The sequence below is a fragment of the Heterodontus francisci genome, unplaced genomic scaffold (genome assembly GCF_036365525.1).
Source record: "Heterodontus francisci isolate sHetFra1 unplaced genomic scaffold, sHetFra1.hap1 HAP1_SCAFFOLD_52, whole genome shotgun sequence".
NCBI classification, from domain to species: domain Eukaryota; kingdom Metazoa; phylum Chordata; class Chondrichthyes; order Heterodontiformes; family Heterodontidae; genus Heterodontus; species Heterodontus francisci.
The window spans coordinates 5,694,191-5,766,279 of NW_027141175.1; positions in this window are offsets into that span (position 1 = coordinate 5,694,191).

Below are 72,089 nucleotides of genomic sequence, written 5' to 3' on the forward strand. Positions count from 1 at the left end.
GCCGATTAACGTAGCCCATCAAACACTCCGGGAGCAGGTTCAGCACAGAATGTTCGTTCAACATTCTCTCTCTGTCTTCCTCTCTCTGTGTCTCCCTCCTGCTATCTCTGTCATGAGGAGAGAGAGGCAGAGAGAGAAAGGGTTTTATATGCAGGTAAAATGGGGGCTGCAGAGAGGGACAAGGTTGGAGAGAGAGTGGATTGGCATGGATTGAAAAGGAGAATGCAAGATATATTAATTTGATGTAATCCTTCACTGCTGTGTGCACAGACATTTTAGAGATGGGTATGGAGAGAGAAACATCAAGAGAGAGGGAGAAATGTCAGTGAAGCTGGGGACCAAGCGGCCACTTTTGATGATGCAGACGGGATATCCTCCATTTTAAACATTCAGTGAACTATTCCACTTTGGGAGCCATTACACCTTCATGATATTGGTTGTACACATTTTGAAATCTATGTTCCCGCTTATGGACCTCTGTGCTAAGGGAAATACGTCCTTCCTATCCATTTTATCTCAGCCGCTTATAATTTTACACACCTCAACTTAATCTTCCCTCAGCCTCCTCTGTTCCAGAGAAAACAGCCCCAGCCAGTCCAATCATTCCTTTGGATTTCTTTGCAATTTTGAAACTCTCTTCTTCAAACGGAAGTTCATGGTGGCTTAATTGTTAATTTTTAAATCTGGGATTGACTGATTTTTGCTAACCGATGGTCTTACAAATAACGGTTGCAGGCAGGCATATGACGTTACTTTGATCAGAAATGAGCCCCGATCTCATCGAATGCCGGAACAGGGTTGAGGGGTTAAATTGTCTCCCCCTCTCCCTATACCCCATGTTAAACAGCCTTCTTTTACTCTCAGTCACCCTGTTGGTCTATGTCTCTCTCTCTCTCTCTCTTTCTCTCTCTCTGTTTCGGACAGGGTAGAGTGCGATTCACTCTGTTTCCACCCCATGATGTTCCTGCCCTGGCAGTTGTGTCTACTTATGCTGCGTTTCACCCAGTCTCAGTTTGTACTGCACGTGACCATTTGTCTGTTTATAATACAATAGACCTTGTCTTTACTCTGTATCAAACCCCATGCTGCTCTTGCCCTGGGAGTGTTTGATGGGACAGTGCAGAGCGAAATTTACTCTGTGTCTAACCCAACACTGATTGGCTTGGGACTGTTTCAGGGGACAGTGTAGATGGAGCTTTACTCTGTGTCACTGGAATTTAGAAGATTACGTGGTGAATTGATCTATTTTTTCAGAATATTGAGGGAAACTGATAGGGTCGATGGAAAGAAATTATTCCCTTGGCTGTGGAATCCAGAACTTGTGGGCGGAGTCTAAAAATCTAAACATAGTCTAAAACCACTCAGTAGTTTAATGAAGAAACACTTCGACACACCAGGTGTGGTAATCAGTTTGGGACACACTTCCACTAATAGCATTGATGCTGAGCCACTTGTTAATGTTATATCTGAGTCTGATAGATTTTTGCTCACAAAAGGTATAAAGTGATATTGGGCAACGATGGGTATATTGATTTAGATCACTGATCAGCATTATTTCTCTGAATGACGGAACAGGATTAGAATTAGAATTAGAACATTACAGCGCAGTACAGGCCTTTCGGCCCTCGATGTTGCGCCGACCTGTGAAACCATCTGACCTACACTATTCCATTTTCATCCATATATCTATCCAATGACCACTTAAATGCCCTTAAAGTTGGCGAGTCTACTACTGTTGCAGGCAGGGCGTTCCACGCCCCTACTACTCTCTGAGTAAAGAAACTACCTCTCACATCTGTCCTATATCTATCACCCCTCAACTTAAAGCTATGTCCCCTTGTGTTTGCCATCACCATCTGAGGAAAAAGACTCTCACTATCCACCCTATCCAACCCTCTGATTATCTGATATGTCTCTATTAAGTCACCTCTCCTCCTCCTTCTCTCCAACGAAAACAACCTCAAGTCCCTCAGCCTTTCCTCGTAAGACCTTCCCTCCATACCAGGCAACATCTTAGTAAATCTCCTCTGCACCCTTTCCATAGCTTCCATATCCTTCCTATAATGCGGTGACCAGAACTGCACGCAATACTCCAGGTGCGGTCTCACCAGAGTTCTGTACAGCTGCAACATGACCTCGTGGCTCCGAAACTCGATCCCCCTACTAATAAAAGCTAACACACCATATGCCTTCTTAACAGACCTATTAACCTGGGTAGCAACCTTCAGGGATTTATGCACCTGGACACCAAGATCTCTCTGTTCATCTACACTACCAAGAATATTCCCATTAGCCCAGTACTCTGCATTCCTGTTACTCCTTCCAAAGTGAATCACCTCGCACTTTTCCGCATTAAACTCCATTTGACATCTCTCAGCCCAGCTCTACAGCCTATCTATGTCCCTCTGTACCCTACAACATCCTTTGGCACTATCCACAATCCCACCGACCTTCGTGTCATCCGCAAATGTACTAACCCACCCTTCTACACCCTCTTCCAGGTCATTTATAAAAATGACAAACAGCAGTAGCCCCAAAACAGATCCTTGCGGTACACCACTAGTAAATAAACTCCAGGATGAACATTTGCCATCAACCACCACCCTCTGTCTTCTTTCAGCTAGCCAATTTCTGATCCAAAGCTCTAAATCACCTTCAACCCCATACTTCCGTATTTTCTGCACTAGCCTACCATTGAGGGGCACAATTGCCTCCTCTTTCTCTGTGCTGCGACAAATATCCTGCTATCACTCTCTGCATCTGCGTCATCTTCTCGGTCTGTGTCTCCCGATTTGTCTCTCTTTCTGTCTGTCTGTCTCTCTCTCCCTCCTCTCTCAGAACATCTGTGGATATCCAGAAACATCAGTCAGCCACTTTAGATTTGTTCTCGTTGGCTATTTTATGTTGCCACAGCACTGGGACACTTATTTCAGAGACTGACTCCTCACTAATGTACTGTTAGTGCTTTAAACGTGACACTGTATTAAATTCATATCCGGTATCTGGGCAGCGTTGACAAGTCCAGAATTTACTGCCTAATTTCCCTTCGACAGTGTTGATGAGCTGCTCCCCTCATCGACCCTGCTAGTTACTCCCACAAAAAATATCGTCAAGCTAGTCTGACACGATCTTCACTTAACAAATCCATGCAGTCTGTGCTTGATTAATCTGATCCTTTCTAAATAACGTTTACCACTGTTTATCAGGGATTTTTTTTTACAATAATTTGCCTTCCACTGAAAGGCTGAAAGTCCTGTAATTACTCAGTCTATCCCTTTCTCCCTTTTTAATCAATGACACAACATTAGCAGTCCTCCAGTCCTCTGGCACCATTCCTGTCACCAGAGAGAATTGGAAAATGATGGTCAGCGCCTCGATTATTTCCTTCCTGGCTCCTCTGTGCAATCTGAGCCTGGCGAAATATCAGCTTTGAAAGATGCAAACCCCTTAACATTTCCTCTCACTCTGTTTTTCCCATGCAATATTTCAAACCCCTCCTCCTTGTGACAATGTCTGACTCGTTCCCACTTCTGTAAAGGCAGATGCAATGTATTCATTATGAACCATGCCCATATCTTCCACCTCCACAGGGACGAAGAAGAAAGAGAGGCAATCTAAACTAACGGATTTAATTGTTACAGGGGGTGCAGAAACATAGAGATCTGGGGATGTTTCTGTGCACCAATCACTGAAGGAGGCAGGACAGGTTGAGATGGCGGTTAAAATGCATTATTGGTCCTGGGACTTATAAAAAGAGACATAGAGTGCAAAAGCAAGAAAGATATGATGGACCTTTGTAAAACACTGGTTTCACCTCAACTGGAGTATTGTGTCCAATTCTGAATTCCACACTTTAGAAAGGATGTCGAGGCATTAGAGAGGATACAGAAAAGATTCACGAGAAATATTCCAGGGATCGGGGAGCTTCAGTTACGTGGACAGATTGGAGAAAATGGGGTTGTTCTCCATAGAGAAGAGAAACTTGTGAGGAGGTTTAGTAGAGGTGTTCAAAATCATGAGGATCCAGACAGAGTAGATGGACAGAAACTGTTCCCATTGGCAAGGGTTCGAGAACCAGAGGACACTGATGTCAGGTGGTTGGTGAAAGAACTAAAGGCAATGTGAGGCAAAGTGTTTTTTTCTTGCAGGGAGTGGTTGTGACCTGGATTGCACTGTCTGAGAGTGTGGTGGAAGCAGATTCAAACATAGCTTTCAAAAGGAGATTGGATAATAACTTGAAGGGAAAATATTTGCAGGCCTTCACAAAAAGGCAAATACAAGTTTGTCATTTTTTTCAGGTAAACTACAGTCAAAACCCATGGCAGTAATTAACAAACTAACACTGATATCATCCATATTAGAGACTGGGTGGCGACGCACACAACTCTTTCTCTTGCAGCTTTTGGTCGTCTAGTTTTTGTTTGATCTCTCTCTCTCTTGTCTCTGGTTGTTTTTAGAAAATGTCCTGTCATATAATGTCAAAGACAGGACTTCTTTTATCCTGGCAGCATTCCGGTTAACCCTCCTCTCTCCCAATTAGTGATTCGTATTGTATTAAAGAATGCCTTTCTTAACCAACCAAGGATCATTCTGTGATGGTTGCTATTCTGTGTCATTTGCAAGAGTAGTATCCATTTGACAAAGTTGACTGCTGTATCTCAATGCTTTCACATTTCGAGGCTCCTTATCTCAGTACCAGACAAATATAAGCAGAATAAAAGCAAAATACTGCGGATGCTGGAAATCTGAAACAAAAACAAGAAATGCTGGATTCACTCAGCAGGTCTGGCAGCATCTGTGGAAAGAGAAGCAGAGTTAACGTTTCGGGTCAGTGACCCTTCTTCGGAACTGACAAATATTAGAAAAGTCACAGATTATAAACAAGTGAGGTGGGGGTTGGGCAAGAGATAACAAAGGAGAAGGTGCAGATTGGACCAGGCCACATAGCTGACCAAAAGGTCACGGAGCAAAGGCAAACAATATGTTAATGGTGTTTTGAAAGACAAAGCATTAGTACAGATTAGGTGTGAATATACTGAATATAGAACATCAGCAAGTGCAAACCTGAAGAAAAACAACCACAAAAAAACAGTGGGTAAGCAAACTGAACAAACTAAGATGAAATGAAATAAATGCAAAAAATGTAAAAAGGAATGCAAAAAAAAGGAAGAAAAAATAACTAAAAATGACTAAAAATGAAAGTAAAGTGGGGGGGCTGTCATGCTCTGAAATTATTGAACTCAATGTTCAGTCCGGCAGGCTGTAGTGTGCCTAATCGGTAGATGAGATGCTGTTCCTCGAGCTTGCGTTGATGTTCACTGGAACACTGCAGCAATCCCAGGACAGAGATGTGAGCATGAGAGCAGGGGGGAGTGTTGAAATGGCAAGCAACCGGAAGCTCAGGGTCCTGCTTGCGGACTGAGCGGAGATGTTCCACAAAGCGGTCACCCAGTCTGCGCTTGGTCTCCCCAATGTAGAGGAGACCACACTGTGAGCAGCGAATACAGTATACTACATTGAAAGAAGTACAAGTAAATCGCTGCTTCACCTGAAAGGAGTGTTTGGGGCCTGGGATAGTGAGGAGAGAGGAGGTAAATGGGCAAGTATATAAGCAGAAGCTGTTTTCACTGTCTGCTCTCAAAGCCTTAGCCTTTTGCTGTAAGTAAACATTTTACAACTTGACATAATCTCCCAGAATCCCTCGACCTTTCCATCTTGTCGAAACTGTGCCCTATTCCTGCATTTTCCCACTTTACCACACTGCAAAGTATGTTTCTAATAAAACGAAATATTAGTTTCAATTGTGAGTTATAATAACTAGATATTAACAATGAGTACCCTGGCTAGTAGCTTTTAGCAAGCTAATAATCTTACATGGATTAGTGATTGGCCTGAGGCAGAGACAGAGGCAAGAGTTATTATGGAGGTGGAAGGAGGCGTCATTTCTGATGGAAACAACATCAGGTCGGAAGCTCAGGTCAGCGATGACAGTGATCACATTTTAAACAACATTACCCTGATGTAACAGCTAGGAATGGCGATGGAATCAATGACACGAGTGTGGAGTTTGTGGTGGAACCAAAGATGGAGGCTTCGCTCTGCCCATGTTTATTTGGAGAAAATCGCAGATCATGGGAAACAGACTGTTGGAGTCCGATAGCACTGAGGCAGTGAAGGGTCACGAGATATTGATGGAGATCTGGAGCTGGGTATTGTCAGCACACATGTGGCAGCGAACCCCATATCTGTACATAGTGTCGCCAGCTGGCACTATATAGATGACGAAGAGGAGGAAAGAATAATGGCAAATTCTGGGACTCGAGGTAATAGTGTTGGTTTGGGAACAGAGGACATTGCTGGCGATACTCTGTTTACAACCAGATCAGTCATATTGGAACCAGACGGGACCAGTCACGATGAAAGATAGCAATTCCAGAGATCTGGGGAGATCACACATGTTTGCTGCAGGTTTGGATGAGTGGCTGGAGATGAGTCGTGGTGAGGACATGGAAGGATTTTACCCGAATGGTAAGAATTATGAATTTAACTACTTAACGGAGTGGGAGTCAAAGCAGGTCAGTTAGGCTGAAGGTGTTGGACGAGATGTGAGTTGGACATGGAAGCAGGGATTTGGATCAGTTGATGGTGAGGGAAGGTGGAATTTGGGTGTCAGGTCAGCAGTGAATTGGAGCACAGGAGTCAGGAGTTGGCACAGTTGCAATTTCACGGGAATCATGAACCACTGCAGAACAAACAGGTAAATATCTGCAGTCAAACAGTGGATTGAAGATTTTTTTTATGTTCTTTCAAAATCATCTTGAAAAGAATAAGTTCATTAGAGATAGTCAGCACGGTTTTGTGACGGGTAGGTCGTGCCTCACAAACCTTATTGAGTTTTTCGAGAAGGTGACCAAACAGGTGGATGAGGGTAAAGCAGTGGATGTGGTGTATATGGATTTCAGTAAGGCGTTTGATAAGGTTCCCCACGGTAGGCTATTGCAGAAAATACGGAAGTATGGGGTTGAAGGTGATTTAGAGCTTTGGATCAGAAATTGGCTAGCTGAAAGAAGACAGAGGGTGGTGGTTGATGGCAAATGTTCATCCTGGAGTTTAGTTACTAGTGGTGTACCGGAAGGATCTGTTTTGGGGCCACTGCTGTTTGTCATTTTTATAAATGACATGGAAGAGGGTGTGGAAGGGTGGGTTAGTAAATTTGCGGATGACACGAAGGTCGGTGGAGTTGTGGATAGTGCCGAAGGATGTTGTAGGGTACAGAGGGACATAGATAGGCTGCAGAGCTGGGCTGAGAGTTGGCAAATGGAGTTTAATGCGGAAAAGTGCGAGGTGATTCACTTTGGAAGGAGTAACAGGAATGCAGAGTACTGGGCTAATGGGAAGATTCTTGGTAGTGTAGATGAACAGAGAGATCTTGGTGTCCAGGTGCATAAATCCCTGAAGGTTGCTAACCAGGTTAATAGGGCTGTTAAGAAGGCATATGGTGTGTTAGCTTTTATTAGTAGGGGGATCGAGTTTCGGAGCCAAGAGGTCATGCAGCAGCTGTACAAAATTCTGGTGAGACTGCACCTGGAGTATTGCGTGCAGTTCTGGTCACCGCATTACAGGAAGGATGTGGAAGCTATGGAAAGGGTGCAGAGGAGATTTACTAGGATGTTGCCTGGTATGGAGGGAAGGTCTTACGAGGAAAGGCTGAGGGACTTGAGGTTGTTTTCGTTGGAGAGAAGGAGGAGGAGAGGTGACTTAATAGAGACATATAAGATAATCAGAGGGTTAGATAGGGTGGATAGTGAGAGTCTTTTTCCTCGGATTGTGCTGGCAAACACGAGGGGACATAGCTTCAAGTTGAGGGGTGATAGATATAGGACAGATGTGAGAGGTAGTTTCTTTACTCAGAGAGTAGTAAGGGCGTGGAACGCCCTGCCTGCAGCAGTAGTAGATTCGCCAACTTTAAGGGCATTTAAGTGGTCATTGGATAGATATATGGATGAAAATGGAATAGTGTAGGTCAGATGGTTTCACAGGTCGGCGCAACATCGAGGGCCGAAAGGCCTGTACTGCGCTGTAATGTTCTAATATTCATGTGATGTGAGCACCGCTGGCAAGATCAGCACTTGTTGCCGTTCATATCCTGCTGGGCCGTTTCAGAAGGCAGTTCGGTATCAGCCACATTGTTGTGGGTCTGTAGCCACATGTAGACCGGATCAGGTAAGAATGGCATATTGCCTTCCCTGAAATGAATTAGAGAACCAAATGGGTTCGTTCAACAATCAATGGTAGTTTCATGCAACCATTAAAGAGACCAGCTTTCAATTGCAGACTTTTGTTCATTGAATGTATTTAAATTCCAGCAGCTGCCGTAGTAGATTTGAACTGCCGTCACCAGACCATTGGGTTAGACGTCTGGATTACTAGCCCAGTGATATTATCACAACTCCACCGGCTCCACAATGACGTGTACATTATCTGCCCCCTAATATCACCAGCAGTAATGCTAGGCTGTAGCCCTGCGTGTGGTCCCGAATTAGAGACTCAAAGTTCACATTTTAATTGGGAAAAGGCAGGAACAGACTAAAACTGGATTGATTTTGTCCCTGGATTCAGTGCACACTGAGGACAGATCAGGTACATTTACATTATAAATGCCAGGAGCGTACAAGGTCATTATGGAAAATTTAAATGATGCCACTCATAATTGTCGCATCCGACCAGTACGAGTAGAGATTTCCGGATTATTCCCGAGAGAGGTCTTTCTGAGAAAATGTCATTTGCATTGTAATGATTGTGTTTTCGCCACCATATTATTTACAACAAAGTAAACGCTGCGAATGTAATGTGTTTGTGCAGGTGAGCGTAAATAATACCAATGATCATGGTATAACTGTGTCAGGGGATACCTATTCCCTGTATAAATCAGGGCGCATTGGAATGGATCAGCTCAGAATGCCTGTTGGAGCTCTGGGTTCTAGGATAACAGAAATCTGCTTCCTGCAGAAATGGGATATCCATTAATGCATCAGATACGGCACATTTATTATTCCGTACTTGGAACAACTGGAGTTCCTGGTCAGCCTCTTTTCCAGATTTTAATGGTGTAGATTGAGGTTAACTGTGCTTCTGCTCTCCGTATTATTTCTCAGTGTGTGTTTTACACAGCTGGCTATCCATTACCAACAATTGACGGATGGAATCTCCAAATTGTCGACTCTTTCAGTCTGATGGCAGCTACATTATGTCTTGAATGGTTTTGGTTCAAATTGCAATGACATTGTTACTGGATTATTCTGTGTTTTGAATGCACTTGAATGAGATGTCTCAGTTAGGATCAACATTCAGACCATCAGACCAATCAGAACCTTTGCAAGCAGTCAGAGGAAAGGGGAATCAAAGACAAGAGCAAAAGACAAGTCAGGGAATAAGAAACGTGATAGAAAGAGAAATCAATGGCTAGCATCAAACGAGGAACCAGTGAAAAATAGAAGAAAGGGGCCAAATAATGTTACAAAACAAGCCTTAAGGCTTTGTGAGTTAACGCGCGGAGCATCTGCAATAAAGTGCATGAATTAATCATGCAAATAGATATAAATGGGTATGATATAGTCGGGATTACGGAGACATGGATGCAAGGTGACCAGGGATGGGAAATAAGCATCCAGGGGTATTCAGTCTTTAGGAAGGGCAGATAAAAAGCAAAAGGCAGTGGAGTTGCATTGCTGGTTGAAGAGAACATTAATGCAACATTGAGGAAAGATATTAGCTCTGACGATGTGGAACATGTATGGGCAAAAAACGTTAGTGGGGGTTGTTTATAGACCCCAAAACTGTAGTGGTGATGTTGGAAATGACATTAAACAGGAAATTGGGACGCATGCGATAAGGGAACATCTGTAATCATGGGTGCTTTAATCTGCATATAGATTGGGCAATACCGAAGAGGAGGAGTTCCTTAAATGTATACGGGGTGGCTTTCTGCACCAATATGCTGTGGAACCAACTAGAGAACAGGCCATCCTAGACTGGGTATTGTGTAATGAGAGAGGAATAATTGACAGTCTAGTTGTGTGAGACCCCTTGGGGACGAGCGACCATAATGTGATAGAATTCTTCATCAAGATGGACAGTGATGTAGCTGATTCTGAAACTAAGGTGCTGAAACTTAATAAAGGAAACTGCGAAAGTATGAAGGGCGAGTTTGTTATGATGGATTGGGAAACGTTACTTAAAGGGATGAAGGTGGAAAGACAGTGGCAAACATTCAAAGAGTGCATGGATGAACTACAACAATTGTTTATCTCTGTCTGATGCAAAAGTCAAACGGGAAAGGTAGCCAAACCATGGCTTACAAGGGCAATCAGAGATGGTATTAGAACCAATGAAGAGGCATATGAATTCGCCAGAAAAAAGACAAACCTGCGGATTGGGAGCAGTGTGGAATTCAGCAAAGGAGGATCAAGGGACTGATTAAGAAGGGAAAAACAGAGTACGAGAGCAAGCTTGCGGGGAACATAAAAACTGACTGTAAAATTCGATATAGGTCTGTGAAGAGAAAAAAATTAGTGGGGACAAATGTAAGTCCCTTACAGTCTGAAACAGAGGAATTTATTATGTGGAACAAAGAAATGGCTGACCAACTAAATGCATACTTCTGTTCTGTCTTCACAGAGGAGGACACAAATATCATACCAGAAATGTTGGGGGACACAGGCTTTAGTGAGAGAGAGGAGCTGAAGGAAATCAGTATGAGTAGATAAATGGTGTTGGGGAAATTGATGGGACTGAAGGCAGATAAATCCCCAGCGCCTGATGGTCTACATCCCAGAGTACTTACGGAAGTGGCCCTAGAAATGGTGGAAGCATTGGTGGTCATCTGCCAAGATTTTATAGACTCTGGAACAGTTCCTACAGTTCGGAGGGTAGCTAATGTAACCCCACTGTTTAAAAAGGGAGGTAGGGAGAAAGCAGGGAATGAAAGACCAGTCAGCTTGACGTCCGTAGTGGGGAAAATGCTGGAGTCCATTATCAAATATTTTGTCGCAGAGCACTTGGAGAACAGTGGTACAATCGGACAGAGTCAGCATGTATTTATGAAAGGGAAATTATGCTTTCAAATCAGCTACAATTCTTCGAGGATGTAACCAGTAGAGTTGATGAGGGGGAGCCAGTGGATGTGGTTTATTTGTCCTTTCAGAATGCTTTCCACGCAGTCCCACGTAAGAGATTAACATGTAAAATTAAGGCGCATGAGATTGGGGGTAGTGTATTGTGATGGATAGAAAATCAGTTGGCAAACAGGAAACAAAGATAGGGATAAATGTCTTTCGTTTCCGAATGGCAGGGACTGACTAGTGGGGTACTGTAGGGATCGGTGCTCGGACCACAGCTTTTTACAATATGTATTCATGATTTAGATGAGGAAACGAAATGTAAAATCTCCAAATTTGCAGATGACACAAAACTGGGTGGGAGGGTAAGTTGTGAGGAGGATGCAGAGCGGCGTCAGGGTGATTGGGACAAGTTCAGTGAGTTGGCAAATGCATGGCAGATGCATTATAATGCGGATAAATGGGAGTTCATCCACTTTGGCCGCAAAAACAGGAAGGCAGATTGTTATCTGAATGGCTTTAAACTGATAGAGGGGAATATGCAACAAGAGCTAGGTGTTCTCGTACACCAGTCACTGAATGTAAGCATGCAGGTCCAACAGGCAGTAAAAAAGGTAAATGTTATGTTGGCCTTCATAGCGAGAGGATTCGACTACGCGAGCATGGATGGGTTGCTGCAATTATACAGCGCCTTGGTGAGGTCACACCTGGAATATTATGTGCAGTGCTGGTCTCCTTGCCTGAAGAAGGATGTTCTTGCTATTGAGGGAGTGCAGCGAAGGTTTTCCAGACTGATTCCTGGGATGGTGAGACTGACATATGAGGAGAGACTGAGTCGGTTAGGATTACATTGGCTGGAGTTCAGAACAGTGAGGGGGGGGGGGTTCTCATATAAACGTATAAAATTCTAACAGGGCTTGACAAGGTAGATGCAGGAAGCGTGTTCCCGATGGCGGGGGAGTCCAGAACCAGGGATCATAGTCTAAGGATTCGGAGTAAACCTTTCAGGACTGAGATAAGGAGAAATTTCTTCACCGAGAGAGTGGTGAACCTATGGAATTCGTTACCACAGAAAGCAGTTAAGGCCGAAACATTGCATGTTTTCAAGAAGGAATTAGATATAGCTCTTGGCTTTAAAGGGATCAGTGGATATGGGGCGAACGTGGGAACAGGTTACAGAGTTAGATGATCATGCATTATCATAATGAACGGCGGAGCAGGCTCGAAGGGCTGAATGGCCTATTCCTACTCCTATTTTCTATGACTCTATGTTTCATCAGGAGCTTGTAAATGTTTCATGATGTTGAGCAAACCGGTCCTGGATTTTTCTTAATGGATTTTCTTCGTTGATTATTAATGAGACATCTCATGGTCTTAGTGTTCCAAGGAATAGCACAACGTTCTCGCTCCCCCATAGCAAGGTTCAATTTAACTAGCAGTTCTATGTATTTATTGGTTATCACTGTTATAAAATATTTTTATTCCATTCGCTGAGTGTCTGATGCTGTTTCAGATGTCTGGCTACTAAACTGTGTTTGCTGCTGACTCTTTCACATCTCCTTCTCTGCTTCACTGTTTAGCCTTCACTGTCACTTTATTACATTGTAAAATATAAAACATTGATATGATGTTTTATTGGTTTATTTTCTATCAGTTGGAATCAAGAGTCTCCCATTTATCTGTCGGTTATCAGATGCACGCTGATGTTGGTGTTTATTAATTAAACAATTTCACATTCTCGCGGTGTACTTTGTAATTCCAGGAGAAGGATTTTCAATGATTGTGAAGCTTGTCTGAAAGAAGCTTTTCATCCTGTTTATTCCATGCATTGTAGATGGGATGAAGAGTGCAGCTGAAGAGCTGGAGACTTGAGTGTTCTGTAGGCACATTAAAATATGCACAGAGGTTTCACTATTGAACGAACTGCGAATAGAATCATTGAATACGGGCCTGGCGAACAGAACACATGCTTAGAATGTTAGGAATAAAACGTATGTGAAAAGTAGCATTAAGTAACTGTTTGCAGGGTGTGAGTCATCCAGAGAGATAGGGTGGGCGATTGACAGCAGGAAGGGGAAAAGGAGCAGGGGGAACGAAACCGAGGGAAAGAGATATAAAGAAGTAAAGAGAAAGATAACGAAGCAGCAGTGTGAATAAGTCACTATCATAAAGTGCTGGAATATCCAGAACAATTAGTGAGAGAAACTGTGAGCTGAATGTGTCTGTTGTCAGATTGCGTGAATTTTACTGTTGGATTTGATCCTCTGTGTTCATTTCTGTCAGGTCTTCCTTTTTATAGGAAGTTCCTATTCCTTACTGATTGACTGAATACACATAATAGAATCAGTTCTTCACTGATGGTAATTTATTATTTAAAATCTGAACTTTAAAATCTGTTACTGCTGAAATCAATGAAAAGCGAGGCTGATATCAGAAATCTCTTTCAATTCATAGCTAATTTCCTGCACAAACTAAATGTATTGACTATATTGTATAACCAATGAACTGTTGGCCAACACCAATAACCACAGGGATAATTGTTTTAATGTATTAACTGAGTTCAGTTACTGGGATCCATAGACTAGATTTCCTCTCACACTCTGCTGCAGTCGCTCCTTGTGAATCTCAGCCTCTCCTCTCACTGTATTGAATCTTCTGTCTCCTCATCCATTGCTTCAGTTTATCCACTTTCCCAAACCATCTGCTCCAGTCTCCCTCCCAGATGCAACAGGTCCTTTTCCCTGTCTCACCTCCAAATCTTATTCACTGGCTCCGCTGTCAGCTGCCTCGTCCAACCTAATAGGATCATAGGAACATTGGAGCAGGAGGAGGCCGTTTAGCCCTTCGAGCCTGCTCTGCCATTCTAGATCATGGCTGATACGAGCACTCAAAGCCAGCGCTGCAGTTTTGAGCCTTTTCCCATTAGGCAACAGTCTTAGTCGTTTCTCTGAAGCCAGAGCAACAAACCAGCTGCACTTCCCGCTGTCCACAAACCCTCCCGACAGTCTGGAGACAAATTCCGATTTACCCCATTGGATTCTAACTCTGTAAAACATTCTTCTCATTTACCTACCAACCCTGCATCCGCACTCAGTACTTTCATTTGGTCCAGTGCGAAGTTTATTCACTTTCTGCATCAATTTCCCAATACATTAATAATTGTGCTTCACACATTTCACTGTGGCAAAGCCTTTCCCAGGTCAATGAATCAGTTTTAACTGCTCGATGCAGCAACAAAGCTGTAAATTTCAGCCCAGGTTCTGTCAAACCGCTGCATTGTCTCCAGGTCTGATCAGTAAGTTCTCTGCTTCCTTTTATCTCTCTTCCAGTTAACATGGTGGCGATTTTGATCCTGTCCCGAGAAGGAAGCGGGCTCTCCAAATGTTTCACACTCGACCTGGGAATGGCAGTGGTTGATCTCCTGGTCGTTATAACTGGTCCAATATTGTACTGGATTGTTGGAATGTATTTCCCAGATTCATTCCTGAGATTTATTCCTGTGTATTGTCTCATTGTCGTTGTAGGTTCTGCATCCACAGTTCTTTCTGTCTGGCTCACAGTCACTTTCACCTTTGATCGATTTGTGGCCATTTGTTGTGAGAAGGTGAAAACAAAATATTGCAGTGAGAAAGCGGCGGCTGTGGTTCTAGGAACAGTGAGTGTGCTGGGCTGTTCACAATCTGTCCCCTGGTACATTACACTGGAACAACAGTACATTATTGATAATGTTCCCATGGGTTGTGGCCATAAATCAAGCTTCTTTACTTCCCCCATAAGGGGAGATTTGAATGGTTTGACTGCAATTTATCCCCTTGTTTCCCGGTTTTTCTGATTTTACTGCTCAATTTTCTGACTGTCAGACGTATTTTAGTCGCCAGTAAAGTCTGCAGGGGATTCCAGGGCCACAACAATGGAGAGAATCACAAGGACCCAGAGATGGAGAATCGGAGAAAATCAATCATTTTACTCTTCAGTATATCTGGCAGTTTTATACTGTTCTGGGTGATTCGGGTTGTGCATAACATTTATGCACGAATTGCACATATTCTGTATTACTCGTTCTACTCTGACCTCTCTTTACCCCAGAACAAGCATCAATAATGTTGTAGCTTCTCCGTTCCTGCATCACACGTGTATTTACGGAGTGACCCAGACTAAATTCAGACAGGAGCTGAAGAAGGCGGTGAAATACCCTCACAATCCCATTGCTAAATTAGTGAAATCATAGAAACTATGAACTATGAACATAGAAACACTGGGACTAAATCCCATTACATATTCCATTCTATGCATTCCACACAGAACAGAAAGTACATTTTACATTCACAGCACAGAGCCCTGAAATTATTTTAAATCTGATTCTGAGATTATATTTTATGGATAATCTTATTTACTGAGGCTCTGCAGAAGATACATTATGTGTTTCTCAAAAAAGGCATCAATGACACGGTCAGCTGGATTCAACTAAACCCACCCTGGACCCACAGCAAAATGGACAAAGCTGCATATCACAGTGATTGTGCAATTGTGACAGGGGCAGCAACTGCAGTGAGACAGGGACACCAGCACATGGTGATGGTGAGGGGAGGGGGGGGGGGGGTGGCAATAACTGCAGTGAGACAGAGACATCAGCACATTGAGATGGTGAGAAGAGACAGTAGCTGCAGTGAAACAGGGACACCAGCAGATGGAAATGGTGAGAGGGGACAGTCACTGCAGTGAAACAGGGACACCAGCAGATGGAGATAGCGAGAGGGGAGACAGTAACTGCAGTGAAACAGGGACACCAGCACATGGAAATGGTGAGAGGGGACAGTAACTAGAGTGAAACAGGGACACCAGCAAATGGAGTTGGCGAGAGGGGACAGTAACTGCAGTGAGGCAGGGATACCAGCAGATGGAGAAGGTGAGACGGGGCATTAACAGCAGTGCGACAGGGATGCCAACAGATGGAGATGGTGAGAAGGGGGCAGGAACAAGTGCAGTGAGAGAAATATACCAGCAGCTGGAGATGGTGAGACAGAATAGTAACTGCAGTGAGACAGGGACACCAGAAGATGGAGATGTTGAGAGGGGGACTGTAAAAGCAGCGAAGCAGGGACACCAGCAGATGGAGATGGTAAGCGGGTGACAGTAACGACAGTGAGCCAGTGACACAAGCATTTGGAGACGGTGAGATGGGCCAGTATCTGCAGTGAGACAGGGACACCAGCAGATGGAGATGGTGAGACAGAATAGTAACTGCAGTGAGACAGGGGCATCAGCAGATGGAGATGGTGAGAGGGGGCAGCAACTGCAGTGAGACAGGGACACCAGCAGATGGATATGGTGAGAGGGGGCAGCAACTGCAGTGAGACAGGGACACCAGTAGATGGATATGGTGAGAGTTATGACATCGCTCACTTCTCTTTTTCTGCTGCTATCTTCTTTACGATCAGTGAGAGGAATTGAAGTATTGATCCAATTGTATTTTGATAGCGAATATTAAATCTGTTTCCACCAACCTGTCCGACAGTCAATTCCAGAGCAGAGCAACTTACTGTGGATTATTTCCCCTGATTCTCTCCTTGTATCGCTATCCCATTATTATTCATTTTAATTCTTTTCATTGCTTCCTGACCCCCGCGCATCACCACTCACCCGCTCCCCCCACCCCCACCACCACCACCACCATCAAACTCTGCTATTGGAAACAGTCTCTCCTCATTTATCCAAACTGAGTGTAAGAGTTTGAATGTTATTATTGCTCTACAAGTGTGTGTGTGTGTGTGTGTGTGTGTGTGTATGTGTGTGTGTGTGTGTGTGTGCGCGCACGTGTGTGTATGTGTGTGTGTGTGTGTGTGCGTGTGTGTGTGTGTTTGTGCGTGTGTGTGTGTCTGTGTGATTCCAGCCTGAATGACCATCTTTCTCTGTCCTACATTCACCTTTTAACCTAACTCCCACCCTATTGCCACCCTTGCCCATGGTTCTGCTCCCCTCACTTCCACCATGGACGAGCTGATGGCGGCAAAGGTTGAGAGTCCAACGATGGAGCAAAGCCTGTGTGGGATGGTGAGTATTAAATCTGTAATGTCCCTCACTTCCTTTCTACCTCCCTCATCTCAATCTCTCTCTCCCTCTCTCTCTTTGTGTGTCTCTTTTTCCCACTGTGTGTGTAACTCTCTCACTGTCTCAGTCTCTCTCTTTCTCCCTCTCAGGCTTTCCTTTCTCTTTTTTTCTTTGGCCCTCTCTCTCCCACTTTTTCTCTCTCTCTCCCTCTTTGTGCATCTCTCTCTTTCGCTTCAATTCCCTCTCTCTCACTTTTAGGCTTTGTTTCTGTGCCCAGGTGAATAGGAGCTGTCTACAGTGTGTGTGTGTGTGTGTGTGTGAGCGCGATTCCAGCCTGAATGACCATCTTTCACTCTGTCCTACATTCACCTTTTAACCTAATTCCCACCCTAATGCCACTCTGACCAATGTTCTTGCTCCCCCCACTTCCACCATGGACGAGCTGATGGCGGGAAAGGTGGAGAGTCCAACGATGGAGCAAACGCTGCGCGGGATGGTAAGTATTAAATCTGTAATGTCCCTCACTTCCTTTCTCCCTCCCTCATCTCAATCTCTCTCTCCCTCTCTCTCTTTGTGTGTCTCTTTTCTCCCACTGTGTGTGCACCTCTCTCACTGTCTCAGTCTCTCTCTTTCTCCCTCTCAGGCTTTCCTTTCTTTCTTTTTTCTTTGGCTCTCTCTGTCCCACTTTTTCTCACTCTCTCTCCCTCTTTGTGCATCTCTCTCTTTCGCTTCATTTCCCTCTCTCTCACTTTTAGGCTTCCCCTTCTCTCTCTTTCTTTGACTGTCTCTTTCTTTCTCTTGCTTTCGATCTTTCTGTCTCTTTCTCTCTCACTGTCAGTCTCTCTCTCTCTCTCTCTCTCCCTCTCGCAGATTCTCCGGTTGGCTCTTTCTCTCTTTCTTTCTCTGCGTTTCTTTATTTCTCTCTCACAATCTCAGGCTGCAAGTCTCTCATTCTCAGGCTTTTTTTTGTCTCCCTCTCTCTGTTTCTTTCTCTTTGCCTCTTTTGTTTTCTCTCTTTCTCGAGATTTTTATCTCTTTCTAGCTCTCTCTTTCTCTGACTTTATTTTCTTTCGCTGTCTTTTCCCCTCTTCTTTGCCTCAGTCGCTTCTCTGGATTTCTATCTATTTTTTTCTCCCTCTAACTCCTTCATTCTCTTCTCAGCTTTGTCCTTGACTCTTCATCTCTCTACCTCAGTATTTCTTTCTTGTACTGCCTTTTTGTTGCCTCTTTGTAGTTTTTTTCTTTCATTCGGTCCTTCTTTCTTTATTTGGCTCTTTCTCTCTTTCTTTTGCTCTTTTGCTCTCTCTCTCTCTCTCTCTCTCTCTCTCTGACTTTTTCTTTTACTCAATCGCTGTAGCTTCATTTCTGGTTCTTTATCTGTCTCAATGGCTTTCCTTTTAGTTGTTTCTGTGACTCTCTTTCTCTGTATCTCTCTGTCTGTCTCTCTCTGGCTGTTTCTTCATCTCTCCCCCTCTCTGGTCTTCTCTGCAGCTGTTTCTGAGTTCTTTTCTCTGGCGTTCTGTTTCTCTCTGGCTCTGTCTCGGCGGATTTTCCAGTCTTTCTAGATTTCTTACACCACCCCCACCGGCGGACAATGTGGGTGCTCCATGGCCCCAATCTACCCCAGCAAAATTCACCTGCACAAATCCCCCCGAAAATCCATCCCCACCCGCCCCCCCAAACCCACCCCCCCCCCCCCCCCCCCCGCAAATTTCCCCTAGGAAAATTTCACCCACGCAAATTTCCCACAGCTGCAAATTTCACCCTGGGATTCTCAGGGTAACAGAGAGGGAGAGACTGGGATTGAGAGGGTACAGTTTTTATTTCAGATTTCCAGCATCTACAGCGATCAACAGGAAAAGAAATAGTAGTCGACTTCAGGAGGATGGAGGATCTCTGGTGAAATGGTCAGACACATGGCAGGTTAATTTCAATACAATATAAAAGCAAAATACTGTGGATGCTGAAAATTTGAAATAAATACAAGAAATGCTGGAACCACTCAGCAGGTCTGGCAGCATCTGTGGAAAGAGAAGCAGAGTTAACGTTTAGGGTCATTGACTTCAATGTTGGGAAATGTAAAGTGATGCATTTTGGAAGGAAGGCTGAGGAGAAGCGATATAAACTAAATGGTACAATGTTAAAATGGATGCAGGGACAGAGAGAACTGTGTTTTCATTTGTGTCACTTTTTAGATCTTGACGTTTCAATTTGGGGCTTGGAATCTTGTCAGTTGACTTTAGCTTCATCCTGATAAGTGTTCGCAAACGTGTTGGAAAATGTGTCAAAAGCTGTTTCCATTCAGACATTCCCGCATTGTGGAAGTATGAGCTACCTTTGCAGAGACAGGAAATAGGGGTGTTTGAATGGACCTGCAGGTTTTGGTTGATGCAATAAGGCGAGAATCTGAATTGTGTCCCTTGCAGATCCACAGAATTGAAGGTATCTACAGAAAACCACATGAAGTAGCTTACCAATTTCTGACAAACTTCAAAGACCTCAGACACATGGAACAAGAGGAGACGGGAACAATATACACAATCTGAGACAGACAGACAATAGCAGTAGGAAAATGAATATATTTTCATGGTTTTAATTTGATGGCCTGAACTGATGATTGAAAAAGCAGGAGTTCATATCCCACGCTGGGCTGTTGCGAATTTGAATTCTGATTTTTTTCTTTTAAAAAAGCATAAATCTGGAATTTTAAACAAAACCTTTAGGATGGAAGGGTTGACTCCTGTCTACTCGTGCTAAACACGTGTGTGTCTCAGTTTTGCTGTATTTATTAACAATTTAAGGTGATGAGGTAGAATGCCACCTACCTATGTTGATAATGACACATAACTAGGCAGCATTGAGAAGTGTAGCTGGAAGCATCAAATTGCAAAGGGATATTAATATCTGAAATGAATGGACACAACTGTGGTAGATAGATTCCAATGTCAGTAAAAAGTCTAGAACAGAGTACTTTATAAATGGTGAAAAGCTAGAAACACTGGGGGTACAAAAAGACTTGGGAAGTCCATGTCCATTTGAATGCAGCGTAGATTTGCCAGAATGATAACTGGACGCCAAGGGCAAAATTACGAGGTGATATTACTCAAACAAGGAATGCATTAAATGGAATTTAGGCTAATCAAGGTGATTTGATCAAAGTTGTTGAGGTATTAAGGGGAACGGATGGCGTAGTTTGGGAGAAACTATTTCAGCAGCTTGAGAACATAGGAACAGGACTAGGCCATCAGCCCATCCAGCCTTTTTCGCCATTCAATAGTATCTTGGCTGATCATCCACCTCAAGGCCATTTTGCCACATTATCCTCATATCCCTTTATATCACTGGTATTTAGAAATCTGTCACGATCTGCTTCAAACATGCACAATGAGTGAGCTTCCACAACCCTTTGGAGTGTAGAAAACCAAAGATTAACAACCCTCTGAGTAGAGAAATATCTCCCCATCTCTATCTTAAGTGGCTTCCCAGTTTTTTTGAAATTGTGTCCCCTGGTTCCAGACTCCTGACCAGGGGAAACATCTTACCTGCATCTACGCTGTTGATCCCGGTAAGTATTTTGTAGGTTTCAATAAGATCACCTCTCATTCGTCTGAACTCCAATGAGTATAGGCCCAACCTGTTCAACCATTCCTCATAAGACAACGACTTCATCCAGGAATCAGCCTAATAAAACTTCTCTGAACTGATTCCAATGCATCCAGGCCTGACCATTTATCCACTTTCAAAGATGCCAAACCTTCATATTTTCTTTCTCACTCTGTTTATCCCATCCAATATTTCACACTCCTCCTATTTAACTACAATGTCTGCATCTTTCCCACTCTTTTACAAAGACAGACACAAATAATTCATGAAGAACACCATGCCTGCATCTCCAACCTCCATGCACACATTCCCTTTTTGGTCCTTGATACACTATCCTTAGTTATCCTCTTGCTCTTCATGCATTTATAAAACATCTTTACATTATCCTTGATTTTACTTGGTAATATTATTTTCCAACTGCCTCTTAGCTTTCCTAATTTGCTTTTTAATTTCACCCTTGAACTTTCTTCACTCCTCTCAGCTTTCTGTGGTATTGAGTTCTCGGTATCTGGCAGAAGTTCCCCTTTTGTACCTTATCCTACCCGGTTTGCTCCTTGATTTCCAGGGGACTCTATATTTGGGAGACCCACCCTGTTTGTCCTTGTGAGAAAATATTTGTTATCAATCCTCACTAATTCTCATTGCACTGACAACTTCATGTAGCTGTTTCCAATTCACTTTGATAAACCCTCCCCTCCCTGGAACTAGCTTCTCCTCTGATCCCACTGAAGATCCCACATATCTTTCCTAATGTGTTGTGTCCAGAACTGGATGCAGTATTCTAGTTGTGGCCGAACCAGAGCTTTGTAAAGGTTCAGCATAATTTCCATGCATTTGTACTCACAACTATTTATCAAGACCAAGATCCCATATGCTTTGCTGACGACTCTCTACATAAGAGCTGCCACCTTAAAAGATGTAAGTACATTTACCCCCGATCCCTCTGTCGCTGCACACTCGCTAGAACTGTGCCATTAAGTCTATATTGCCCCTCCCTGTCTCTTTTGCCAGAGAGAGCTGGAATGGCGTGGGGGGAGGGGGGTTATCTGGACAGGAGAGAGAGGGGGAGAGGGAGCGAGGGGATGAGAGAAAGACGGTGGAAGAGATGGAGAAAGAGAGAGAGTGTGTTAGAGAGGAAGGGAGCGTGGAACAGAGGGGGGAAAGGGGTGAGAGGAGGAGGGGAGGAGAAAGAGAGAGAGGGCAGAGAGCGAGAAATATCTGGGGAGAGAAAGCAGGGGAGAGAGAAGGCGAGAGAGAGGAGATGTTATGGCCATGTGATAAAGGTGTCTACGGGTCTATTACTGTCTTCACCTGGTCTTATAGTAAGAGGGTTTAATTTTAAACACACTGTGTTTTGAGTTCCCTCTTGGTGAATCCTTGTACACCGCTTTCCAATTATAGGGCAACAAAATGAGCACAAACAGGCTTTCTTAGGTTTAAAGAAGAAAGATAAAATTTATTAAACCATAAACCTAAACACTAATATGGTTAACGCCTCCGGATATACGACGCGCCCACGCTATCATGCACACACTATATAAACATGCAAATAGGGACAAAAAAGAGCAGAAGGAAAGATAAGTAGAATAGTTAGAGGCAATATCTTGTTACTGTTTCTCGATCTCGCTGAAGTCCTTGTTTGAAGCTATGGTCTTGCCTTTCGTTGGAACCCAGTGTTCCTTTTAAACCTGGTTCACATAGGTGACATTTTCTCTCTTTGAGATTATGTGTCTTCAATGGTTTCCGAAGCTGGTGACAGCGAAATGAGGGCAGATTGGAGAGAGGTTTTAAAAAACCAGGAGCCAGGAGTTTACTCAGTTCGAATCCTTTGTTGGAAGTTCAAATCTCAACAGCCAGCTAGTAATATGACTATGTTCAGTATGGAGAAGGACGATGTCGATGTAAACATCAAGGAGGGAGATTGTGATATACTTGAACAAATTAGCATTGAAAGGGGGAGGTATTAGCGGTTTTAGCGGGCTTAAAAGTGGATGGATTCCCAGGCCTAGCTGAGGTGTATCCCCGGCTGCTACGTGAGGCAAGGGAGGAGACAGCAGTGGCTCTGGCACAAATTTTTAAATCCTGTTTGGCCACACGAGAGATACCAGAGGACTAGAGGACTGTGAATGTGGTACCATTATTCTACGGTAGCAGGGTTAAACCAGGTAATTACAGGCCAGTGGTCTGAACAACATCAGTGATACGGAAAATATTGAAAAGAAATTCTGAGGGACAGGATTAATCTCCACTTGTGGAAGCAGGAATTAATCAAGAATAGTCAGCCGGCGTTGTCAGGGGCTGATCATGTCCAGCTAACTTGATTGGATTTTATCAGGTGACGCGATGTGTGGATAAGGGTAAAGTAGTTGCTGGAGTCTCCATGGACGTCAGTAATGCTTTTGATAAAGTCCCAAATGGGAGATTCGTCAAGAAGGTAAGAGGCCATGGGATCCAGGGCAATTTCGCAAATTGGATCCGACATTAGATTAGTGGCAGGAAGCCACTAATGGTGATGGTCGAGGGTTGTTTTTGCGATTGGAAGCCTGTGGCCAGTGGTGTACTGCAGGGATCGGTGCTGGGACCCTTGCTGTTTGTAGTGCACCTCAATGATTTAGATGTGAATATAGGAGGTATGATCAGTCAGTTCGCAGATTACATGGAAATTGATGGTGTCGTAAATAGTAAGGAGGAAAGCCTTAGATTGCAGTACGATATAGATGGGATGGTAAAATGGGCAGAGCAGTGGAAAATTGAACGTAATCGTGAGAAGTGTGAGGTGATGCATTTTGGAAGGACTAAAAACGAATGGAAATATACCCTTGGAAGTAGAGAGTGCCAGTGGGACCTTGGTGTACTTGTCCATAGATCACTGAAGGCAGAAGCCCAGTTAGATAAGGTAGTTCAGAAGGCATATGGGATACTTGCCTTTAATAGCCTAGACATAGAATATAAGAGCAGTGTGGTTATGATGGAGCTGTATAAAACGCTAGTTCGACCACAGCTGGAGTACTGCTTACAGTTCTGGTCGCCACACTATATGGAGGATATGATTGCACTGGAGAGGGTGCAGAGGAGATTCACCAGGATGTTGCCTGGGCTGGAGCATTTCAGCTATGAAAAGAGACTGGAGAGGCTAGGGTTGCTTTCCTTAGAGCAGAGAAGGTTGATAGGGGACCTGAGTGCGGTAGACAAAATTATAAGGGGCATAGATAGGGTAGATACGAAGAAACCTTTCCCTTAACGGACATGGTAAGGGGCAGGAGGTTCAGAAGGGATTTGAGGAAATAATTTTTCACGCAGAGAGTATTGGAAATCTGGAACACGCTGCCTGAAGCGGTGGTAGAGGCCATTACCCTCGCAACATTTAAGAAGCATTTAGATGAGCACTTGAAACGCCAAAGCATACACGACTACGGTCGAAGTGCTGGCAAATGGGATTAGAATGGATAGGTGCTTGATGGCCAGCATGGACACGAGGGACCGAAGGCCTGTTTCTGTGCTGTATATCTCTATGCCTTTATGACAAAAACTGGTCTGACCATTTATTCTGTGTATTGGGGACGCAACGACTGGATCTCTTTTGTTCCATCACTGATAGTACTATGCAAATATCCTTCCGGTCAGGGGTTTTCAATTTTAAGTTTATAATGTTCATGTGACGAAATCATGTGTGCATCAGTCTTGGCAGGTGGGGTTTTGCCTGAAGGGGGTCGGGGGGTGGTGTGGGCAGGTAGAGAGAGAAGGGGAAGAGGGAGATCTGCAGAGCGAGAGGGGAGGAGCCAGAGTAGGGAGGAGGGACAGAGAGAAACAGCGAGTGGAGCAGACAGAGAAGGGGAGTGGAGTGGGGGCAGAGAGATGGATTGGAGGGTGGCTGGGGAGATAGAGGGTCGGTGCGAGAGTGGGAGAGGGAGGGGAGAGCAGAAAAAGAGAATGGAGGGTGGGTGGGGAGAGAGATGTGAGGTGAAGAGAGAAGGTGGGGACGAGAGTAGGAGAGAGAAGATATCAGAGAGAGAGGGGTTGAATGAGAGAAGGAGAAGAGAGGGAGAAGAGATAGAGGGGAGAAAAGTGGGTGCAGTAAAAGAGGAAGAGGGAGAGACAGAGCACAGCACACAGAGAGGAGCAGAGAGAGAGGGGGCAAAGAGAGAAAGAGGGGGGCATACAGGTGGTACAGAGTGAAATACAGAGAAGCAAGAGAGAGAGGGAGCGGAGAGAGAGGGGAGAGAGAGAGAGACAGTGCGGGGACAGAGAGAAAGAGAGGTACACTGCGAGCAAGGACGACACAGCGGGGAGGAGAACAACACAGAGAGGGGGAACAACACAGAGAAGGGGTACACAGAGATAGAGAGAGAGGGAAATAGTGATCAAGATCACTCCTGACTGTCCCTCCATCGTAACGTCAGAGGTGGGAATTTTCACTGATGATTGCACAATGCTCTGCACTATTTGTGACTCCTCAGATACCGAAGCAGTCCGTTTCCAGATGCATCAGGGCATGGAGAACATTCACGCTTGGGCTGATACGTAGCAAGTGACATTTGCATCACACAAGTGCCAGACAATGGCCATCTCCAAAAAGAGAGAATCCAAACATCTCCCCTTGATATTCACTGCCATTACCATTTCTGAAACCCAACTATCAGCATTCTGGGGGATACCATTGACCAGAAACTGAACTGGACCAGCCACATAAATGCCGTGGCTACAAGAGCAGGCCAGAGGCTAGGAATTCTACAGCACGTAACTCATCGCATGTCTCCCAATGCCGGTCCACCATCTATAAGAAACAAGTCAAGGTTGTGATGGAAAACTGTCCCCTTGCCCTGATGGGTGTACGTCCAAAACACTCAAGAAGCTCGCCATCAACCAGTACAAAGAACTTCTCTTAGTCGGCAACCCATCCACAAACATTCACTCCCTCCACCAACAATGCACAGTGGCAGCAGTGTGTACTATATGCAAGATGCACTGCAGCAACGTATTAAGGCTCCTAAAACGGCACTTTCTAAACCCGCGACCATAAGACCATACAAGTTAGGAGAAGAAGTAGGCCATTCGTCCCATCAAGCCTGCTCCGCCATTCAATAAGATCATAGATGATCGATTTCTATCTCGAATTTCATACTCCCATCTACAGCCGATAATCGTTCATTCCCTTCCCTAACAAGAATCTATCTACGTCCGCTTTAAAAATATTCAATGACCACACCTCCACCACCTTCTGAGGCACCGAATTGCAAAGTCGCAAAACCTCTGAGAGAAAAAAAATCTCCTTGCCTCTGTCTTATCTGGGTGGCCCGTTATTTTAAAACATCGCCCCCTTGTTCTCGGCTCACCCACAAGAGGAAACATCCGTTCCACATCTATCTTGTCAAGACCGTTCAGGATCTTCGATACTTCAATCAAGTCTCCCCTCACTCTTCTAAACTCAAGTGAAAACAAGCCCAGTCTGTCCAACCTTTCCTGATAAGAAAAATAGTATCAATCTAGTAAACCTCCTCTGAACCGCCTCCAACGCATTCATATCCTTCCTCAGATAAGGAGATTAAAACTGCACACAGTATTCTAGATGTGGTCGCACCAATGCCCTGTATTACTGAATCATAACATCTTTACCTTGATTTCAATTCCTCTGGTAATGGAGGATATCACTCCACTGACCTACTTTATTACTTGCTGTACCTGCAAGCTAACTTGTTGTGACTCATGCACTGGAAAACCTAGATCCCTCTGCACATCAGAATTCTGCAGTAGTTCCCCGTTTAAGACAAACTTGGTGTCTTTATCTTCCTGCCAAAGTGAACGACGTCACACTTTCCCACTTTATACTCCATCTGCCAGATTTTTTGCCTACTCACTCAACCTATCTATATCGGTCTGCAAGCTCTATTTGCCCTCTTCCCAACTTACTTTCCTACCTTGGTTTATTTCCCGGCGGAGCAGCAGGAGAAGGTAGCGACTCTTCGTTGGGTGAGTGAAGGCATCAGGAGCTGTGTTTTAAAAGTAAGTACTTACTGTTTTACTTACTGTTTTCCTTGTCTTTGAGTTTCTTTTGGCGCTGGAGGAACCGGAAGCTGGTCGGCAGCGAGGACTCCTGGGTAGGTATTTTCCTTAAAGGTGCGGAGCTCCGTGGACTCGGCCTCATTTCCCGGCGGAGCAGCAGGAGAAGGTAGCGACTCTTCGTTGGGTGAGTGAAGGCATCAGGAGCTGTGTTTTAAAAGTAAGTACTTACTGTTTTACTTACTGTTTTCCTTGTCTTTGAGTTTCTTTTGGCGCCGGAGGAACCGGAAGCTGGTCGGCAGCGAGGACTCCTGGGTAGGTATTTTCCTTAAAGGTGCGGAGCTGAGTATCAGACCGTGTTAGGGAATTGGAGCTGGAGCTGGATGAACTGAGGATCATTCGGGAAGCTGAGGGGTTGATAGATAGAAGCTACACGGAGGTCGTTACTCCACAAATCAAAGGCAGCTGGGTAACAGTTAGAGGTGGGAAGAGGTCAGTGCAGGGATCTCCTGTGGTCGTTCCCCTCAACAACAAGTATACAGTTTTAGATACTGTTGGGGGGGACGGCCTATCGGGGGCAGGCTGCAGTGACCGGGCCTCTGGCACGGGGTCCTGCACTGTGGCTCAGAAGGGAAGGAGGGAGAATGGGAGAGCACTAGTCATCGGGGTCTCGATGGTGAGGAGTACGGACAGGCGGTTCTGTGGGCGCAGGCGAGACGCACGGATGGTTTGTTGCCTCCCTGGTGCCAGGGTCCGTGATGTTTGTGATCGTGTCTTCAGGATCCTTAAAGGGGAGGGGGAGCAGCCAGAGGTCGTGGTGCACATTGGCACCAACGACGTAGGAAGGAAAAGTGGCACAGATGTTAGAAGTGAGTTTAGGGAGTTAGGCTGGAAGCTGAAAGCTCGGACGGACAGAGTTGTTATCTCTGGTTTGTTGCCGGCGCCACGTGATAGTGAGGCTAGGAATAGGGAGAGAGCACAGCTGAACACGTGGCTGCAGGAATGGTGTAGGAGGGAGGGCTTCCAGTTCTTGGATAATTGGACTGCATTCTGGGGAAGATGGGACCTGTTCAAACAGGACGGGCTGCATCTGAACCAGAGGGGCACCAATATCCTGGGAGGGAGGTTTGCTAGTACTGTTCGGGAGGGTTTAAACTAGTTTGGGAGGGGGATGGGAACCGGACTTGTAATCCAGGGACCAGTGGGTCCACTCAGAAAGACAAAGAGTGTAGTGAGGTATTGGGGAAGGTAGCACTGTCACAGAGGACAGATGGGCACGGAGAAGGGTTAAAGTGCGTATACTTCAACGCAAGAAGCATCAGGAATAAGGTGAGTGAATTGAAGGCGTGGATGGGCACTTGGGACTACGATGTTGTGGCCATCACTGAAACGTGGATAGGTGAGGGGGAGGAATGGTTTTTGGAGGTACCTGGTTATAGATGTTTTCATAAGATTAGGAATGGTGGTAAAAGAGGTGGGGGGGTGGCATTGTTAGTTAGAAATAGTGTAACAACTGCTGAAAGAATTTTCGAGGAGGATCTGCCGACTGAGGCACTGTGGGTTGAGGTCAGGAACAGGAAAGGAGCAGTCACCTTGATGGGAGTTTTCTATAGGCCCCCCAATAGCAGCAGGGAGGTGGAAGAGCAGATTGGGAAACAGATTTTGGAAAGGAGCAGAAGTCACAGGGTAGTAATTATGGGGGATTTCAACTTCCCAAATATTGATTGGCAACTCTTTAGATCGAATAGTTTGGATGGGGTAGTGTTTGTGCAGTATGTCCAGGAAGCTTTTCTGACTCAGTATGTAGACTGCCCGACCAGAGGGGAGGCAATATTGGATTTGGTACTAGGTAATGAACCAGGGCAAGTGATAGAGCTGTTGGTGGGCGAGCACTTTGGAGATAGTGATCACAATTCTGTAGCATTCACTGTGGTAATGGAGAGGGATAGGTATGTGCAACAGGGCAAGGTTTACAATTGGGGGAAGGGTAGATATGATGCTGTCAGGCAGGAACTGAGGAGCATAAGTTGGGAGCATATGCTGGCAGGGAAGGGCACGGTCGAAATGTGGAACTTTTTCAAGGAGCAGATAGTAGGGGCCATTGATAAGCATGTCCCTGTCAGACAGGGAAGGGATGGTCATGTGAGGGAACCGTGGTTGACAAGAGAGGTTGAGAGTCTTGTTAGGAAGAAGAAGGATGCGTATATAAAGTTGAGGAAAAAGGGCACAGGCATAGCTCTGGAGGGATACAAGATGGCCAGGAAGGATCTGAAGAAAGGGATTAGGAGAGCTAAGAGAGGGCATGAAAAATGCTTGGCGGGTAGGATAAAAGAAAACCCCAAGGCCTTTTACGCGTATGTCAGAAATATGAGGATGACCAGGGGGACCATAGGTCCGGTCAAGGACAATAGCGGGAGACTGTGTGTTGAGCCGGAAGAGATAAGTGAGGTTTTGAATGAGTACTTCTCTTCGGTATTTACGAATGAGAAGGGGTGTATTACTGAAGAGGACGGTGTGAAACAGACTGGTAAGCTCGAGGAAGTGCTCGTTAGGAGGGAAGATGTGTTGGGGTTTTTGAATAACTTGAAGATAGACAAGTCTCCCGGGCCTGACGGGGTATATCCAAGGATGTTATGGGAAGCAAGGGATGAAATTGCAGAGCCGCTGGCAATGATCTTTTCATCTTCTCTGCTGACGGGGGTGGTACCAGGTGATTGGAGGGTGGCAAATGTTGTGCCCCTGTTCAAGAAAGGGAATAGGAACAACCCTGGGAATTACAGGCCAGTTAGTCTTACTTCGGTGGTAGGCAAGTTGATGGAAAAGGTGCTGAGGGATAGGATTTCTGAGCATCTGGAAAGACACTGCTTGATTCGGGACAGTCAGCACGGTTTTGTGAGGGGTAGGTCTTGCCTCACAAGCCTGATTGAATTCTTTGAGCAGGTGACCAAGCAAGTGGATGAGGGTAAACCAGTGGATGTGGTGTACATGGATTTTAGTAAGGCATTTGATAAGGTCCCCCATGGTAGACTTATGGAGAAAGTCAGGAGGCATGGGATAGTGGGGAATGTGGCCAGTTGGATTAAGAATTGGCTAACTGATAGAAGGCAGAGAGTGGTCTTAGATGGTAAATACTCAGCCTGGAGCCCAGTTACCAGTGGCGTGCCGCAGGGATCAGTTCTGGGTCCTCTCCTGTTTGTGATTTTTATTAACGACTTGGATGAGGAAGTCGAAGGGTGGGTCAGTAAATTTGCAGATGATACAAAGGTTGGTGGAGTTGTGGATACCGAGGAGGGCTATTGTCGTCTGCAAAGGGACTTGGATAGGTTGCAGTGCTGGGCTGAAAAGTGGCAGATGGAGTTTAACCCTGAAAAGTGTGAGGTCGTCCATTTTGGAAGGACAAACATGAATGCAAAATACTGGGTTAACGGTAGGGTTCTTGGGCATGTGGAGGAGCAGAGAGACCTTGGGGTCTATGTGCATAGATCATTGAAAGTTGCAACTCAAGTGGATAGGGCTGTGAAGAAGGCATATGGGGTGTTAGCGTTCATTAGCAGAGGGATTGAATTTAAGAGCCGTGAGGTGATGATGCAGCTGTACAGGACCTTGGTAAGGCCTCATTTGGAGTACTGTGTGCAGTTCTGGTCGCCTCATTTTAGGAAGGATGTGGAAGCCTTGGAGAGGGTGCAGAGGAGATTTACCAGGATGTTGCCTGGAATGGAGAATAAGTCTTACGAGGAAAGGCTGAACATTCTAGGCCTCTTCTCATTAGAAAGGAGAAGGATGAGGGGTGACATGATAGAGGTTTATAAGATGATCAGGGGAATAGATAGGGTAGACAGTCAGAAACTTTTTCCCCGGGTGGAGCAAAGCGTTACAAGGGGTCATAAATTTAAGGTGAAGGGTGGGAGATATAAGGGGGATGTCAGGGGAAGGTTCTTTACCCAGAGAGTGGTCGAGGCATGGAATGCCTTGCCCGGGGAAGTTGTTGAGTCAGAAACTTTAGGGACTTTCAAAAGGCTTTTGGATAGGTATATGGATAAAGGAGAATGATGGGGTATAGATTAAATTGTCCTTGACAGAGGACAAAGGATCGGCACAACATTGTGGGCCGAAGGGCCTGTTCTGTGCTGTATGTTCTATGTTCTATGTTCTATGTCATCTGCACATTTAGCTACCTTGCCACCGCACCCCTCATCGAAGTGACTGATGTAAATTGTAAAAGGTTGAGGCCGCAACAGGATTCCACTCATTACATCCTGCCAATCAGAAAAGGCTCAATTTATGCATGCTCTCTGTTTTCTTCCAGCGAGCTAATCTTCCATCCATGTTAATATACTACCCCCTACACCGTGAGCTCCCACTTCGCGCAATAACCTTTTATGTGCCACCCTGTCAAATGCCTTCTGCTAATCCAAGTACAGTACATCATGGGGTTCCTCTTTATCCACAGCGCATGTCACTCCTTCAAACAACTCCGATAAATTGGATAAACATAATTTCCCCTTCACAAAACCATGCTGACTATTCTCGATTACCTTGAGTTTTTCTAAGTGCCCAGCTATAACCTCCTTAATGATCGAATCTAACAGCTTCCCCACGACAGACGTCAAGCTAACGGGCCTATAGTTACCTGTTTTCTGCCTCCCCACCCTCTTGAATAGTGGGGTTATATTTGCTACTTTCCATTCAGGTGGATCCTTTCCATCAAGTGAATTTTGCAACACTAACACCAACACATCTACTACCTCTTTAGCACCTCTTTTCAGACCCTCAGATGAAGCCCATCAGGACCCGGGGACTTGCCAGCCCGCAGCTCCATCACTTTGCTCAGTACTGCTTTTCTGGTGACTGTAATTTCAGCAGTTTCTCTCTTCCTTCCACCTCCTGATTTGCAGCTATTACCGGAATGTTTTTGTATCCTCTATTGTGAACATAAAAGTAAAATATTTGTTCATTTCTTCCGCTGTTTCCTCATTGTCCACTATTAACTCACAATTCTCACTCTCTAGAGCAACTACACTCACTTTGCTTACTCTTTTCCTTTTAAAATACCTGTAGAAACTCTTGGTATTTGGGTTAACATTTCGAGCTAGCCTCCTTTCATGCTCTAATTTCTTCCTCCTGATTAACCTTGTAGTCACGCTCTGCCATTCTTGATATTTTGACCATCCACTCATTTCTGCACATTTATATGCTTTTTCATTAGGTTTGATGGTTTCCTTAACTTCCTCAGTTAAAGACAGATGGTGGGTCCTCCCCTTCGAATCTTTCTTTTCAGTAGGCATATGCATATTCTGAGTATTTTGAAATATCCCCTTAGATATCTGCCACTGCATCTCGATTAATCTATCAGCTAGCCTAGTAGCCAAGTTCTTTCAGCCAGTTCAGCTTTCATGCAAACATAGTTGCCCTTCGTTAAGTCTTAGACAAACTGCTCCCTCTTTCAAACCGGATGCAAAATTCAATCATATTGTAGTCACTGCGAGCGAGATGTGCCTTTACTTTGCGGTCATTAATTAATCATGCCACATTACACGATGCCAAGTCTAATATAACCTGCTCTCTTGTTGGTTCCAGATAGATAGATAGATAGATAGATAGATAGATAGATAGATAGATAGATAGATAGATAGATAGATAGATAGATAGATAGATAGATAGATAGATAGATAGATGGATGGATATTAAAAAACACTGCAGATGCTGGAAATCTGGAATAAAAACAAGAAATACTTGAAATACTCAGCATCGGTGCAGAGAGAAGCAGAGTTAACGTTTCAGGTCAGGTACTCGGCAAAGGGCTCCATTTTATTCCCTTATGCCCCCACCTCAATGAATTCCCTGCTCGGAATGATGTTGAGCTCTTCGTCGATCACCTGCGCCTGCTGGCTCACTTCTTTAACCAGGAGTTGTCCCCCCGACCAGCGGACCCATTCACGCGCCTCCAGCATTCCCCCTCTACCTGGACCCCTCCCTCTGACCTCTTACCCGCTCTTGATTTTTCATTGAAACCAGTCGGCGAGACATCGGCCGTCTCAATTTCTCTGCCCCCTCACTCCCTCTAACCTGCCCCCCTCTAAACTTGCCGCATTCCGTTCTGTCACGTCCAACACCGACATTGTCATCAAACCTGCAGATAAGGGTGTGCTGCTGCTGTCTGGCGCACCGTCCTCTACCTTGCCGAGGCTCAGCGCCAACTCTCAGACATTTCGTCCGGCCTCCCCAGGACCATGACACCACCACCGAACGTCAGGCTACTGTCACTGACCTCATCTCCTCTGGAGATCTTCCCTCTACAGCTTCCAACCTCATAATCTCGCAACCCGTGACAGCCCGCTTCTTGCTCCTGCTCAAAATCAACAAACAGGACTGTCCCAGCAGACCCATTGTTTCAGCCTGTTTCTGCCCCACTGAACTTATTTCTTCCTTTCGTGACTCTATCTTTTCTCTGCTGGTCCAGTCTTTTTCGAACCTACATCTGTGACTCCTCTGACGCCCGACGTCATTTCCAGTTTCCTGGCCCTAACTGCCTCCTCTTCACTATGGACGTCCAATCTCTCGAAACCTCGATCCCCCACCAGGACTGTTTGGGGCTCTCCACTTCTTCCTTGAACAGAGGTCCAACCAGTCCCCATTCAGCACCACCCTCCTCCGCCTGACTGAACTTGTTATCACATTGAACAACTTCTCCTTCAACTCCACTCACTTCCTTCAAGTAAAATGTGTTGCTATGGGTACCCGCATCGGCCCCAGTTATGCCTGTCTTTTTGTGGGATATGTTGAACATTCCTTGCTCCAGTCCTAATCAGGCCCCCTCCCCCAACTCTTTTTCCGGTACATTGATGACTGTATCGATGTCGTTTCCTGCTCCTGCCCGGAACTGGGAAACTTTATTAACTTTGCTTCCAATTTCCACCCTTCTCTCATCTTCACATGGTCCATCTCCGACACGATCCTTCCCTTCCTCAACTTCTCTGTTTACATCTCTGGGTATAGGCTGTCTACGAATATTCATTTTAAGCCCACCGGCTCCCACAGGTACCTCGACTACCCTTCTTCACACCCTGCCTCCTGGAAGGACTCCATCCCATTCTCCCAGTTTCTCCATCTCCGACGCATCTGCTCTGATGATGCTACCTTGCATGACAGTGCTTCCGATATGACTTCCCTTTTCCTCAACCGAGGATTCCCCCCAACTGTGGTTGACAGGGCCCTCAACCGTGCCCAGCCTATTCCCGCACCTCTACCCTCATCCCTTCCCCTCCCTCCCAGAATCGCGATCGGGTTTCTCTTGTCGTCACTTTCCACCCCACCAGCCTCCAGTTCCCAAGGATCATCCTCCGCCACTTCCGCCACATGCAGCTTGATTCCACTGCTAAATGTATCTGCCCCTCCCTTCCCCTGTCATATTTCAGAAGGGATCGTTCACTCCGTGACAGCCTCACCCACTCCTCCATTACTCCCATCACCTCGTCCCCTTCCCATGGCATCTTCCCCTGCAATCGCAGGAGTTGTAATACCTGCCCATTTACTTCCTCTCTCCTCACTGTCCCAGGCCCCAAATACTCATTTCAAGTGAAGCAACGATTTACATGTACTTCTTTCAATGTAGTATGCTGTATTCGCTGCTAACAATGTGGTCTCCTCCACATTAGGGAGACCAAATGCAGATTGGGTGACCACTTTTGTGGAACACCTCCGCTCAGTCCATAAGCATGACCCCGACCATCCAGTTGCTGGCCATTTCAACACACCCTCCTGCTCCCATGCTCACATCTCTGTCCTGGGATTTGCTGCAGTGTTCCAATGAACATCAACGCAACTCGAGGGACAGCATCTCATTTATCGATTAGGCACGCTACTGCCTGCCGGACTGAACACTGAGTTCAATAATTTCAGAGCATGAAGGGTCCCCTTTTTATGCTTAGTTTTTTTTCGTCTCTTTTCGTTTTCCTTTTTTATTTGGTTATTGTATGTTAGGTTTTTCAGTTTGTTTAGTTTTTTTTCCAGTGTGCTTACCCACTGTTCTGTTTCTTTTAATGTGTTTTTTATGTTTCTGATTGATGTGCACCGTGCTTTACAGTCAATCACATCCTATCACTTTGTCTTTCAGCACACCATTAACATACCATCTGTCTTTGTTCCATGACCTTCTGGTCAGTTATTCTCGGTGACCCTGTCCTATCAGCATCTTCACCTGTGTTATCTCTTACCCACCCCCGATTTACTTGCTTAAAACCTTCTACATTTCTTATATTTGCCAGTTCTGACGAAGGGTCTCTGACCAGAAACGTTAACTCTGCTTCTCTCTGCACAGATTCTGCCAGAACTGCTGAGTATTTCCGGCATTTCTTGTGGATAGATCGATAGATAGACGGATAGATAGATAGATAGATAGATAGATAGATAGATAGATAGATAGATAGATAGATAGATAGATAGATAGATAGATAGATAGATAGATAGATAGATGGACAGTTAAATGGAGAGAAATGATAGGTGAGTAAGTAGATAGAAATGCTAGACAAGAAGACAGATGGAGGCAGAAAAAAGATGGAGACACAAAATAGATAGATATAGATAGACAGACAGACACATAAATAGACAGATGTTGTAGACAGATAGATAGATGGGTAGAGAGATAGACGGGTAGATAGATGGAGACTCAGGAAATATGGAGACACATGGTAGATCGATGGATAGATAGATAGATAGATAGATAGATAGATAGATAGACAGACAGATAGAGAAGGAGAGATACCGTGGTTGTCACACCGCTGGTATTAGCTTCACAGGCAGAAAGGTGGATGGTTGACCACCAGGCGGAGTCGTAGGTGCAGACTTGTAGTGCAGGAGTGCCCTGTGACCATTCACCTCTCAAACTGATATATAACTTTGAATACTGTTGGGGGATGGGCTCCCAGGGGAAAGCAGCATGTGCCAAGTTTGTGGCACCAAGGATGGCTCTGCTGAACAGCTGGGGAGGGCGGGGTGGCTGGTGGAAGAATGGAAGAGCCATACTGGTTGCAGATTCAATAGTGAGGGGAACAGACAGGCGTTTCTGTGGCCACAAACGAGACTCCAGAATGGTGTGTTGCCTCCCTGGTGCTCGGGTTAAAGATTTCTCGGAGCGGCTACGCGACAATCTGAAGGGGCAGGGTGAATAGCGTGTGGTCGTGGTGCATGTCAGTACCAACGACACAGGTTGAAAAAGGGATGGGTTCCTGCAAAATGAATTTAAGGAGTTAAGAGCTAAATGAAAAAGCAGGACCGCAAAGGTGGTAATCTCAGTGTTACTAACCTGTCTCACGTGTTATTGAGTATCGGTACGGCAGAATAGACCAAATCAATGCGTGGCTGGAAAAACGGTGCAAGAGGGAGGGATTTAGATTCTTTGGTCATCGGGACCGGTTCAAGGGAAGGTGGGACTTGTTCAACCGGGACGGCTTGCACTCAGGCAGGACGGGAACTGATGACCTTGCAGGGGCATCTGCAAGTCCTGTTGCGGAGGATTTAAACTAGAATGGCAGGGGTTTGGGAACCTGAGCGGGGAGACTGAGGAGGAGGAAACAAGGATAGAATTGAAAGACAGGAAACAATAAAGTCAAAAGTGGAAAGCTTAGAAATCATGGGCAAGAAACAAATAAGGCCACCGTGTAAAAGAATGATAAGATAGCTTAAAATGTTGAAAAGACAAGCCTAAAGGCGTTGTGTCCCAATGTGTGGAGTATTCACAGTAAAGTAGACGAGTTAACCATGCAAATAGATATAAATAGATACAATATAGTTGCAATTACGGATACATGGCTGCAGGGTGACCAAGGATGGGAACTGAACATTCAAAGTAATGAAATATTTCGGAAGGGCAGGCAAAAAGTGAAAGGAGGTGGAGAAGCGTTGTTAGCAAAAGAGGAAATCAATACAATAGTGAGGAAGAATATTAGCTCAAATAATTCTGATGTGGATTCTGTATGAGTGGAGTTCAGAAACATTAAGGGGTTGGTTCTATATAGACCCCCAAACAACAGTGGTGATGTAGAGGATGGTAAACAGGAAATTACCATTGCAAGCAATAAGGGTGTCACAGTAATTTTGAGTTACTTTCATCTACATATAGATTGAAAAAAAACAAATTAGCAATATTACTGTAGAGGAGGAATTCCGGGAGTCTGTACGTGATGGTTTTTGTGGAACAATAGTTTGAGGAACCAACTGGAGAACAGGTCATTCTAGACTGGATATTGCGTAATGAGAAAAGATTAGTTAAAACATTTATTGTGTGGGGTCCCTCGGGAAAGAGCGATCTTAACATGATATAATTGTTGATTAAGATGGTGATGAGATCGTTGATCCCGAGACGAGGGCCCTGAACCTAAATACAGGAAATTATGAAGGTATGAGGCGCGAGTTGGCTATGATCGATTGGGGAAACTTACTCAAAGTGTTGATATTGAATAGGCAATGGCTAGCATTTAAAGAGCCCTTGGCTGAATGACAAAAAATGTTCATTCCTGTCTGACACAAAAATAGACAGGAAGGATTGCTCAACAGTGGCTTTCAAAAGAAAGTAGGAATAGTATTAGATCCAAGGAGGAGAAATATAAAATGGTCAGAACAAGCAGCAAACCTGAAGATTGGGAGCAGTATAGAATTCAGCAAACGAGGACAAAGGGATTTATTTAGAAGGGGAAAATAGAGTATGAGAGTAAGCTTGCAGACTGTAAAATCTTCTACAGTTATTTGAAGAGAAAAAGATTAATGAAGACAAATGTAGGTCCCTTACAGTAAGAAACGAGGGATAATGTATAATGGGGAAGGTAGAAATGGCAGACCAATGGAATACATACTTTAGTTCCGTCTTCACAAAGGAGGACACGATGTACCTCCCAGAAATGCTGGGGAACATATTGTCTCGTGAGAAGGAGGAACTGTATGAAATCAGCATTAGTAGGGATATGGAGTTAGGGAAAGTCATGGGATGGAAGGCCGATAAATCCCCAGAACCTGATAATCTACATCCCAGAGTGCTTAAGGAAGTGACCCTGGAAATAGTAGATGCATTGCTGGTCTTTTTTATTTATTTAATTCTATAGATTGTTGAATAGTTCCAATCTATTGGAGGGCAGCTGATGTAACCACACTGTTTAAAAAAGAAGATGGAGAGAAAACAGGGAATTATAGACTGATTAGCCGGACATCAGTAGTGCGGGAAATGCTAGGGTCCATTACAAAAGCTGTAATAGCGGAGCACTTATAAAACAATGACTAGGTCGGACAAAGTCAACAAGGATTTACGAAATGGAAATCATGCTTGACAAATCTACTGGAATTTTTTGACGATGTAACTAGTAGAATAGGTAAGGGAGAAGCAGTGGATGTGATGTACTTGGACTTTCAGAAGGCCTTCGACAAGATGCCCCGTAAGAGATTAGTGTGCAAAATTAAAACACATGGGATTGGGGGAAACGTATTGACTTGGATAGAGAACTGGATGGCTGACAGGAAACAAAGGGTAAGAATAAACGGGTCTTTTTCTGAGCGGCAGGCAGTGACCAGTGGATTATTGCAGGGATCAGTGCAAGGACCCCAGGTGTTCACAATATATATTAACGATATAGATGAGGGAATTATATGTAATATATACAAGTTTGCAGACGACACAAAACTGGCTCGGAGTGTAAGCTATAAGGAGGATGCAGAGGAGCGCCAGTGCAATTTGGACAGGTTGAGTGAGTGAGCAAATACATGGCAGATGCAGTATAATGAAAATAATTGTAAGGCTATCCACTTTGGTAGCAAAATCAGAAAGGCAGATAGATTGGGAAAGGGGGAGGTGCAGCGAGACCTGGGTGTCCTTGTGCACCAGTCGCTGAAAGTAAGCATGCAGGTGCATCAGGCAGTAAAGAAGGCAAATGGTATGTTGGCTTTCATAGCGAGAGGATTCGAGTACATTAGCAAGGATGTCCTGCTACAATTACACAAGTCCTTTGTGAGACCACATCTGGAGTATTGTGCGCAATTTTGGTCTGCTTATCTGAGGAAGGGTGTTCTTACTATGGAGTTAATGCAGCGAAGGCTCACCAGACTGATTCCTGGGATGACAGGCCTGTGGTATGAAGAGAGATTGGGCTTGTATTTGCTGGAGTTTAGAAGAATGAGGGGGGATCTCATAGAAACCTACAAAATTCTAACTGGACTAGACAGTGTAGTTGCAGGAAGGATGTTCCCGATAGTCGGGGAGTCCAGGACCAGTGGTCCATGTCTAGGGATTCGGGGTAAGCCATTTCAACTGAGATTAGGATAGAGTTATTCAACCAGAGAGTGGTGAACCTGTGGAATTATCTACCATGGAAAGCAGTTGAGGACAAATCATTAAATATATTCAAGAAAGAGTTAGAAAAAGTTCTTAGGGCTTCTGGGATGAAATGATACGCGGAGAAAGCATGAACAGGTTACTGAGTTTGGATGATTGGCAATGATCGTATTGAATGGCAGAGAAGGCTCAAGGGGCCGAATGGCCTAATCCTGATCCTCTTTTTCTATGTTTCTATGTTTCTTCCATCACTTTGATGATGACTGACAGCACACTGATGTCGTCGGAATTAACCTGGTTCAGTTGTTCCTGCTTTTTGTGGAGAGGACATAGCGGGATAGTTTTCCACATTGACGCGTAGCTGACAGTGTTGTAGCTGTTCTGGAACGGCATTTAGGGACATAGCCAGTTACATATGAACATACGAGCACACAAATTAAGAGCAGGGTTAGGCCATTCAGCCCCTAGAGCCAGCTACGCCATTCAATACGATCATGGCTGATAAATTTGTATCCTCAACTCCACATTCCCGTCTTCACTGAATAACCTTTCACCCTCTTGTTTATCAAGAATCAATCTACCTCCACCTTAAAATATTTAAAGACTCTGCTTCTGAGGCTTTTGAGGAAGATAGTTCCAAAGAGTCACGATGCTTTGTGAGAAAAAAAAATCCTCATCTATGCATTAAATGGGCGTCCCCTTATTTATAAATAGTGATCCTTGTTTTAGATTCTCCCACCAGAGGAAACATCATTTCCACATCCACTCTGTCAAGACCCCTCAGAATCTTTTATGTTTCCATCAAGTCGCCTCTTGCTTTTCTTAAATCCAGCGGATACAAGCCTATCTGTCTAACCATTCTTCATTAGATAACCCGACCATTCTAGTACACCTTCTGTGAACTGCTTCCAATGCATTCACTTCCTTCCTCAAATAAAAAGACCAATACTGTACACAGCAATGCAGATGTAGTCTCACCAATGTCCTGTATAGCTGAATAATATCATCACCTACTTTTGTGTGCAATTCCCTTCGCAATAAATGATAAAAGTATTTTAGCCTTCCTCATTAATTGCTATACCTGCAAACTAACCTTTTGTGATTCATGCACGAGGACACCCATAGCACTTTGCAATTTCTCATCATTTATATAAATAATTAATTTTTAGTCAACCTGCCAAAATGGACAATTTCACATTTTTTTCTCGTTAACACAATTTGTCTGATATTTGCCCACTTATTTAACCTATCTATACCCCTTTGTAGCCTCCATATGTCCTCTTCACAACTTATTTTCCTACCTATCTTTATGTCACCAGCAAATTCAGCAACCATATCATTGGACCCTTGATCCAAGTCATCTATATAAATTGTAAAAAGGCGAGGCCGTTCACTGATCCCTGTTGTGCACCATTCGTTACAACTTACCAACCAGAAAAAATACCCATTTATGCCTACTCTCTGTTTCCTGTTAGCTAACCAATCTTCTATCCATGTCATTATGTTACCCCCAACTTTATGAACATATATATTCCACAGAAACCTTTGATGTAGCAACATATCAAATGCCTTCTGGAAATCTAAGTACAGTGCAACCCTTTATCCACAGTACGTGTCACTTCTTCAAAGAACGCCAATAAATTGGTTAACCATGTTTTCCCTTTCACCAAACTATGTTGACGCTGCCTGATTCCGTTCAATTTTTCTCAGTGCCTTCTATAACGTCTTTAAGAATAACGCATAACATCTTCCCTGTGACAGAAGTTCAGCTAATTGGCAGCTAATTTCCGGCTTTCTGTCTCCCTCATTTTTTGAATAAATGACTTACATTGGAATTTTCCAGTCTGATGTAACCTTCCCCGAATGTAGGGAATTTGGGGAAATCATAATCAACGCATCGATGATCTCACCAGCCACTTCTTTTAAAGACCCTAGGATAAAGTCCATCATGACCCGAGGACTTGTCAGTCTGCAACTCAAACAATTTGCTCGGAACCACTCCCCTGGTGATTGTAATGTTCTCACGTTCTTCCCTCCCTTCCATTTCCTGATTTACAGTTAGTTCTGGAATGCTGCTTCTATCTTCTATTGTGAAGACCAATGCAAAGTATCTGTTCAATTCATCTGCCATCTCTTTATTTTCCCTTATTGCTTCCCTTTACGCACTTTCCATAGGACCAACGATCTTTTGGTTAAATCGTTTCTGAAATAAAAAAGAAACTCTTGCTATATGTCTGAATATTTCTCGTCAGCTTTCTCTTGTACGTTAAACTTTCCCTCCTTATTAATCTTTTAGTCGTTCTTTGCTGCTTTTTTATATTCTGTCCAATCTTCTGACCTGTTACCCAACTGTGAGCAATTATGTTTTTTTCTTTTAGTTTGATACTAACTTCAACTAATTTTATTAACAACGGATGGTGGGTTCTCCCCTTGGAATTTTTCTTTCTCACTGGAATGTATCTATTCTGTATATATTGAAATATCACCTTTAAAGTCTGCAACCGCATCTCCCTTGACCTACTCTTAATCTACGTTGTCAGTTCACGTTTGCTAGCTCTGTTTCCATGCCCACTTAATTGCTCAATTAATTTTAAGCAAAGTGATTCCAGACAACTCAGCCAGCCACTGACGTCAACAGTCTGCGCCAAATGCGCCCATGCGCAGATGGGCTCCAGTTCTCTGCGCGTGCGTGGCGCTCCGAATTGCCAGGACTGGTTACCGCATGCGCTGACAACTTCATCACAAACGTGTACATCTTCATGCAACGCGCCTGGTCGGCTCCTCTCCCCCACAACCCTCACTACGCGCCACTCTCTCCGGCCGCACCGCTCCATCGTCTACCCCGCCTCTCTCCCCCACACCACGCCACCCGCCCTCTCCCCCATTCCTCCAGTGCTAGCTCCAGGCGGTGCCACTTCCCTCCTCTCTGCCACGTGCTCCTGCATCACTTGATTCTTAGGGCGGTGCGGTGTGGGAAGGAAACAGGGGCAGGGAGCGGTTACATTCTGGTTTCCTGAGCATAGGTCATTCATCGCACATGTGCTAATACCATCATTAGTTAATCCCTCCACGTTTTCCTAGTTTCCTGTCCTTCCTAAATGACATGTACCCTTCACTATTCAGATCCCAGGCTATGTCATCCTGCAGCCATGTCTCCATAACGGTTATCAGATTTTACGTATTTATTTCTATTTGCGATGACAGCTCATCTGTTTTGTTTTGAATGTTATGTGCATTCAGATACAGAATTTTAGTTCAGTCCTGTTATTATTTTTGTAAACTCTAGCCTTGTCTGCTGACTTAAGCTTTGATTTGTCCTTCCTGTCCCTTCCTGTCACGGTCTGTCTATCTTTTCCATACTCATTCCTTTCTCTCTTCCCTTTAATTTGGAACGCTCTCTACTTTACTAGGTATGCGGTTCGCTAGAGCACTGGACCCAGCATGGTTCAGGTGCAGACTGTCCCTCTTTCTTCCGTTCTGGTACCAGTGCCCACGAATAGGATTCCACTTCGCTCACAGTCTTTGAGCCACACATTCATTTCACTAATCTCATTTGCCCTGCTTATGTTTACACATAGCGCAGGTAATATGCATGAGATTATTACATTTGCGGTTCTGTTCTATAATTTGTTGCCTTGCTCCTCGCTCTTTCCTTGCCCTCCTTATGTTGTTTGTACCTACTTGGACGACGATCACTGGATCCTCCCCCTCCCACTTGAACTTCCTGTCCAGCCCTGAGCAGAGTCCAGAACCCTGACACTGGCAGGTAACCCATTTACGAACTCTCCCCCTTTATTACAGAAACCAATGTCCATCCCCTCACTATACTGCCCTCTTCTCCAACTACATTTGATTCTTCTCCTGCCACGTGAACTGCTTCCTGTTCCATGGTGCCATGCTCAGTCTGCCAATCCACATACAGCCCTCTCTTCTGTCTATGCAAGCTGCACGAACCACGAACTTTTTGCACAATTGCAGGGGCTGAGGCTCCGCCACTGCTACATTTATTTATTTTAATTTAGAGATATAGCACTGAAACAGGCCCTTCGGCCCACCGAGTCTGTGCCGACCATCAACTACCCATTTATACTAATCCTACACTAATCCCATATTCCTACCACATCCCCACCTGTCCCTGTATTTCCCTACCACCTACCTATGCTAGGGACAATTTATAATGGCCAATTTACCTATCAACCTGCAAGTCTTTGGCATGTGGGAGGAAACCGGAGCACCCGGAGGAAACCCACGCAGACACAGGGAGAACTTGCAAACTCCGCACAGGCAGTACCCAGAATTGAACCCGGGTCGCTGGAGCTGTGAGGCTGCAGTGCTAACCACTGCACCACTGTGCCACCTATTCTTGACCCCCTTCCCCGTCTGACTCGCAGTCACAGTCTCCTGTCCTTGATCACTGACCAAGTCAAGTGACCCTATCCTAAGGGACTGCCTTCTGGAACGAAGTGTCCAGGTAACTTTTCCCTTCACTAATACATCGAAGTATCTGCAGCTCGGCCGCCAGCTCAATGACTTTGAGCCATAGCTCCTCACGCTGCAGACACTTACTACAGACGGGGTTGCCATGGATTTCCCACATACTGCAGACGTGACATATCACTTGTCTTGTCATCGTTATTGTTAATTTAATAACATTTATTTCCTTTCAATTACTTTGTAGTCCGCCCCCCCATAACCGAACTCCATCACTGAGGAAACTCCCTCTTCATGCTCTGTGCCCTCCAGCAGCACTCAATGCAAACGCACAGCTCTGAGACTCCACTGAATTTACACTCTCTGAAAACAATGATCTGTCAGCATTACTGGAGCTCAGACAGCAGTTTAAGCTAGCTACCTAATTAACTAACTGAAGCTTCTCTTAGAGAGCTTGCACATTCCTGTTTAAAATTGTAAGAAACCTCACTTGCCTCTTAACTTAAACAGTAATTTCAATTAATTGTCAAATGTAAACACAATAAATACTGGACTTTAAAGCCTTAAAAATACTCACTTACCAAATACCCTTCTTTACACTCTGTGCCCTCCTGCCACACGCAGTAGAGGCCAAAGGGCTGCAAAGATTTCTAAACTGCTATCAATTGTTATGAAGGTTATTAAGGGCCATAAATGATTAAAACGTATTGGAAAGGATTATAAAGGAAGCTAAAGAATTTTGAGGAATTCTAAAGGATTATAATCGATTTGAAAGATTGGAAAAGCTCAAAGAATTCTGAAGTTTAACCATGCTTTAAAAGGTTTTAGCTACTACAAAGTGTTATACTGTGCTATAACTATTTATGAAGGATTATAATGTGTCATAAAGGGTTACCATGTGCAATGAAGTATTTGAAGGGCTATAAAGGATTATAAACAATTTTAAAGGATGGTAAAGGATTATCAAGGCTAACAAAGTGTTATAAAATGTTAGAGCATGTCATAATGCGTTATAAAGTATTGAAAAGTGTTACAAAGAATTATAAAGTGTTCTAATGTGTTGTAGATGATGATGAAGAATTCGGGTTGAAGATTCCCACTATCATTTCTCTTTCAATTGTTTTTATCCTAGTTGCTATGGAGACGGCTGGTAGGTGGGTCCGCTCCTGACGGGTTCCCCTCGCGCTGTCGCTCTGCTCCAATACATGAACAAGTTGGGCGGGGCTCAGAACGTCAGACACCGCCTCCTGTCCCTTCTTCCTTCACCATTGGGAACAGGCACGCCCCCACTCTGGTCACCATAGGAACAGTGCTCGCCCCCATTCTCCCATTACCATGGGAAAAGGAACCTGCTGCAAAGCCCGATCCCCATGTGGAACAGGTCCCACCCCCTGCCCCGTCACCTTTCAGAACAGTCCCGACTCCATTCCCGCTTCACATTTGAGAACATGCCCCGCGGCCATGAACCATCTCCATGGGAAAGAGAACCCTTCCCCGCCTTGTCACCGTATAAAGACTGGTCCCACAGTCGCTCTTTTCTGATAGCAAACCGCCCTTTTCCAACTCCCCTGTCAGCATGCGAAACAATAACCACCTACTACCCCGTCAGCATGCGGAACAGGCCCGGGCGGATTACCTCTTCCACAAGTGGAGCAACACCCTTCAACTACCTCCACAGCATGTGGAAGAGGCATGGTCAAACTACCCCATTAGCATGAGCAACAATCCCTGCCCAACTATTCTGTCACCTTGTGAACAGACCCTGCCCCTGCTGTGACAGACCCAGCCCCCGGCTGTTTGAAAAAGTGAAATAAAATGAGAATCTTTCCGAATAGGTGAGTGATTACAGTCCCTCTTATCATTGAATGAACTTAACAATTTGCGTAAAGGGATATTTCAGCATTTTCTTCAACTGCTGTCTGAACTGAGTCTGGGTTACGGCATAAATCACAGTGTTTGTGCAGCAGCTAAGGGGCTGCAGCATGAAGGCCATTTCCCGCACATAACTAGGAATTCCAGCCGCAAACCCAGAATGAAAGTTCATATACCGTATTCTGGTGCAGATCAAAACCACCATTAACATTGCCCATAAAAGTATGAAATTGGCTGAGATAACTAACAGTAAAATGATAGATTTCCGTCGGCTCTCCATCTCTGGGTCTCTCGGACTCTTGGTACTGCTGTGAGCCCGAAGTCTCCTGCGCCCTCTGCTGCTCAGCAAGATGTGTCTAATGGTGAGAGCATTTTGCAGCAGAATCACCACAAATGGGATCCCCGGGGTTAGAATGTTATGGAGGAACTCGATTGCTGCCCAGACCCGAGAGAAGACAACATCCTTTTTTACAGCACAAAACCAGGGTTGGTTATACAAAATATACTGACCTGTTAACATAAAATACCATAAAATGTTCTTTAAACATCTCAGCACAGTCACTGTTCCCAGAACCACAGCTGCCGTTTTCTCGGTGCAATTCTTTTTTTCAACTTCTGGCAGCAAATGGCCACAAATCGATCAAAGGTGAAAGTGACGGTGAACCAGACAGAACAGTCTGTGGCTGCATAAAGCAGGACGGCGTGAATATTGCAAACGTGGATGGACTCCCGGAAATTAAGCAGGTAATGGTAAACAACGGGAATGTGCCTCAGTATCACGTCGAATACAATGACCAGTAGATCCGCTGCTTCCATGGCCACCAGATAGTGAGTGACACATTTGGAAAGACCACACTTGCCTCGAGACAGGATGACAATCGTCATCAAGTTAACTGTGAGGAAGGGAAATAAACAGACACATTATTTATTAGGCTGTGAGCAAAGTTACCAGTTTGATTGCGGACTGACGGAGATCTTCAAATGTGTTACTGTGTCTAGCGATTCATTGATTGATACTGAAGGAAAAATGAGAATACCTGTGACAACTTGGAAGGAAGGAGAGATCAAAAGGCAAAAGGATGATGCTGAAGTTGTTCAACTCAACGCTGATTATAATCCTTCCCATCCGGCCTTTCCCTGCCTGGTTTCAAGCCTGTTCCGTCTCAAAGAACTCGCAGTCCTGACAAAGGGTCAATGACCCAAACGATTAAGTCTGTTTCTCCCTCCACAGATGCTACCAGACGTGCTCAGCATCTCTAGCACTTTCTGTTTTTTTCTTTAATTTCAAATTTCCAGCATCTGCTGCACTTTGGTCCTGTTCAGCACGTTCAGTGCTGGATTGACAGAGAGATTCCCTCACCTGTGACAGGCAGTTCGGAATTCAATGATGGCAAAACAATGCTTGGAAATCAGTCCACTGAAAAATCAATTAAACAAATAATCCCAATTATCACTAAGTTAACTATAAAGAAGATGAACTTTACACCAGTTTGGGAATAACAGCAGCAGTTTGAAGAAGTACTCTGACATTTGTAGATTTTTTGCACATTCAGTGATGGAGTAAATTACTATACCTTTGACAGGGCTTTCTGCTAGATACAGGGGCTGAATCTAGTGGAGCCAACGAGGGTCCCCGTGTCAGGACAGAAAGGTGAACGAAACCCCGCCGCGGTCTTTTGGACCATCCCACAGCTCAGTTGAGCGGCACTAGGGCAATTAACTGCCTGGTGCCTGGTCCTGGTCTATGTCATCATGGACATCCCGCCTGTTTAAACGAGTTAAACAGTCACAGGACCAATAGCTCAGTACTATTGGCAATGCTACTGGGAGCAGTGGAACTGCTGGTACTCCAGCAGGCCTGGGATGTGAAGCATCACTGGAGACCAAACTCCAGCTGAATGTGCCAGCAAAACTGCAACATAACAGGTAGAGGCGCAACTAACTATATTACATCAGACATGGGAACAGATGAGTTGCTGGAGCTCCAGACCACAGTTTAGTCTGGCAGAGTTGCTGGCGCCAGCCAGTGAGCGTTGTCCACTGACAGTATGAAACCAGACCATGGGCCAGGACCATAGTTGGGGATACAGACCCAGATTTGTGTGGTGGAGTCACAGGGAACAATCATGGAGGGGCAACCACTGCCGGTAATTCACCAGGCCTACGACTGGGAAGATCGCATGAGCGCCAGACCCCAGGTGAGTGCAGCAGAGTCACTGGGGCAAGTCAGTGAGTTGGGGCCACTGATGGTACTGGGAAAAAAGATTACTGCTGAAGTTCAGCCTCCAGGTAATGTGGTGCGGTCACCAGTTACAGTCAGGATACACGCGATTCTACCACTAGAGCACTAGGCCTAGGAGCAGGACAATCGCTGGAGACCGGGACCACTACTGGGACTGAACTAGCTTTGGGAGCAGGGCCATCGTGGTGACCTGAACTCCAGTTAAATATGACGAGGTCACCGGGTCCAGGCAGGGAATGGCCGAATGCTCATACTACACCTGACCTGGAAGTTGAAACATCGCTGGAGCCATGGATCATATAAAAATGAGACAGATTTGTTGGGAACAGTAGAGGGTGGGTGCTGCCAGCACTAAACCAGGCTTGAGGCCAAAAGCATTGCTGGAGACACGGAACCCAGGTAAGTGAAAACATGTGGCTGGGAACCATCAGGCTGCAGGGGAGCCACCGCTGTCAATACACTAGGTCCGTGAACAGGACCATGGCTGGAATCTCGACTTCAGTTAAGTGACGCAGGGTCAGCAGCGACAGTCAGGGAAAGGAGGCCCCAGGCCATATTGGACCAGCCCGAGGAGAAGTTCCAGCAAAAAATGTACAGACTTCAGTTGAGTACCATAGCATCTCCAGGGCCATACAGTGATGGGGCATAAAAGCAAGACATGCTGGAAATACTCAGCAGTTCTGGCAGCATCTGTACAGAGAGAAGCAGAGTTAACGTTTCAGGTCAGGGACCCTTCTTCAGAACTGGGTTTGGGGCCACTACAGGCACTAAAACAAGCCTGGGACTCGGACCATAGCTAGAAAACCAGACATTGATAAGTGTGGTGGTGTCACTGGGGCCTGTTCAGGCGTAGGGGCCATTGCCATTACTGCAGCAGCCCTGGAGCCCTGGGCATATGAATCCCCGAGAAATGTTGCAGGGATGCCAAAAGCAACCCCCAAGCAGCAGCCACTGACGATGCTACATCAGCCCTCAGAACCAGGCCTATCATTGGAGTCCCAAACAGCAGGTGTGGCGTGGCACCTGGATCAGTGTGGGAGTGGGACCCATTGCTGATTCGACATCAGGCCTTGAGGCAGGAACATTGCTGGAAACCTGGACCCCAGCTAAGCATGGCGGGTTCACTGGGGCCAGTCACTGAACAGGCATTACTGATAGGACTTAACCAGGCCTGGGACCAAGCCATCACTGGAACCATCGTTCCTATTTCTTTACATTGTGTTCACCAGAGCCAATCTGGGATGGGTGGCCGCTGCCAGTACTACACCTGGCCTGGGAGCATGCCTTTGTCTGGTGATCCAGCACCAGGTAAGGGTGGTGGGGCTGGCGAGCCAGTCAGGAAGGAGCCCCTACTTCTTGTACTATACCAGGCCAGGGACAAGACCCATCGTTGGATCGCCAGACACCAAGTAAGTGTGGTCAGTCACTGAGGGAGCGTGACCACAGTCAATACTACACCAGGACATAACCACGGTAAATGGCTGGAGTCGCAGATGCCTGTTAAGTGTGGTGGTGTTCCGTTGACATGCAGCGTGCATTACGTGTACTACACCTGGTCTGGAACCATAACCATCGCTGGACACACGGATCTCCAATGATTGTGGCAGTGTCAGCGAGCACAGACAGGGAAGGCTAGCCCTTGCCATTAATTAAGAGATATCCTTCTTTTTATTTCATTAACTAAAGCTTAGAGTTTAAAACGTACAAGCATTTCAAAGGAAATCAAAAATAAATTCCATATTCTGCACAAAGCATCGCATTGATTTTTGTAAGACATTTGACAAGGTCCCACATGGCAGACTGATCAGTGAAATGAAAGCCTATGGGATGCAGGAGACTGTTGCATGTTGGATCCAAAATTAGCTCAGAGGTAGGAAACAAAGGCGAGTCATTGACGTTGTTTCTGTAAATGGAAAGCTGTTTCCAGCGGCGTTCCACAGGGCTCAGTGTTGGGACCTTTGCTGTTTGCGGCATTTATGAATGATTTGGAATTATATGATTGGTAAATTTTATGATGGCACAAAAGTTGGCCGTGCAGTCGTCAGTGAAAAGGATAGACTCCACAAAGATTTCAGTGGTTTGGTTGACTGGGCAGAAAAGTGGCAAATGGAATTAAACCCAGATAAGTGTGTGGTAATGCATTTGGAGAGGGCAAATAACGCAAGAAAATATGCAGTAAACGGGAGGGTATTGAGAGGGTTAGAAGAGGTGAGAGACCTTGCAGGTCCCTGAAGGTGGAGGTAGATAGGTAGATAGAGTGGTGAAGAAGGCACATGGAATGCTTTTCTTTATTGGTCAGGTATAGAATAAAAAACAGAGATATAATGCTGCAACAGCATAAAACACTGGCTGAGTCACAGCTGGAGTGCTGCATACATTTCTGGTCACCACATTGCAGAAAGGGCATAATTGCTCTGGAAGAAGTACGGAGGAGATTTACAAGAATGTTGCCAGGGCTTGAAAGTTTCAGCTATGAGGAAAGATTACATAGGCTAGATTTGTTTTCTTTAGAATAGTGAAGGCTGTGGGCGAATTGATTGACGTGTACATAATGATGAGGGGCCTAGATGGATCAGACAGGAAGGATCTGGTTCCCCGGGTGGTGTGGTCAGTTACCAGGGGCACAGATTTAAGGTGATTATAGCAGGATTAGTGGGGACATGAGGAAACGTTTTTCACCCGGAGGGTGGTGGGTGTCTGGAATTCACTGTCAGGAACGGTGATGGAGGCAGAAAGCGTCAATTCTTTTAAAAGGTACCTGAACAAGCATCTGAAGTGCTGGAACTTGCAAGGCTATGGACCAGCTGATGGAAGGTGGGAATAGCTTGGGCGGCTAGTATTTTTTTGTCTGGCACAGTAACGATGAGCTGAATAGCCTCCTTCTGTGCTGTACTTTTTCTATCGTTCATTGTCAGACACCTCTGGGTCCAAGAATAAATTCTTTGTACAGGTGGTGGATGCAGGGTATTGAATATTATTCAAGGCGAGGTAGATAGATTACTGTTAGGTGAGGAAATCAACGGTTATCGGGTGTCGATGAGATTGTAGAATTGGAGACACAAACAGATCATCCCTGATCTTACTGAATAGTGGAGCAGGCTCGAGGAGCCGAATGGTGTACGTCTATTGTTAATTCTATTCCTGTGATGGGGCGTTTCAGATGGATGTATCTTGCTGAATGGGGGATCCATTGGTGGAATAAAAGTTACCCTATTTGGACTGGAGCATGATCAGGAACTGTTTCATAACCTGTCTGTGCTGATGGGATCCAGATTACATTCTCTTCTTCCTCCACATGAAGTGGCCTCCTGATTCCTGTGTTGTCATGATGGCAATGATTTGAAGTGTGCAGCAGAAAACACAAAGTTGTGCACCTGTTCCAGCGTGTACTACAGGGCTCCCCATGAGCGGTTCATGCATTGGAAGCAGTGCTTCATCACACCGATTGTTTGCTCCACGATGTATCTGTTGGCTCCATTTTTGACGTTAAACCTGTGTTATTTTTGGTTGCTTGGGGACAGAGGGGTGGGTGTTTGGGCGTGAGAATTCATTAGCTGTGGATAGAGTCGGTGGCCTTTATCTCTGGAAAACCACGTTGTGAACATCCACTGCTTCAGAATGGCTGCTGCCTAACTAGTGGATATTCACCGAAATGATATATTGTGCATGGTCACACGGCGACTGTACAGTAATGGAGTGAGAGTTCTTTCAGATCCTATACCTTTCCCCTTTGACATATGAGGCTCCACAGAGCCACGTACACCATTGAGAATCCAGCTCTCCAGGCAAAGCCATGGGACCTCACATCGTGCTGCTCCCTGCAGAGGGAGAAAACAGTGGATTCACCTAACCCAGTATAGATGACATCTGTCGTCTCCCGGACGCATCGATGAACGGCACACAGTGAGACATTGGCTACATTGCCGGCTCCTGCCTGCATAGCTCCGGGTGCAAAGAAGCTCAATGAAACTGTAACATTACAGGCCACTGGCCGCCACATCCTTGCCCTGGTGTGCATCTCCAGTTCCTGTTGTAGAAGGTGCAACAGCTCTGTGACCACCTCCTTATTGAATTGGAGTTGCCTCACACACTCATCCTGGGTTAGTTGTAGGTAGAAAATTTGCTCTTGGCTAAGGTTGGCTGGGTAGGACTGACTCTTCCTCCTCCCCTCCTTTCTTTGCAGAGATTCCTCTTTTCCATTTGGTCATCACTGCTGCAGAGCCAGATGCACTGTATCATACCTCATCCAGAACTGAGTCACCAAATCCTCTGGCCTCGTGTATGCAACAACTGGCAACAACCCATAACTGCCCCCTCCACCGCCCCACATGGTGCAATAAAATAATTCACAGAACCACCATTAACGTTTCCCCAGCAGAAGTAAACCAACAGCCCTTCACCTGCATGCAGAATGCCTGGACCTTTTAAATAATGCGGGAGGGGGTGTTCCTGGTGCTACTAAACGCATTTTGATCAGAGACTGACTAACACAGGTGGTCAATGGACACACAGAGATCAAGCTTCAAAGACGTGTATCAACGCTGCAAGAATCCACTGCCCAATATGGAGCACAACATGGGACATTACGCTAGTGGCCGGCAGATTGTCCCATACATTTGCGAATTTTCCTGGTTTTGCAGCACTGGCATCCGTGTCTCAATGGAGCCCAAAACAACGGTCAGGGAGAGATACTGAGGGAAAGAAATTCTCCAACAACACTCAAGAAGCTCATCAACATCCCGGACGAAACAACACGGGTGGCACAGTGGCGCATTGGTTCGCACCGCAGCCTCACAGCTACAGCGACATGGCTTCAGTTCTGGGTACAGCACTGTGAGGAGTTTGAAAGTTCTCCTTGTGACTACGTGGGTTTCCGCCAGGTGCTCCGGATTCTTGCCAAAGCCTTGCTGGTTGATAGGCAAATTGGCCCTTGTAAGTTTCGCCTCGTGTAGGTAGGAGAATGGTGGGGATGTGACAGGGAATGGGGGTTTCATGTAGGATTATTAGCGAGAGACAGCATGGTTTTGTGAAGGGGAGGTCGTGTCTTACTAATTTGATTGTGTTTTTTGAGGAAGTGACGAAGATGATTGATGAAGGAAGGGCAGTCGATGTTATCTATATGGACTTCAGTAAAGGCTTTGACAAGGTCCCTCATGTCAGACGGATACAAAAGGTGAAGTCACATGGGATCAGAGGGGAGGTGGCAAGATGGATACAGAACTGTCTCGGTCATATAAGACAGAGGGTATCAGATGATGGGTGTTTTTCTGAATGGAGGGATGTGACTAGTGTTCCATAGGGATCAGTGCTGAGACCTTTGCTGTTTGTAGTATATATAAATGATTTGGAGGGAAATGTAGCTGGTCTGATTAGTAAGTTTGCGGACGTCACAAAGGTTGGTGGAGTTGCGGATAATGATGAGGATTGTCAGAGGATACAGCAGGATATAGATTGGTTAGGGACTTGGGCGGAGAAATGACAGATGGAGTTTAATCTGGACAAGTGTGATGTAATGCTTTTTGGAAGGTCTAATGCAGGTGAGGTTAGAGAAACTCGGATTGTTTTCACTGGAACGACGGTGGGGAGGGGCGACATGATGGAGGTTGACTAAGTTATGAGCGGCATGGACAGAGTGGTGCAAAAAAAAAAAAAACCCTTAGCAAATGTAATCACCTCTAAGTCTGCCAAATGATGCTTCACCTCCCGAAGGACGTGGATGAGCTTTCCGGACGTCGATGGTGGGCACTGAGGAAATGGCTTATTACCTGCACCAGATTCCACCCCCCTCCCCCCCCTTTACCCCCCTTCCACCCCCCCACCCCCGTCCCCTTCCCTGCTCCACCCTCTCAGCTCACCCCCTCACAAGCCCGTCCCAGCCCGCCCCCCCTCGCACCATCTTCACCCCGCACCCCCTTCCCCTGCACCCCCCCCACCCCCTCCCTCTACCCCTCCCCCTTGCATCCCCTCCTCCCACCGGCACCATCCTACACCTGCGTAGGGGCCCCAACAACCCCACTGCCTTGTGGGCGTCTCGGGAGAGACCAAGGCTAAGGGAGTAAACCCTAACAGAAAATCCGGAGCGGAACCCCGTAGGCGGTCATGTGTCACCTTTGGCATGTTTCCGGCAGTTCCTGCAGCCATACTGGTGCCAAACGTCGTGTCCTGCACTCCTTTGGACCCCACCAGAAAGGCCGAGAGGGGGGTTTTGACGACTGGGCAACTCTCAACCTCCATAAATTTGCCCAGGCATGCGCCATGGAGAGGTCACTCCATAGTTGCCTCACAGCGACTGAAACAACACGGAAGGCAGCAGTTACGGGTTATAAGTCCAGATAAATTGGCGTAGAAACTGGGCGCCACGGGTTGCCTTTGTCGGTGGGAGAGGTCATTGCACCTCACTGGACAGCTACCGCCCGCCTCAAACCGGGCAGCCCCCGGTCAATAAGGTTCTGTCCCGCCACAGTCTGCCTGCTTCAATGGGTGCTTGGAGCTCAGGGTCATTGCCCGAAAGGTGGACTGATACACCGCACCAAACAACATGAAAAAAGGAAAGAAGGTACCAGCCCTTCGCTTTGCAAGCTGGAACGTCAGAACTATGTGTCCTGGCCTGTCGGAAGACCTTACACAAATCAACGATTCTCGGAAGACCGCCATCATTAACAACGAGCTCAGTAGACTCAATGTGGACATTGCAGCACTTCAGGAGACTCGCCTCCCCGCGAGTGGCTCTCTAGCAGAGCAAGACTACACCTTCTTCTGGCAGGGCAGGGATCCTGAAGAACCAAGACAGCATGGAGTGGGCTTCGCCATCAGAAACTCCTTGCTCAGCATGATAGAGCCTCCCTCAAATGGCTCGGAACGCATACTGTCCATCCGACTGCTCACCACCTCTGGTCCAGTACACCTACTCAGCATCTATGCTCCAACACTCTGTTCCGCACCTGAAGCTAAAGACCAGTTCTATGAACAACTCCATAACATCATTAGCAGCATCCCCAACACCGAACACCTATTCCTGCTGGGGGACTTTAATGCCAGGGTTGGGGCCGACCATGACTCATGGCCCTCCTGCCTTGGGCGCTATGGCGTTGGAAGGATGAATGAGAACGGGCAGAGACTGCTTGAGTTGTGTACCTATCATAACCTCTGCATCACCAACTCGTTCTTTCACACTAAACCCTGTCACCAGGTTTCATGGAGGCACCCAAGATCACGTCGTTGGCACCAGCTAGACCTCATTGTCACAAGGCGAGCCGCCTTAAACAGTGTTCAAATCACACGCAGCTTCCACAGTGCGGACTGAGACACCAACCACTCCCTGGTGTGCAGCAAGGTTAGACTCAGACCAAAGAAGTTGCATCATTCCAAGCAGAAGGGCCACCCGCGCATCAACACGAGCAGAATTTCTCACCCACAGCTGTTACAAAAATTTCTAAATTCACTTGTAACAGCCCTTCAAAACACTCCCACAGGGGATGCTGAGACCAAGTGGGCCCACATCAGAGATGCCATCTATGAGTCAGCTTTGACCACCTACGGCAAAAGTGCGAAGAGAAATGCAGACTGGTTTCAATCTCATAATGAAGAGCTGGAACCTGTCATAGCCGCTAAGCGCATTGCACTTTTGAACTACAAGAAAGCCCCCAGCGATTTAACATCCGCAGCACTTAAAGCAGCCAGAAGTACTGCACAAAGAACAGCTAGGCGTTGCGCAAACGACTACTGGCAACACCTATGCAGTCATGTTCAGCTGGCCTCAGACACCGGAAACATCAGAGGAATGTATGATGGCATGAAGAGAGCTCTTGGGCCAACCATCAAGAAGATCACCCCCCTCAAATCTAAATCGGGGGACATAATCACTGACCAACGCAAACAGATGGACCGCTGGGTTGAGCACTACCTAGAACTGTACTCCAGGGAGAATGCTGTCACTGAGACTGCCCTCAATGCAGCCCAGCCTCTACCAGTCATGGATGAGCTGGACATACAGCCAACCAAATCGGAACTCAGTGATGCCATTGATTCCCTAGCCAGCGGAAAAGCCCCTGGGAAGGACAGCATTACCCCTGAAATAATCAAGAGTGCCAAGCCTGCTATACTCTCAGCACTACATGAACTGCTATGCCTGTGCTGGGACGAGGGAGCAGTACCCCAGGACATGCGCGATGCCAACATCATCACCCTCTATAAAAACAAAGGTGACCGCGGTGACTGCAACAACTACCGTGGAATCTCCCTGCTCAGCATAGTGGGGAAAGTCTTTGCTCGAGTCGCTCTGAACAGGCTCCAGAAGCTGGCCGAGCGCGTCTACCCTGAGGCACAGTGTGGCTTTCGTGCAGAGAGATCGACCATTGACATGCTGTTCTCCCTTCGTCAGATACAGGGGAAATGCCGTGAACAACAGATGCCCCTCTACATTGCTTTCATTGATCTCACCAAAGCCTTTGACCTCGTCAGCAGACGTGGTCTCTTCAGACTACTAGAAAAGATCGGATGTCCACCAAAGCTACTAAGTATCATCACCTCATTCCATGACAATATGAAAGGCACAATTCAACATGGTGGCTCCTCATCAGAGCCCTTTCCTATCCTGATTGGTGTGAAACAGGGCTGTGTTCTCGCACCCACACTTTTTGGGATTTTCTTCTCCCTGCTGCTTTCACATGCGTTCAAATCCTCTGAAGAAGGAATTTTCCTCCACACAAGATCAGGGGGCAGGTTGTTCAACCTTGCCCGTCTAAGAGCGAAGTCCAAAGTACGGAAAGTCCTCATCAGAGAACTCCTCTTTGCTGACGATGCTGCTTTAACATCTCACACTGAAGAATGCCTGCAGAGTCTCATCGACAGGTTTGCGTCTGCCTGCAATGAATTTGGCCTAACCATCAGCCTCAAGAAAACGAACATCATGGGGCAGGATGTCAGAAATGCTCCATCCATCAATATTGGCGACCACGCTCTGGAAGTGGTTCAAGAGTTCACCTACCTAGGCTCAACTATCACCAGTAACCTGTCTCTAGATGCAGAAATCAACAAGCGCATGGGTAAGGCTTCCACTGCTATGTTCAGACTGGCCAAGAGAGTGTGGGAAAATGGCGCACTGACACGGAACACAAAAGTCCGAGTGTATCAGGCCTGTGTCCTCAGTACCTTGCTCTACGGCAGCGAGGCCTGGACAACGTATGCCAGCCAAGAGCGACGTCTCAATTCATTCCATCTTCGCTGCCTTCGGAGAATACTTGGCATCAGGTGGCAGGACTATATCTCCAACACAGAAGTCCTTGAAGCGGCCAACATCCCCAGCTTATACACACTACTGAGTCAGCGGCGCTTGAGATGGCTTGGCCATGTGAGCCGCATGGAAGATGGCAGGATCCCCAAAGACACATTGTACAGCGAGCTCGCCACTGGTATCAGACCCACCGGCCGTCCATGTCTCCGTTATAAAGACGTCTGCAAACGCAACATGAAATCGTGTGACATTGATCACAAGTCGTGGGAGTCAGTTGCCAGCATTCGCCAGAGCTGGCGGGCAGCCATAAAGACAGGGCTAAATTGTGGCGAGTCGAAGAGACTTAGTAGTTGGCAGGAAAAAAGACAGAGGCGCAAGGGGAGAGCCAACTGTGCAACAGCCCCAACAAACAAATTTCTCTGCAGCACCTGTGGAAGAGCCTGTCACTCCAGAATTGGCCTTTATAGCCACTCCAGGCGCTGCTTCACAAACCACTGACCACCTCCAGGCGCGTATCCATTGTCTCTCGAGATAAGGAGGCCCAAAAGGAAGAAAGAGGACAGAGTGGATAGTCAGAAGCTTTTTTCCCAGGGTGGAAGAGTCAGTTACTAGGGACATAGGTTTAAGGTGCGAAGGGCAAACTTTAGAGGGGATGTGCGAGGCAAGTTTATTACACAGAGGGTGGTGAGTGCCTGGAACTTGCTGCCAGGAGAGCTGGTGGAAGCAGATACGATAGCGACGTCTAACAGACATCTTGACAAATACATAAATAGTAAGGGACTACAGGGATATGGGCCCCAGAAGTGCAGAATGTGTCAGTTTCGGCTGGCATCAAGGTCGGCGCAGACTTGGAGGGCCGAATGGCCTGTTCCTTTGCTGCACTGTTCTTTGTTCTTGTTGTTCTTTTGATTAGAATAAATGGGTGGTTGTTGGTCAGCACAGACTCGGTTGGCCGAAGGGCCTTTTTCAGTGCAATAAACCTGCTGATTGACATCCCATCCAAAAACATTCGCTCTCTCCATCAGTGACACACAGTGGCAGCAGTGTGCACCATCTACAAGATGTACTCCAGCAACACACCAACGCTCTATAGACAGCACCTTCCAAAACCACGACTTCTACCAACGAGCAGAACAAGGGCAGCAAATGCATGGAAACACAACCACCTGCAAGTTCCCCTCCAATCCACACACCATCTCGACTTGGAGCTATATCGCCGTTCCTTCACTGTCGCTGTGTTAAAATCCTGAAACATTCCTTTCCAGCAGCACTGTGGATGTACCTACCTCACATGAACTGCAGCAAGTCAACTCACAACCACCTACTCATAGGCAATTTGGGAATTGTGATAAATGCTTGCCTAGCCAGCGACGCCCACATCCAATGAGTAAATAAAAACATAAATAAATACGAAGCTTAAATGAGAAGTAGAGTAATTCTCTCAAATGTGATCTATGCATATAATGAATCACTTTTAAAGTTCTCATAGCTGCATTTAGAGTCTTTCCAGAGACACCAACAGTAGTAAAGATGAGAGTAATTTAGAAGAGCAGTTAGAAAATACTTACCAGCAATGCCAACAACAAGGAGGGCAGAGTAAATGACAGGAGAAGTAATGCAGTTGAAGATGGTTTATAAATTCAATAGTTGGATAGCGAAGCTTACCAGGGACAGAAACAGGAGCCAGGATGGGGTAATAAAAGTACTGAATAATCGAAAGTGAGAGCAAAATCCGCCAGTTTAAAGATAGCTCATCATAGTATGCAGAAAGATCGTCAAACTCCCAGGAGAAACTCCTGTCTGTTGTTGCAGCATTCCGATCTATTGTTTTCAGATTAAGACCCATTCTTGTAACATTCCAATCTATTGTTCTCAGATTTTGACCCATTGATGCAGCATTCCAATCTATTTTTCTCAGACTCAAATGTATTCGCTCCCTGTCTTGATGCCACTGATCTCTGTTGGTGCCAGAGGTGATGTTCGCTCTAACGCGATGGGGTAACACATTGAAAGGAGTCCTTTATTAATAGAAGTGGTGAATTCTCCAGTGACACAATTTGGGTCCATGGAGGCTGACATTAATCAGTCACTGAACAGACAGGTGCAGTTAACTCCTTCCAATCAAACACAGCTTGAACCACAATAAAATGGTATTGGTGCATGAGGGCTGAGGGAGGCAAATGTTAAACCCTCTTTTAAACAGTAGAGATGTGATAAACCATATAATTACAGGCCTATCAGACAAACCTCGGTGAAATGTTGGGGACATCCTTCCAGTCTATAATCTGGAAGAAAATTGTGCTTTTCAGAAAGCATGAGATTATAAATGAGAAGCAACACAGATATGTTAATGGTAAATCATATCTGTCAATGACCGTCTCGTCCTTTGCTGATGCATTGGAGAGAGTTGATGAGGATTGCACGGTTGATGCTTTGTATTTGAACTATAAAAAGCCGTGGAATCAAGTAATATTTAATAAAGCCGTTTGGGATCTCTGAACCTTATGGATTAAAGGGGTAGTGAAGCATGGAGATGATATTAGCTGAATAACATAATGCAGAGAGAAGCGGTGAACATTTGTTGTTCGTACACTAGAGGGCAGATTATAGAGTGGCGTTGTCCAGGCGTCAGTACCAGAAGCACTGCCTAGACTTATATATAACGGGTATAAATTCAAATTCCACAGATAGAGACTCGGGCATATGAAAAAACAATGCGAATGAAATGTGGTAAGAGGGAGGATGAGGTCCTGAAAGCAGATTGTAGGGAGCTGGGAAGGATATGAAAAAGCAGGACCTCGAAAGCAGTAATCTCAGGATTACGCCCAGTCCCACGTGTAACTGAGTACAGAAGTGGAAGAATTGAGCGATTGAACACGTGGCAGGACAACTGGTAGAAGAGGGAGGGCATCAGATTCCTAAGACATTGGAACAGCTTCTGGAGCAGGTGGGACTTGTGCATGATGGACGGGTTGCATCTTAGCAGGACGAGGACAAATCCTCTGGCAATGTCTTTTTTTAGTGCTATTGAGGAGGGTTTAAACCAAATTGTCAGGGGGATGCGAAACTGAGAGGGAGCTCAAATTGGAGGAAGTTATACAGGTAACTTTTCAGGGTTGTAGGAGGCAGGACCAAGTATCATAGAGGAATGCCAAAGAGTTCAGAATACTCGGGTAGATAGATAGCACAAGAGTAGGGAATTGTACATTATTAGGTGAGGTCAGAGTAACGGAGAAAGTAATAAGGTCTGCATCAGGGTTAATGTACATGTTGTGGCGATAACAGAGACTTGGCTCTAAGAGGAACAGGACTGCGTGTTAAATATACCTGGATACCAGGTGTTCAGGAAAGATAGGAAAGGGAAAATGAAAGAGAGAGGGGTGGTGGCATTGGTGAAGGAGATCATTGCAGTTCTGGGGAGAAAGGATGTCCTAGAGCGGTCGGGGACAGAATGAAATTGGCTAGCAGTCTGGAACACAAAAAGTGCAGTTACATTGCTCGTTGTTGTTTGTAGGCCACCAGCTGGGCGAAGGATGTGGAGGAACAAGTTTGCAAGGAAATTGCAGCAAGGTGCAATAAATTATAGGATAGTTATAATGGGTCTTTAATTATCCCAACATAGCCTGGGATAATTGCAGTGTAAGGAATGGTGAGGGGCAAGAGCTCCTAGAGTGTGTTCGGGAAAATGTTCTACAACAGTATGTTGCTCGTTGAACGAGAAAGAAGGCACTACTAGACCTGGTTCTTTGGAAAGAGGTGGGCCAAGTGGATCAAGTAACAGTTAGAGAGCATTTAGGAGTTAGTGATCATTGTATCATAAGGTTTAGGCTGACTATGGAAAAGGACAAAGAGCAATCCAGGGTAAGAATAATTAACTGGGGGACGTCCAACTTCAGTGGGGTAAGAATTCAGCTGGGCTGGTGAAATTGGAGTCAAAAGCTGGTAGGAAAACCGATAGAAGAACAATGGGCAACCTGCAAAGTAAAGGTCAATCGGGCACAGTCAAGGTATGTTGGCTCGAAGGGGAAAATGAGGGCAAAATCCAGAACCCCCGGATGACAAAAGGGGTAGAGATTACGATAAAGAAGAGAAGTGTGTTCATGACAGATGCCAGGTAGAAAAAAAACTATTGACAACCACGCTGAATATAGAAGATCCAGAGGGGATGTGAAAAAGTAAATAAGAGAAGGAAAGAGAGAGTATGAAAAAAGATTGGCAGCTAGCATTAAAGGAAATCCCACAGTTTTCTACAGGCATATTCATAGGAAAAGTTTGGTAAAAGGAAGAGTGGAGCTGATCCCACAGCAGAAGATGAATTTGAATTCAATTAATAAATGTTGAATTAAATGCTAATCCAATTTGTTTGTTTATTGATTTAGTTATACAGCACTGAAACAGGCCTTTCGGCCCACCGAGTCTGTGCCGGCCATGAACCACCCATTTATACTAATCCTACATTAATCCCATTACGCTATCACATCCCCACCATTACCCTACCACCTACCTTAAGAGGGGCAATTTATAATGGCCAATTTAACTATCAACCTGCAAGTCTTTGCCTGTGGGAGGAAACTGGAGCACCCGGCGAAAACCCACGCGGTCACAGGGTGACCCTGTGATAGCCATGAAACCATTGTCGATTGTTGTAAAACCCCATCTGATTCACTATTGTGCTTTAGGGAAACAAACCTGCTGTCCTTATCTGGTCCAATCTACATGTTACTCCAGACTCACAGCAATTTGATTGATTATGAAATTCCCTTTGAAATGGGCAGTTGTATCAAACCGCTGCAAAGTCAATAACGGCACAAAAGGCGGCTCACCATCTATTTCCTGAGGGAAATTATGGATGGGCATGAAATCCTGTCCCAGCCAAAGACACCCACATCTCATGAACGAATAAAAACAAAAATCAGACTCATAAGGGGTCTGGACAGAGTAAATAGAAAGAAAATGTTTCCTCCCGTGAAAGGATCGTGAACGAGAGGGCAGAGATTTAAAGTGTTTGGTAAGAGAAGAAAAAGTGACATGGGGAAAAACCTTTTCACGGAGCGAGTGGTTAAGCTCTGGAATGCGCTCTCTGAGAATGTGGTGGAGGCAGGTTCAAGTATGGATTCAAAATGGAGCTAGACAGTTATGTGAAAAGGAAGAATGTGCAGGGTTCTGGGGCGAAGGCAGGGGAATGCAACTGAGGGAACTGTTCTTTCAGAGAGCCAGTGTGAACACGATGGGCCGAATGGCCTCCTACTGCGCTGCAACAATTCTGTGACGTCTCTCCAAGTAAGGGTGATGAACATTTGTGATAGGTAGGCGTTCAAGGCAATTCGTCTCCTGCAGGCATCACATAGGTAGTTCAGCAGGGGTGCAGTAACAAGTCTGCTGGGGCTCAAAGTAGCAGTGGTTAGCACCGCAGCCTCACAGCTCCAGCGACCCGGGTTCAATTCTGGGTACTGCCTGTGTGGAGTTTGCAAGTTCTCCCTGTGTCTGCGTGGGTTTCCTCCGGGTGCTCCGGTTTCCTCCCACATGCCAAAGACTTGCAGGTTGATAGGTTAATTGGCCATTACAAATTGCCCCTAGTACAAGTAGGTGGTAGGGAAATATAGGGATAGGTGGGGATGTGGTAGGAATATGGGATTAGTGTAGGATTAGTATAAATGGGTGGTTGATGGTCGGCACAGACTCGGTGGGCCGAAGGGCCTGTTTCAGTGCTGTATCTCTAAACTAAACTAAACTAAACATAGCAGTGTCTCCACTGGCATTCAAAGTGTTGTTTTGAGGGGTTCAATCCCTTGGCTGACTTCTTTCAAATGATGGCGTTCCTATTATTGTATACAAATTCAACATCCAAAACTTCCAGCTATTTGCAGGTGTCCACGTCCTCTGAAAATCGTTTTCTTTTCATTTTATTAACACACCGAAGTGTGAGATTTTAATAGACACTCTAACAGCTGGAATTTCGTAACTAAATTGACACAGTTGAACAGTATAGCCACATCATAGAGAACAGTGGAGCAGCTCTAAGTGAGGCATTCTAACATTTGTAGTTTAATTGATGAATGGTCGTGGTTAAAGAGGACAGCCACATCTCGGAGTGCAGTTGATCTGACCTGAGAGAATGGCTCAAAGATTTGGAGATTAATTATCGATTAAAGCAGTTACAGAGGAGAGTGACATCCATGAGTGTAGCAGAACAGCCCCGAAACAGACATCCAAACAGCTGGAATTTACTTACTGAATGGCCGTGTATACCAAACACGACATCCCAGAGTTCTGTCGATCGGCTCTGAGAAATAAACTGACAGATGGAGTTTAATTAATTCAGGGACACAGGTACCGTGGACATCCACATCCCAGACAGAACCTGCCTCTCAAGGATTGGCCTTCACAGCCATCAACAAAAGTGCACCAAGCGAAGACACCCCACTTAAATGGATTGCTCGTGCTTGTTCATCATCTTTCGTATATGGAAGCATGCCATCCATTATAAAGGATGTGAAAACTAGACATTAAGAAAATAATGATGTGATTGGGCAAAGTCAACCCGGGTTTATGAAAGGGAAATCATGTTTGTCATACCTGTTGGAATTTAATGAGGATGTTGTTTTTAGGATTGATAAAGGAGAATGGGTTGATATTTTGCATTTGGATATTCAGAGATCTTTTGATTAGGTCCCGCACAAGAGGTTAGTAAATAAAATTAGACCACATGGGATTGGGGGTTCTAGACTGCTATGGATTGAGAATTGGTTAACAGACAGAAAACGGACAGTAGGAATAAACGGGTCATTCTCAGGACGGCAGGCTGTTACTAGTTGTGTGCCACAAGGATCAGTTCTGGGGCCGCAGCTATTCACAATCTATAAAAAATATAATTTGGATGTGGTGACCAAATTTAATATCTCCAAATCTGTTGAAACAAACTGGTTAGAAATGCAATTTGTGAGGACAATACAAGGATACTTCAAGGAAACTTGGACAGGCTAAGTGAATAGGCAAGAACATAGCAGATGGAATATAATTTATAATATATAGTTGTCTATTTTGGTAGAAAAACGGAAAGGTAGAGTATTTCTTGAATGGTCAGAGTTTGGGAAGTGTTGCTGTCCAAAGGCATTTGGGAAACCTTGTTCAGGAGTCACTAAAGGCCTGCAGCAAGCAAGTAAGAAGATAATTGCCATGTTGACCTTCATCGCAAGGGGTTTTGAGTACAAGAGGAAAGAACAAAGATTGCTGGAAATACTTAGCAGGTCTGTGGAGAGCGAAGCAAAGTTAACGTTTCAGGCATGTTACCTTTCATCAGAACTGGCAAAGGATAGAAAATAATTCACATTTTATTTTTTAACCAAGTGCCTGCTTTCCATGTATTTTTTTTTAGAATATTACAGCGCAGTACAGGCCCTTCGGCCCTCGATGTTGCGCCGATCATCTGACCTACACTATTCCATTTACATCCATATGTCTATCCAATGACCACTTAAATGCCCTTAAAGTTGGCGAGTCTACTACTGTTGCAGGCAGGGCGTTCCACGCCCCTACTACTCTCTGCGTAAAGAAACTACCTCTGACATCTGTCCCATATCTTTCACCCCTCAACTTAAAGCTATGTCCCCTCGTGTTTGCCATCCTCATCCGAGGAAAAAGACTCTCACTATCCACCCTATCTAACCCTCTGATTATCTTGTATGTCTCTATTAAGTCACCTCTCCTCCTCCTTCTCTCTAACGAAAACAACCCCAAGTCCCTCAGCCTTTCCTCGTAAGACCTTCCTTCCATACCAGGCAACATCCTAGTAAATCTCCTCTGCACCCTTTCCAAAGCTTCCACATCCTTCCTATAATGCGGTGACCAGAACTGCACGCAATACTCAAGGTGCGGCCTCACCAGAGTTTTGTACAGCTGCATCATGACCTCGTGGCTCCGAAACTCGATCCCCCTACTAATAAAAGCTAACACACCATATGCCTTCTTAACAGCCCTATTAACCTGGGTAGCAACTTTCAGGGATTTATGTACCTGGATACCAAGATCTCTCTGCTCATCTACACTACCAAGAATCTTCCCATTAGCCCAGTACTCTGCATTGCTGTTACTCCTTCCAAAGTGAATCACCTCACACTTCCCCGCATTAAACTCCATTTGCCATCTCTCAGCCCAGCTCTGCAGCCTATCTATGTCCCTCTGTACCCTACAACACCCTTCGACACTATCCACAACTCCACCGACCTTCGTGTCATCCGCAAATTTACTAACCCACCCTTCTACACCCTCATCCAGGTCGTTTATAAAAATGACAAACAGCAGTGGCCCCAAAACAGAACCTTGCGGTACACCACTAGTAACTAAACTCCAGGATGAACATTTGCCATCAACCACCACCCTCTGTCTTCTTTCAGCTAGCCAATTTCTGATCCAAAGCTCGAAATCACCTTCAACCCCATACTTCCGTATTTTCTGCAATTGCCTACCGTGGGGAACCTTATCAAACGCCTTACTGAAATCCAGATACACCACATCCACTGCTTTACCCTCATCCACCTGTTTGGTCACCTTCTCGAAAAACTCAATAAGGTTTGTGAGGCACGACCTACCCTTCACAAAACCGTGCTGACTATCGCAAATGAACTTATTCTTTTCAAGATGATTATAAATCCTGTCTCTTATAACCTTTTCCAACATTTTACCCACAACCGAAGTAAGGCTCACAGGTCTATAATTACCAGGGCTGTCTCTACTCCCCTTCTTGAACAAGGGGACAACATTTGCTATCCTCCAGTCCTCCGGCACTCCTCCTGTCGACAATGACGACATAAAGATCAACAACAACGGCTCTGCAATCTCCTCCCTGGCTTCCCAGAGAATCCTAGGATAAATCCCATCTGGCCCAGGGGACTTATCTATTTTCACTCTTTCCAAAATTGCTAACACCTCCTCCTTGTGAATCTCAATCCCATCTAGCCTCGTAGTCTGTATCTCAGTAATCTCCTCGGCAACATTTTCTTTTTCTACTGTAAATACTGACGAAAAATATTCATTTAACACTTCCCCTATCTCCTCTGATTTCCTTTCACCCAGCTATAATTCTTGCCCTGCGGTATATACCTGTCCCTGCCCATCGCTAAGGTAAACCTAACAGAATTCTGATCACTATCGCCAAAGTGCTCACCTACATCTAAATCGAACACCTGGCCGGGTTCATTACCCAGTACCAAATCCAATGTGGCCTCGCCCCTGGTTGGCCTGTCCACATACTGTGTCAGAAAACCCTCCTGCACACACTGGACAAAAACAGACCCATCTAAATTACTCGAACTATAGTATTTCCAGTCAATATTTGGAAAGTTAAAGTCCCCCATAACCACTACCCTGTTACTCTCGCTCCTGTCGAGAATCATCTTCGCTATCCTTTCCTCTACATCTCTGGAACTATTCGGAGGTCTATAGAAAACTCCCAACAGGGTGACCTATCCTCTCCTGTTTCAAACCTCGGCCCATACTACCTCAGTCGACGATTTCTCAAACGTCCTTTCTGCCGCTGTAATACTTTCCTTGATTAACAATGCCACACCCCCCCCCCCCTCTTTTACCCTCTTCTCTGTTCTTACTGAAACATCTAAATCCCGGAACCTGCAACATCCATTCCTGCCCCTGCTCTACCCATGTCTCTGAAATGGCCACAACATCAGGATCCCAGGTACCAACCCATGAGGCAAGCTCACCCACCTTATTCCGGATGCTCCTGGCTTTGAAGTAGACACACTTTAAACTAAGTTCTTGCATGCCAGTGCCCTCTTGCGTCCCTGTAACCTTGTCCCCTACCTCACTACTCTCAACAGCCTGTACACTGGAACTACAATTTAGGTTCCCATTCCCCTGCTGATTTAGTTTAAACCCCCCCCCGAAGAGCACTAACAAATCTCCCCCCCAGGATATTGGTACCCCTCTGGTTCAGGTGAAGACCATCCTGTTTGTAGAGGTCCCACCTACCCCAGAAAGAGCCCCAATTATCTAGGAAACCAAAACCCTCCCTCCTACACCATCCCTGCAGCCACGTGTTCAACTCCTCTCTCTCCCTATTCCTCTCTTCGCTAGCACGTGGCACAGGCAACAACCCAGAGATAACAACTCTGGTTGTTCTCGCTCTAAGCTTCCACCCTAGCTCCCTGAATTTCTGCCTTAAATCCCCATCTCTCTTTCTACCTATGTCGTTGGTGCCTATGTGGACCACGACTTGGGGCTGCTCCCCCTCCCCCTTTAGGATCTCAAAAACACGATCGGAGACATCACGTACCCTGGCACCTGGGAGGCAACACACCAACCGTGAGTCTCTCTCGTTCCCACAGAACCTCCTATCTGTTCCCCTAACTATGGAGTCCCCAATGACTAATGCTCTGCTCCTCTTCCCCTTTCCCTTCTGAGCAACAGGGACAGACTCTGTGCCAGAGACCTGCACCCCATTGCTTACCCCTGGTAAGTCGTCCCCCCCAATAGTATCCAAAACGGTATACCTGTTGTTGAGGGAAACGGCCACAGGGGATCCCTGCACTGCCTGCTGGTTCCCTTTCCTTCCCCTGACGGTAACCCATCTACCTACTTCTTTTATCTGAGTTGTGACTGCCTCCCTATAACTCCTGTCAATAATCCCCTCCGCCTCCCGAATGATCCGAAGTTCATCCAGCTCCAGCTCCAGTTCCCTAACGCGGTCTGCGAGGAGCTGGAGTTGGGTGCACTTCCCGCAGATGCAGTCAGCAGGGACACTCTTGGCGACCCCTACCTCCCACATTCTGCAGGAGGAACATACAACTGCCTTTACCTCCATTCCCACTAGTCTAGATTCCCAATAAATCTACTGAAAAACCAAACTAAAAAAAAAAGTCAAAACTTGTTCGCTTAGCAATCCGACGGACTGAACTTTTTAAATAAAAAGCTTACCTTATCAACACACGAGAGTCCTTTTTTTTTGGTTAGAGGAGGAGGGTGGGTGGGAGACACTACACGTGTAGTGTCTCGGGTACTGCCACTGCCCAAATAAATAGTTTTCCCTTACCCAGCAGTCCCCTGGTCCTCCGAAACAAAAGGGGATTAACTTGTAACTTTTTGAAATTGACCGCTCAGCTGAAAGTCCGCTCCGCACTTCGTTCTGTCAGAGCTGCTCAGTATTCTGCTCTTAACACTCCCTCTGGACTAATGCTTTGTCTTTCACAACAAGCACTAACACACTCTTTGCCTTTTTTCCAAGCGCAGCTTTGCTGTTTAATGCCACCTTCCCCTTGCCCCATCAAATAGCTTCATCTTCGTCCTTTCTCCCACTCCACTCTCCCTCACTTGCTGAAAACCTAATTATTTCCTAACCTTTGCCAGTTCTGATGACAGTTCACAAACCTGAAACATTAACTTAGCTTCTCTCTTCACAGTTGCTGCCAGATCTGCTGAGTATTTACACCACGTTTTGTTTTTTTTAGATTTCCAGCATCTGCACTATTTTGCTTTTCGCTGCTTTCTCAGCATTCCGAAGGGTTCATTCCCTCCACGACACCCTGATCCACATCTCCAGAACCCCAACACCTCGTCCCTTTCCCACAGCACCTTCCCATGCAATCTCAGGAGGTGTAATACATGCCCATTTACCTCCTATCTCCTCACTATCCCAGGCCCCAGACACTCAGGTGAAGCAACTATTTACTTGTACTTCTTTCAATTTAGGACTGTATTCGCTGCTTAAAATGTGGTGTCCTCTACACTGGGGAGACCAAACGCAGATCCGGTGACTGCTTTGTGGAACACCTCCACTCGTCCAAAATCGTGATTCCGAGTGTCTTGCAATTTTAGCACCCCCGCCCCACCCCCACCACGGCCATCCCCCTTCCCTCCACATCCCCCCCCCCCCCCTCCCCGCGTCCCGGACGCCCCGCTCCTTTGTCCACATATTTTTCCTGGGCTTGCTGCAGTGTTCCAGTGAACATCAACGCAAGCTCAAAGAACAGCATCGCAGTTACTAATTAGGCACGATTAGGTTCAATGATTTCAGATCCTGACGGGTCCCATTTTATACTTCGTTATTTATTTATACTGTACGTTATTTTAATTTGTATATGTTATTTTAGTTTGTTTCATCGTTCATTTGTTTTTGCCATATGCTTAACCAGAGTTTTTTCATGTTTGTGCTTTAGGCCAGGGTTGTTCATTTTTCTGCCAATTTACACCATCTCTATATTAATGCTTTGGGTTTCAAAACACCATTAACATACTGTTTTCCTTTACTCCATGACCTTTTGGTCACTATTTCTATGTGACCCTCTGTCCGATCAATACCTTCTCTTTTGTTATCACTTGCTCCACCCCTGCTTTGTTTGCTTAACATTTCTAACATTTGCCAGTTCTGATGAGGGGTCACAAACCTGAAACGTTAACTTTGCTTCTCTCTCCACAGATGCTGCCTGACCTGCTGAGTATTTTCAGCATTTCTTCTTTTTAATTCAGATTTTCTGTATCTGCAGTGTTTTGATTTTTTTAAGAGTCTGTAGGGATAAGCTAGGATCTACAACCTAAGCAACACATCATGTGCATTTAGGGGAATCTGCTCCTGTAAAACAGCACCTTACCACTGAAGCCCAGACAAACAGGTGCAAGTAAAAGCAGAAATACAATACATGCTAGAAAATAATTTAATTGAACCTAGTCAAAGCAGCTTGAATTCACCAATAGTCTTCGTGCCTAAACCTGATGGCTAAAACCGACTTTGCATGGACTACAGAAAAGTCAATGTAGTGACGATGTCAGACTCCTGTCCAATCCTCGCTTAGAAGATTACATTGACAGTGCAGGCAGTGCCAGGTTTCTTAAAAAGATAGGTTAGCTAATGGGACACTGGCAAGTTACTTTGAGACCTCAAGCTACAGAAATATCACACCAGACGGACTTTATTAGTGCTGGGTGGTGCCATTCACGTGAAAAATGCGCCAACAACTTTTCAGAGACGAATTAATAAAGTTGTATCCAGTTTTCCTAAAGATGTCGTGTGTCTTGACGATATACTAATACACAGTAACCCTTGGAAGGAACACTAAAACTGAAAAGCCTGTTGATAGAATTAAAAGCCGCTGAATTAATGGTAAATCTGGAACAAAGTGAATTCGTAAAAGCAAGGATAACCTCCCTCAGAAATATGGTGGGGAAAAGACAAATGTTGCCAAGAAAGGCAAAAGTACAAGTCTTAGTGGAGTTCCCTATCCATGAAACTAAGCATGAAATCATGAGGCTTTTGGGGATGTGTGGTTTCGACAGAAAATGTTGTACTGAATTTTAATGCTGTAGCTGCTCTACGAACCGATTTGAGACTCAAAAAGAAAACACTGGGAGAATGGTCAGCTGAATGACAGGCAGTTTGTGAAAAGATAAAGGCAATCTTAACGAAGGCTACTTCAAATGTTGCTGAAACCTGAAAGATACCGATTGATGCTAGCGACCTGGGGGTTGGTGCAGTCCTATTGCAGGATGACGAATTGGGCATAAAAAAACCAGCCGGGTACTTTTCAAGAAAACTAAGTAGCCACTGAAAAATGTATTCCACAGTGGATAAAAAGAAACGTTAGGTCTATTGCTGGCTCTAAAACATTTGCAGTATATGCCTGCCACGACTGCAAAAGTTAATTCCCTTTTGTGTTCGGAGGACCAGGGGACTGCTGGGTATGTAAAAACTACATATTTGGGCGATTTAAAATCACTTTCTTTTAGTTTTGGTGGCAGCAGATTTGACATAAGCACAGGTACGGAGCAAACTTGCAGCTGGCAGGTCAGTTTCAGTGTAAGTTAAAAGTTAATTCCCTTTTGTTTTCGGAGGACCAGGGGACTGCTGGGTAAGTAAAAATTATATATTTGGGCGGTTTAAAATCACTTTCTTTAAGTTTTGGTTGCAGCAGCTTTGACAGAAGCGGAGGTACGGAGCGAACTTGCAGCTGGCAGATCAGTTTCAGTGTCAGTTAAAAGTTAATTCCCTTTTGTTGTCGGAGGACCAGGGGACTGCTGGGTAAGTAAAACCTATATATTTGGGCTGTTTAAAATCACTTTCTTTTAGTTTTGGTGGCAGCAGCTTTGACAGAAGTGCAGGTACGGAGCGAACTTGCAGCTGGCAGGTCAGTTTCAGTGTAAGTTAAAAGTTAATTCCCTTTTGTTTTCGGAGGACCGGGGGACTGCCGGGTAAGTTAAAATTATATATTTGGGCGGTTCAAAATCACTTTCTTTTAGTTTTGGTTGCAGCAGCTTTGACAGTAGCGGAGGAGCGGAGCGAACTTGCAGCTGAGAGGTCAATTTCAGTGTAAGTTAAAAATTAATTCCCTTTTGTTATCAGAGGAGCAGGGGACTGCTGGGTAAGTACAAACTGTATATTTGTGTGGTTTAAAATCACTTTCTTTTAGTTTTGGTGGCAGCAGCTTTGACAGAAGTGCAGGTACGGAGCGAACTTGCAGCTGGCAGGTCAGTTTCAGTGAAAGTTAAAAGTTAATTCCCTTTTGTTTTCGGAGGACCAGGGGACTGCTGGGGAAGTTAAAATTATATATTTGGGCGGTTCAAAATCACTTTCTTTTAGTTTCGGTTGCAGCAGCTTTGACAGTAGCGGAGGAGCGGAGCGAACTTGCAGCTGAGAGGTCAATTTCAGTGTAAGTTAAAAATTAATTCCCTTTTGTTTTCAGAGGAGCAGGGGACTGCTGGGTAAGTAAAAACTGTATATTTGTGTGGTTTAAAATCACTTTCTTTTAGTTTTGGCGGCAGCAGCTTTGACAGTAGCAGAGGAGTGGAGCGAACCTGCAGCTGAGAGGTCAATTTCATTGTCAGTTAAAAGTTAATTCCCTTTCGTTTTCGGAGGACCAGGGGACTGCTGGATTATTAAAAACTATATATTTGGGCGGTTTAATAGCACTTTCTTTTTTTTTGGTGGCAGCAGCTTTGACAGTAGCGGAGGTGTGGAGTGAACATGCAGCTGAGAGGTCAATTTCAGTGTAAGTTAAAAGTTAATTCCCTTTTGTTTTCGAAGGACCAGGGGACTGCTGGATAAGTAAAAACTATATACTTGGGTGCTGGCTGTTTCCGAGACAGTACACGTGTAGTGGCTCCCACCCACCCTCCTCCTCTAACCAAAAAAAGGGCTCTGGTGTGTTGATAAGGTAAGCTTTTTATTTAAAAAGTTCTGTCCGTTGGATTGCGAACCTAACAGGTTTTGACTATTTTTTTGGTTTTCCAGTA